General features: G+C 46.8%; 2 protein-coding genes across 3 annotated transcripts; both read left to right on the plus strand.

Moving 5' to 3' along the window:
* Nucleotides 1-1907: 1907 nt before the first annotated feature.
* On the plus strand, nucleotides 1908-37556 carry LOC126045154 (Golgi integral membrane protein 4-like). Of its 2 annotated transcripts, none has more exons than XM_049815873.1 (14): nucleotides 1908-2655; nucleotides 10657-10731; nucleotides 12011-12060; nucleotides 13740-13793; nucleotides 18014-18164; nucleotides 21907-21989; nucleotides 25735-25893; nucleotides 26026-26304; nucleotides 26977-27134; nucleotides 31078-31286; nucleotides 33884-33951; nucleotides 34256-34420; nucleotides 35548-35632; nucleotides 37026-37556. In XM_049815873.1, the coding sequence occupies exons 1-14, from the start codon at nucleotides 2469-2471 to the stop codon at nucleotides 37040-37042; spliced, it is 1740 nt and encodes a 579-aa protein (XP_049671830.1). In that variant the 5' UTR covers nucleotides 1908-2468; the 3' UTR covers nucleotides 37043-37556. The 2 variants fall into 2 exon arrangements, with proteins under 2 accessions (XP_049671830.1, XP_049671823.1); XM_049815866.1 differs by having other exon boundaries at nucleotides 1913-2655; nucleotides 35548-35619.
* Nucleotides 37557-44909: 7353 nt separating this feature from the next.
* FNDC10 (fibronectin type III domain containing 10) lies at nucleotides 44910-45842 on the plus strand. The gene has a single exon (XM_049816131.1). It carries the CDS (start codon nucleotides 45119-45121, stop codon nucleotides 45833-45835), a length of 717 nt encoding a protein of 238 aa, XP_049672088.1. The 5' UTR covers nucleotides 44910-45118; the 3' UTR covers nucleotides 45836-45842.
* The last annotated feature ends 6006 nt before the right edge of the window (nucleotides 45843-51848 follow it).

Consider the following 51848-nt stretch of genomic DNA (forward strand, 5'->3'; position numbering starts at 1 on the left):
TCCGACGTGCAAACGATCCATGGCAGACATAGGCTGCATGAAGCATCACATTAGTGCTTCAGAAAGAGCTAAGCAGTAAGTCTGGAATAATCAGTTAATTCATTAAGGAAAGTATATAATGTTTTCTGGAAGCTGTACTCAGAGCCAGGACTGTTAGCCAAATCACCCGATTTCCAGTAGGCTGAGTCTCACCCTTGTTCTGGCAGACACCTCAAAGAACATACCAAATCTACTTAAACTGCTTGGAAAAAAACCCCCACCATAAAAAAACTTAGTTACTTTGGGTAAATCATAAGCTTACAGGAATGCTGTGCCTCAGTTTTCCCATCTGCAAATTAGGGAGACAGGAATGCCATTCAACTATTTCCCAGCAGTACTGTAAAGCTCATTTGATTAACACGTATAAAACCGTGCATGATTCTTGGAGGGGAATTGCTGCTAAAGAATTAATTGTTATGATTGTTGCTTATTCCCCAGATGCCCGAAATACGGAACTTGGCAGAATCCCAGAGGAAGTAACCTTGTGAGTTCAGATAAGAGATGAGCCAACCTGACAGTCAGGCTGTTGGTGCAGGCAAGATTCATTATAAACCTGGGGGTCTTAAATAGTAGATCTAAGCTCTGAACACGGGCAAGGCTCCAGAAAGCTTTGTCTGTCCCATGAAGTATAGAATCATAGAATAGTTTGGGTTGGAAAGGACCTTTCAAGGTCATCTAGTCCACCCCCCCTGCAATGAACAGGGACATCTTCAACTAGATCAGGTTGCTCAGAGCCCCGTCCTACCTGACATTGAGTATTTCCAGGGATGGGGAAGTAGGACCGTTCTCTCCTGTTCCTGTTTTCTGCTAACAACACAGCGGTGCATCGCATACCTGGATAAAACAAATTGGGCTCTGCCAGAAAAGAGCTGCCCAGATTAAGGGCAGCTGCTTAGGAGATGCTAAGCTACCACGCACACCTTGTAAAAACCAAACTCATCTTGACGCCCTTCTCTATCTACTGTTCTCACGCCTTTATCAGCTCACATTTTCCTGAGAAGCCACCGCTGCTCTTAAAAACCTTAAGGTTTTAAAGAAAGCATTTGAAGGTGTCCTCCTTGTTAATTAATGCAGGCATCCCTCATCCCTCCCCTGTTAGCAACAGGTACCAGCAGCAGAGGCCGGGGGTTTTGTCAGCTAGTTTAGAAAAAGGAGAGGAAACCAAACGCGTGGGAGATGTTGGTGGCTCAAGTCTGCTGGGAAGGGCTGGACGGACAGACGGATGAACAGACGGACACCAGCGCTAACTCTGCTTGGCCCCGACACCCTTCCCCAGGGTCAGCAGGCAGCGGAGGAAAGCGGTGGGGGGGAGGAAAGGCAGCCCTTACACCAGCCGGCCCTTACACCGGCCGGCCCCTACACCAGCCAGCCCTTATACTAGCCAGTCCTTACACCAGCCAGCCCTTACACCAGCCAGCCCCTACACCGGCCAGCCCTTATACCAGCCAGCCCCTACACCGGCCAGCCCTTACGCCAGCCAGCCCCTACACCAGCCAGCCCTTATACTAGCCAGTCCTTACACCAGCCAGCCCTTACGCCAGCCAGCCCCTACACCAGCCAGCCCTTATACTAGCCAGCCCTTACACCAGCCAGCCCTTACACCAGCCAGCCCCGGGGCGATGCGGGCAGGGACCGGCTGTCCCCGGGCTCTCGCCCCGTATCGGGCTTGGGCTTGGGCAGCGGGGGTAGCGGCTTCCCTTGGGAAAAATCCCCCCGGACGGCAGCTCCGGTCCCCCCGGGGCTCCGGTTCCCCCCTCCCGCCGCGGAGGGCGGACTCGCCGCCGCCGCAGCCTGGATGCCGCCGCCGGTTTCCTGGCCCGTTTCCCGGCTCCGGGACCGGCGTTTCCTTTTGGGAGAGCGGCGGATCGCCGGCGGGGGAAACCGGAGGAGGGAGAAGAAGGGTTTCTCGTCCCGCCGGCTTATTTTTTCCGGTCGGTGCTCCAGAGAGGGAGGTGGGAAGAGCCAAAGGCGGCCGTACCCCTTTCCCCCCCCCCGCCCCCCCCGCCCTCCACTGCAGCACATGGGAAGCAAAAGTTTTCCTCCTCCTCCTCCTCCTCCTCGTCGTCTTTCTCGTCTCTCCCCTCCGCCGGTTCCCCTCCGCCCAGGCAACCCGGATCGAGCCCCGTGTGCCGGGCCGGTCCCCCGGAGCTGCGGGATGGAGCTGCCGGTCCCTCGGTTTTTCCTCCGGGACACGGGGGTCGCGCTGCGCTTCTCGGCGATGGGCGACGAGGAATAAAACGTTGCCGGAGCTTCTTCGGCTTCTCTGAGGGCTGGAAAGGAGAGGAGGCGAGACTTTGATCGCGTCTCGCAGAGGGATCTGCGAATTTGCGGAGGAAAGGGGCTGTTGGGTGGTGGTGGGGGGGAGAATCCGATGCTTTAGCAACGCCCGGAGAGGCAGAGCGCTACATCGTTTTGCTTCGGCCCCCATCATGGGGACTGGGATGTGTTCGAGGAGGCAGAAAGGGCTTCTGCAGACCGGCTTTTGCCTGGTGACCGTGGCATGTTTGGGTTCGGGAGTTTTCATGTACAACCACTTGCAGCAAAAGGTGCGGAACGCTGAAGCCCTGGCCCAGAAATACAAACAGCAGCAAGAAGCGCTGTCTGCCCAGCTCCAAGGTGAGTGACCTGCTCTGTCTGTGTGTGCGCAACACACGCTCAACTTCCCTCTCTCCCAATATTATTACCTGCTGGTGTTTTTGCCGCACAGCCCAGCCACAAGCGGGGTGCCTTTGCGGAGCGAGGTTCAGCTTTTGGCTTTAAAGAGCTCTGAGAAGATGTTGTCGCTTCTTTTCTCCCCCCTCTCCTCCCTCCGCGTTGCTGTCTAGAATTAGAATAGCCTTGAATCTGAATTGCTGCTCCCAGCAGCGAGGGGAACGGAGTGTGCTGGATTGGTGAGTTCAGCTGCGTCACATCTATTCCATTTCTTCTCCCTGTAGTTCCCTTTGGCCGTAAAGACTAGTCCTATGTCATTCTAAATGCGAAGCAGTAAAAAATGCAAACAGGACTTACAGAGGCTGGTTGGGCAGGCTCCGAGATGTGGAACCACTCTCCAGCCTGCAGGAGCGTCTGTCCGGAAAGTGAACAGAGAGGCAAAGGGTCCTTTAGTAAAGTTTGTCTACTGCCCGTTGCCTTTGCAAGGCAACAAACCTATCATCTTCTCAAGAGATTGATCTGTGACTGGAAAAGTCTTGCCAGCGTGTTTGGGGCTGATGGATGCTGCGGCGGAGAGCTCCCTAAAATGGGGGGAGGAGGAGAAAGAATTGGTTTTTCTGAGCCTGCTGACCAGCACTTGGTTCCTTTGGCAAGAGCTGCCAGAAGACGGGAAGACAAGCATAATGTGTATATTCTTCCTGCCCCTTTCCCCCCTCATTTGTCCTCCTTACATAAATTTCAAACTGTGGGAGAATGACATTTAGCCTATGGTGAGATCTCGGTAAGGAAGGCTTGAGAGCACACTACTCCATTGCTGAACTCTTATCTTCTTTGTCTAGTCTATCATTCTAGCCTTACTGCATCTGCCAAAGCTGTGTTTCCAGCACCTGTCACTAGATTTGGAGTCTTTAGAGGGATTTGCTGAGCTCCCTGTAGAGAGGTTTGGTGGGAATCCACTCTTCGGTAGCCAGCAGTTGTGTGTGTAAGACTGGGGGACGGGTTGGTTCTGGAGTGCCCACAGAATGAATTTTATGTGGACCAAATATTGTTTGCCTGTCGTTCTAGTGACTCAAGGTCAAGAGATTCACTTAACACCTCCTCTTCTAGCAAGTGGGTTTAGATTATAGTGTTTACATCCAGAGCTCTTCCTCAGGCTAAAATCAAATACGGGCTATCTGTTATGACGTCTGTTGACATATCCAGTGACGTTGTTTCTGTAGCCTCTATTGCTGGGGAATTCTGCAGATCTGTGACTCCAACATATGTGCCTTTTAGGGTTAAATCTTTTCCGGTGTTTTTGCGTGCAGTGTTGTGATGCAAATGTAACGTTGTACATAGGCTGCTTGTGCTCAGGGCTGTGTATTCCAACCTGTAAACTGGGAAAGCAGAGTGTGGTGTATGTGTTTTGTTTGTCTCTCAAGGAAACATGCTTTAAAAAAACAGTCTTGTGAATAGATCTAGTGTGTGTATAGGTTCACTGCTATTATGTTTTGTTTCCATTTATTCTTACTCTATCGCAAGGCAGTGAAACAGTTATGGTTCCTAATGTATTGTACGCTCCCAGCCACAGAGATTTCCACCTGCATCCTGTGTTTCTGAGATGTAAAGATCAGCAGGGCAGAAGCGAGCCCACATTCCTTTCTGGTGTGTCAGTATCTCTTGCTTCTCTTGGAGAGAGGGGCTGGTTCTTCAGAGAATGAGACAGTGGTAGCCTCAGGGAACCCCAGTTTGGGGAACAGCAGGCTCAAGCAAACAACTGAGAAGGGCTCATAATAGTTTTTCCACCCAAATATGTTTGAATAGCAGAGCTGTAGCCTGTTGCTGGGGTTTCTAACCCTCTGTCAGTCCTCCCATGCCTAAACACAGTTGTTGCCATGGATACCCTTTTTATTTTGAGAAGACACTTACTTGTCCAACAATTTTAACAAAGGCAACGCTTCTTTTTGGATTTGGCTGGTGGGAGAAGCCTAGCGACTGGCAGATGGGAGCCATGTTCATGGAAGTCTTAAAGTGCAGGGGTGTCTTGCACGGATGGCCGTGGCTCTCGTGCTGTGGTCTTCCAGCGCTGCTCCCTGCGGTGCTTTGGTACTGGACACCGGAGAGTTGGGAATCTGGGCTCTATCCCTGCCCCTCTGCCGGCTTGTTGAATGACTTCAATTGCCACGTCTTCTGCATCTGATTTCTGTCCTTCCAGCTCTACAAAAGGAGGATGTGTTAGGTGAGGTGGAATTCAGTACCGTTTAGTGCTTCAGGTGTCTCCTTTCAGCTATCAAGTATTTCTTACCCATCTTATATCCAAGTACAATATATGGTCAGTGCTTCTGGTAGCCTCTGTAAATAAAGCTTGAAAGTGTAGGGCTGGGCAAAGACTTGAATGAAAGGGAAAAGCAAGTGGAGGAGGGAGCGAAGCTGTCTTGAAACCGGCACTGCCTGTTCCATGTGCTGGGAGAGCTGGGAACTGCACATGGTACAGGGGGTACTGGCTGCCTGCAGGGAAACAGATCTCATCTACTCTTTTAAAATAAGAGCAAAGCAGCTGCTGACTTTGCTGTAGGGTAAAACATATTGTGTGAGAAGAAGAAAGGGAGGTATTGTTGTGCGTGTGACCCTGTCCAACCTCTTGCCTGGTGGTTAGTTCCCCTTGTCCTGGCCAGCTCTTGCTGCTGCTGCCGCAGAGGTAGTTGTTTGCTGTGACCCAGTAGACCCTCTTTCTGTATTGTGGCCCAGCTGGAAGCCAGGAGGAAAATCTGCTTGGCTTTTCTGTCCCTCCTTCTCTTCTGTTTCTGCTGCGTGAGGTTAGAGGTGTGTCTGAAGGTGCATGGAGACACCTCGCCAAATACTGGGCTCTTCCTTGCAGGCTGTGATGTGGGGGACTCTGGTGCTGTGTCACGAGGCTCAGAGGGGATTAGAGACACAGTCTGGCAAGCTGTGACCTGGCGTGCACTTCAGATGAATCTGTTCTGTCTCGGCCCCCACCCCACACACGTGCCATGCTGAGTTATGTAGCAGGTGGCTTTAAGTGGAGTGTTGCTTTGCCACCTCCCATTTTCCGTAGGTGCGTGCCTGTATATGTAGGAGCATGCTGCTGCCTGGAGGTTCTGAGTGAAACCAGAGAGATTTTATTTTGGTGAGTTCACTAACAGCACTTTTGGAACAGATGGGGAGGAAGGGTGCATTTATAGTACCATCCACTTGTCTGACATTCCTGATGTGGCCTGACAATGGCACATCAAACTGGTGTCTGGGATGGAGGAATTTTCTCCAGCTGCTCAGCATGAGAATGCAGCACTCGTGTCCTCACCATCGCGTGTCTTTTACCCAATCTGCCTTTCCTTTGCCATCTCTCTGGATCAGGGAGGGGGTATGATGAGTCTGGCTTTTGTTCTTGCTCTGGATGATTCTTGAGCCTGAGCGACTGGTGCCATGGGGGATTAGTTGTGATGTGACTGGATGGAGACTGGCAGGAATATCTGATGGCCCTAAAAAGGAGAGCAACAGAGAAAAAAGCTTTTTCTGGGTGATGAGAGAGGAAGGAGCATGGTACAGTCTGGAAGTTAGTGTTGATCTCTGTGTGCTGAGAGCTGCTTGGAGCTGTGAGCCACGGGCAGTATGATGACTCTTTCCACAGAATGTGCTATTGGCATAGAAATGGCCTAATGAACTATGCAACGTGTGTAGTTTTTGCAGAACCAGAGCAGCAAATTTGATGCCTCTGCTGCCTTGCTCCATGAAAGCAGGGAGCTAGCGTGCACTCGTGGCTTTCCCAGGCACGGTAAAATGAATCCACTTGAACAGGAGAGTAAAACCTGGGACTATTGGCAAGACTGGAATCACTCTCCCTTTATGGATCTCTTAAACTCTTCCTGGCAGATGTTTATCTTGGTACTCTGGGGTATGCGAGGCAACCCCTTCACACGATCACCCTGTTTCCTCTGGTCCTTTAAAATGAGAATGAGTCTGTGGAAGGCCTGACCTGTTCTTTCCCAAAGGCAAGGCACTGGAAGGGATTTCATTGTTTCAGCAGTTCAAGTTCTGCATTTTAGCTCATTTGGCAGCAGGTGACAGTGCTTTTAGTGCTGAGTTCTGGCTGAATTCCAGCCTGGATTTAGACACTGACCACCCTCCATTCTCTCCTGTAGTTGCAAATTGTTAAAAGACTTCCTGGCTTCCTGTCCTCTGAAGCTGTACTGTGCCATTTTGGTCTGTTAAGTTGTTGCTGTATTCCACTTCAAAGATCAGTAGCGAGACTACTTTATGCAGCACTTGCTCCTTTGTGTAAAGCTGAATCCACCTTTTCTGGGCTCTGGAGACCTGGAGGAATGGCAGGAGAGAGTACAACTTTTTTTGTCTAGTCACTGGACGTTACTTCAGCTTATCTTCCTTATTTAAAAAAGTGTCGGGAGAGCTGGATTTTGTCTTAAATTTCTGAATAAGCAGTCTATGATATGGAGCTGTTCCTGAAGACTCGTCTGCTTTGTGGTGCTTGCACTAGGATTTGTGGTTATGGGTGTTAGCACAAGCCTATTGCTATTGATGCTTTCCTGTGCTTTAGTTTCCCATTTACTACGTGAGATCAATAGCACCTGGTAACTTGGGGTCATCTAAGCAGACTTTTTCTACACAAAATAGTTATTTACTTGCCGGGTCCTGTGCTGAGAGCGCTTGGCTTTTTGGAGTGAGGCTGTAGCTGTTCAACTTGCCTCCTGTGGTACCCGGTGCACTTTGCTGTTCTGGGTGATGGAGCAGAGCTGTGCTGTCAGCGGGGCTGGTCGCTGCCCCCGTTGCCCCGGGTTCTTCAGCTGCAGGGACCTGGAGAGGTGGGTGACCTGCCTGTGTGGGCTGAGTTTCTAACCCTGGTCATAGATTCTGTTTTCTTTCAGTGTACTCAGGTTACTAGTAAACAAAATGAAATGCCTACAGGAGAAACTCCAACGTGAGGAATTCCTCCAAGCCCAGAACCACTGAGGCAGATGCAGACTGGAAGCTCAGAGTACCTGAAAGGGCACTGTAAAGCCTGTGAATTGCTGGGCATCCCTAGTAGTCCAGCAGCCGTGACTTTTCATTGCCGGTGTGAGGTTCCCATTGCACCAAAGACTTGTCCTCAGGTGCTCCGCTAGATGAGACTGCAAGAAAGCGAGATGCTCGTGGCAGAAGCATGAGTGCCCAGAGCTCGCAAATGTTTTGGGAAGCGGCTGATGTTCTCAAGATGACAATTTCGTCGAACAAGGCTTTTTAGCATGTAGTGAAGAAGCACCCACAGCCTCTTGTGTGCTTAGCTGGGCTGGGGAAGCCCTCAGGGTGATATCTGAGCAGTCTGGTGGGAAAAGTGTTTCTAAAAATAAAGCTGTCATGAAGTAGACACTTGGACAGCTGCGGTGATGGGCTTGCTGCTTACCAATGTGCTCAGCGGGGGAAAAAGTCCTCCCAAAGGGAAAACAAATATTTCTGCTGTAATGGTTTGGAGAATATGGTAGTTTCCTCACTCCAGAGGAAAATATTAATGAAGTGACCCAGCCTGGGGGAAGCATCTTTGCCATTGGGATGTCTGCCTTTGTTAACCAGGGAAGGTAACAAAGAGAAGGAAGGAGATAGCGTGGCTGGTGACATTAGGAATTCCTGACCTAGGACACTGGCCCTTCCTGCTCCCTGAGGGAGTTCAGAAGTGACAGAGGGAATTAGGTGGGTCAGGGCAGAGAGCTTGGATCCGAATGTATGCCTGGGGAATGGCTTCTCAATCGGGGGTGGGACAGAGCTGGCACATGATGAGCCCAGGCTGGCAGACCCTAAAACCTAGTCCCTGTACCTGCAGTGTCTAAGACCAGTCTCGTCCAGGAAAAGCCAACTCGTCTGTCTTGTCCTGCTGAAGCCTGCATTTCAGTATAGGAAAAGTCACTGCCTGGAGGCACTGAAGTTGCTCCAGGGGGGACAACGGGATACGGGCATGTTTGGATTCAGTTTGTGTCTTGAAGCCAGAGCCTCAGCTCCAGCTACCCTCAGTATCTAGGCTGGTTGCCTACCTGGCTAGCTGGGCTAGTGCCCCCAGAAGGCTTATGAAGCAGTTGTACCACAATCGGCAAACCCCTTAGGATTCAACACTTTACTATGCCTGGCTTCATGTATCGCTTCTTCTTTTTCCCACGATTTGCTCAGGCACTCAGCTATTGCTGGAGATCACTGTAAATATTAACAGATCCACTACTGGTAAACCAAAGTATCGCAAAAATCCCAAGCTTGGACCTAGCCAATGTCATGAGCTTGGCTTAAAAAGCATGGAGTTAAACCATGTGGAGGTTCTTTTTCGGTGCGGGAAGGGCATTTCCAGGTGGGAAGAAAAACACCAGTCATTGTGAGGGTCCTGATAAAGCCACCAGCCTTGGATTTGTTGTGACCTAGCAGAAGAGAAATACCCAATAGTGAACCAGGCTTTTTAAGAGGCTGGATAAAGTTAGACTGTACTCTCAGGTCTGCTCTGCATAAAGTTGCAGGGGGATGTGGCTCATAAGGGTGAGGAACGCATCCCTTGAATGCCCAAATTTGATTAAAAAGCTCTTGAAGAATGGTCATGGCAGCAGTGCTTTGCTGCCTGGTGAAATTACAGTCTTCCATGCGCTTAGTGTAATTAGGAGACCTGCTGTGAGGAAGACACAGCCTCAAAATGCAAGAATAGTTGCCATTTTGCAATGCAGAAGGAAGAGGTGAGGCATAGGGAGGCTGTGAGTTCTGTGGAGTTCCGAAGAACTGGGTGACTTGAATTCCCTGCCTGGGGAGAGGTGGGTGAGGCAGCAAAAAAAAGTGGTTTTCTTTGGGGTTTTGTTTGTTTTCCTTCAGGGGCTACAGAGGTGTCAGACTTGCAAGGAAGGGGTTAGCGCTGTTTTATGCATGCAAATATCATCCCACTTTGTTCATTCTCCCAGAGAGTGCGCATCACGGCACGATTTGCCCCCAAAGATACTGCGTCTGGAAGCAAGTTTCTTTTATTGCCCTCCTGCCCCCCCCCCGAATTGCTGCCCAGTGCCATTCTGGCATGGTGGCTGTCTCTGTGCAGAAGGGATGGAGGAGCCTTATTGCAGCTGAGTGCTGTGACTCAGGGAAAGCTCTTGGTTAGCATTCAGACATCAGAGTGGATTAAAATCGCCATCCATCAAGAAGCTTCTCTGGCACTTTCATTTGTCATGTGGCTGCTGTATGAAGCAGCCTCATCCCTGAAGCAGCCTCGTCCCTCTCCCTTCTCGGCTCCTGTGCAGAGTACAGATGCTTTTTTGTGTGTAAATGGGAGAGAGAGCTGCTTGGCTCACTTTTCCTTAGTGGCCTGAGGGCCAGTTAATGGTTGGGTTGTGGAAGGGGAGAAAAATGTCTCCCCCGCATGCTGCTGATGCTTTTACAGAACAGATGACCTGGAGGGCTCTGGCTACCTTGAGCCTGGTAGTGGGCTTGGCCCTCAAATATACAGTTTAGCCACTGGCCAGTAAAGCCAGCTCTTGGGCTTTGCAGCTTAGACTCCAAAGCAAAACCTGAGTGCAAATACTCACAGGATGACAGACTGGTGTGTCATACCAGGAATATCCATTGTCTCCAGTCCAGCTGTCCCACCCTGCTCTAGACCTTATCTTTTCACAGTTGACAAAGTGCAAACAGCTTGTAGCTGGACCTGACCCTTTCATTGTTTAGGACATTGGATATCTGCATGTATTTCAGGACTGTTGATTTGCTTGGTCTGGATTTTACCTGTGAGCTACTGTGTGCCTAAGCCCAGAAACCCAGGGTGATGCAGGCCATTGGAAACAGGAAAGGCTTTTTTGCCCAAGTCTGCTCTCTTGGGCACTTGCTGGCCCAGTCCATGGCAGAATTTAAGGTCCGCTTGTGCCCCTGGTTGCATGACCTGCGAGAAGCCTGTGTTGGGGGAAAGAATACGTGGGAAGAAATTTCAGGGTTTATCTCATGCTTTGCCTCTTTCTGCTTCTGTAGTTGTGTATGAGCACAGATCCCGGCTAGAACGATCCTTGCAGAAGGAGCGAGGGGAACACAAGAAGACGAAGGAAGGTGAGTCTTTTGCATGGATGGCATAGTGGTGGCCGGCCAGCCCTCCAGCTGTCCTGTGGGGAGATGTGTGTGTTGTACCCCAAGTGTTTTCTGCCTTCAGGGCCCACGTGTGGATGTTACTGAATGTCCCCCAGGTGAGACTCATCCCTGGTTTGTACTTAGAGAATAGTTAACTGACTTGTCCAATGCCCATGGGCAAAAGGTGCTGGGAGGTGGGTTCTGTTCTCTCATATTCCTATATATGTTCTGAGTCTGATCTGTGGGTAACAGTACCCATGAGGTGGTGCTTGAGCACTTGAAGTGATAGCTAAACCTGGCACTAGACCATGCTTTTTCCTGGAAATACATAAACTTTCTTATAAAGGCGATCTGAAGATGCTGAGGTCTACAGGTGCTTAATAATATTAGCATCACTGCACTCCATGTCCACTACACAGACAATACAGACTGATCAGATCCTTTAAAGTTGATGTACGAAAGTAGATACCTGCAGGATATTTTAAGACCATGAAATACAACAGGAAGGAGAAAGCTAATGGATTAGCTCAGGTACCTTTCAGTGGAGTAGTGTGCTTGGATGTCAGACCCCTTTGCACCTGATTGTTGTTGGCAACTTAATAGCTTGGTTTTTATCTTCAAAACTGGTATGTGGAGTAAATAATCATTATTCCTTACCCCTACATGCACTGTGTTTCTGGAAATGCTGACAGACAGCATTCAGGTTTGGCTGTAGCTATGTGGCTACATAGCTAAGGGAGAAAATGCATTTCTGCCTCTTTCATTTATTTGGTGGGGACCGACTGAGAAAATGAAGCATCCTAATAAACGTTATCTCGTCACGGGACCTTCCCATTTTAAGAAGGTGGTGCACATGAGATCAGCAGATAAGTTCCTTTTGGTCTCACCGAAGCTTTGATTTCTCTTTTCCAGAGTCATCTCTCATTTCAGAGCACCCCAAATCCTTACACGGCTTCAGTGACATCAAAATGTAGCTGTTTGTGTGCTGAAGTAGGAAGTCACCAACGCACTTGCCTATAGAATGGGAAAGGAAGGACATTTGGGCCAGATTAGATGGGTGGACAGCTCTCATGGAAAATACCACCATCCTTCTGAGAGTATTGAGTAGAGTCTCCTAGCAGCATCTGCATTCCAGCTTGTGGAGTTGCAGCCTTTTGCTCAGCAAGGGGCTGATTCCCTTCTTCCCTCCCCCACCAAAATCTAAAGCAGATCCTTGTTCAATTCCAGCTCATTAAATTGTCTTCTCTTCTTCCATTTCTAGATTTTTTAGTGTATAAGTTAGAAGCTCAGGAAGCTCTCAATAAGGAGAAGGTAGGTATGGTTCATTCCTCAGAGTGTGTGTGTAATAATGGTAAAGATTTTTCCAGTACCAGCACAGTCATGAGGCCAGTGCCGCTGTCTGGAAGGCATGAAAGACTAGGAGTGTGTATGGTGCAAGATGAACTTTGGCTGACTCCACCTTGCAAGGCTGTTGGCCTTGTGTAAGGATTTATTTCATTTTAGGGAAAGATTGTTGTGCTAGAGCCGTTCTGCCTATTCTCCCATGTGTGATCGCAGAGTAGATGACCTGATTGTCAGCTCCCGGTGTAGCAGGGAGTCCTGTGCTGCAGTCTGAAAAGGGAGTTGCTGTTTCACGGTACAGAAGAGTCCTGGGGAAATTGAATGCAAGGCATACCACAGGGAACATGGAGAAGAAAGGCCATGGTGTTGTTGGGGAAAGCATATCCATTGTTTTCTGTCTCCAGGGACTGTCAAATGATTTCCACTAGCCTGTGGACTTCTCAATCGGCAGGGAAAAGAAGGACTTTTCAGTGAGCGTTAGAAAGAAATGCATCCCTGGGTTACAGTCTGTCCCGTTCATGTGAAGTTATAAGGCTGGTTTTATTCCTTTCTCAGAGCATCTGCTGATGAGATGCTGGAGAAGAGGAATTGCTTTTAGCCTGCTTATCTCTGGGTGAATGTCATCCTGTTACAGAAGGAAACTCATGGATGAATATCTGAATACTCCATGGCTGGGCAGCTCCCTTGCGGTTTGTGCTCATTTGCGGGTAATATTTCATACCATGTCGAGTATTTATCATGTAAGTTAAATTGTGGGTTGTAGTGGAAATCTCTGCATGGTGGTTAGTTTGCACTTCCGTGGTGCTGCTTAGCGTCTCAGCCACATTGCTTTAAGCTACCCAAACAGAGATCCCAGCAGATATTGGTAAAACTGCATGTAACGGGAGATGCTGCAGCATGTTCCCTCTCAGGTGCCACTACTGCTGTGGGGACTTAGCCTTTGAGCACGAGTGGCTGGTGGCTTTCACACCTGCTGCGTTGAGGTGCTGGGGCTACAGTGAAGAATGGTACCCTGTGGACAACGGGGAAGACCGTGACCCTTAGCAAGGCGTAAGCAGATTTGTTAAACTGGTACAGAGCCTTCTGTGCACACATGTAAATCCCTCTTTGCTGCTGGTTTGTGTCTGTTGAGCTTAGTTTGGTAGCTGTACCTAGTTACAGGAGTTTGCTTTAGGCTTACTCAATTGCTTAGCGATTAATTTTTTTTGTTAAATGGTGCAATTTGTGCATGTAGGCGAAAGCCTTAGTTCTGGTGCTGTCTGCCTCCCCCTCAGCTGCTGCGAAGAGCGCTCAGCCTGCTTTGGGGGGGGGTTTACTGTGCAAAGCCCTTTCAGCACTGGGCCTGTCCTAGAAAAACAACTGAAGACTGGGGAAATCTGCTCTGACTGTGAATCAAGAGAGTGCAATTAATTAGCTGGTGGCTAGGTTGTTTCAAAGGGGTTCTCTTCCAGCCAGGTTCAGGCTGCATGTTCTGCTGGTCACCACCTTGGTAGGCTTGTTCCCAGTTACCGTGCGTGTGCCTGTGTGCGTGAAGGGGCAGTGGGAACTTTTTGTTGGTGCAGTGGCTGGGCAGGTGCTCGTGTGTGTGTTTCTCCCTGCCTTAAGTTTTTCTGGGATCTAACGGCACTGTTGAATCTTTTTCTTTCCAGCAAGATTCTATGAACAGATACGGGGCCCTCAGTTCCCAGCACAAGATACTGAAGGTAAGGGAGGAGTCTGGTTTCACGTACTCACCATCTGCTGCGTGTTAAAGAATGCTCCCTGGATGGAGAGGTGGTGCTTTCGCTTGCTGGAGATGCCTAGGAGAGACCAAGGGTTTCAGTTAAAGAGTGCTCCCTGGATGGAGAGTTGGTGCTTTCGCTTGCCGGAGATGCCTAGGAGAGACCAAGGGTTTCACGCTGCTACTGCCAGCACAGAGGGAGGAGACCACACAGTGGTGTTGATCTACATTCCTTCCTGACTATTCAGGTTCATGGGAGTTTCCTATTTATTCTGTTGGGCTTTGCATCAGATTACAGCCTTCACGTATACCTCATTTCAATGGTAGTCTTTGTGCAGTTTATCGCACAGGAGTTCTGTTGTTCACCATGTTCTTTTCTGGGTCTTTTAGTGTGAAAATGGGTCTATTCATTGTAGCTTGCCCTTTGGGCTAATACAGTGTATTCCAGTCCATGTAAGAGGCTCAGAGGGGGGTGGCTTACAGCATTCTGTAGCTTATCGCATGCTCTACCTGAAGCATATCTTGATGTTAAAGTTTGCTTTTGTTAGAGCAATGCAACTGTGGCTCGTGATGGTGGTTTTTAAATGGTTTTAGTTAGAGCATTGGCAGTGAAATGGTAATTTAATTCTGGGATGTAGAAAGAGGGCTAGGTTCCAGCAACCCGTAGCACTGCTGGGTTATATTTCCTGAGCAGAGTTGGACCTCCAGCTGCCTGGCTTTTGGATTCAGACTTCGGGAAAAGGGAAGTACAGTTCTGTCTCTTGGGTATTATCTAGCACTGTGGATTCTGGGAACGCTTCTCAATAGTAACGTTCCTCTTCAACTGCACTCTGAGCAGAATGCTCTGGTTTGCTTGTCTCAAGGGGACAGTCAGAGCATTTCATCCTGGCTCCCTTCCTCTTGCTTCCTTTTATTGGGTTGGGGGAAAATCATCTGCTTTTTTAACTACACTTACAGCTGCTGAAAGACAGGCCAGCCCTTGGGACTGCAGAGTGGTAGATTTCAGCCCTGCCCCTCCCCCCCCCCCCCCCCCAAAAAAAAGGCAGTATGCAGCTCAATTCTAGCTAGTTATGAGACTGTGAGTAACACTTCTGTTACTGGAGCACAGATGATAAATGCTTCCCACTGGTAGCATCTTCCTCAGGAGAAAGATTGCTGCCAGCAATATCATTACCTAGGAAGTAGACGTGTAATGCTGAACAGAAGCAACTAACTCTGCTAAGCTGGAGGTCCCAAATATGACCAAAGACTTCCATGAAGCCCCATCAGCATATTTGGCTTTGGAGTTTCTGGCCACTGCTGTCGTTCTGGTATGTATTGAAGTCATCTATGTCTGATAAACATCTGCAGCTGGCACACCAGGCTCCAAGTGGGCAAGGGGCTTGACTTTGTCCAAAAATACCAGGTGCGGTAGTTGCCTGTGTCTGGATTCCTGCTGGGGCCAGGCTTCATCTTACATCCTCTTGAGTGGAGATTAAAATTTTTTGTTAACATTATTCTGCAGAACGCATCCTAGCATTCATGAATAGGCAGGCAAGGAGGCGGGTGGCTTTGAACAAAAGATTTTTGACATGGACTTCCTGAAGCTGCTGGAACCTGGAAGTTTGCAATGAGGTGTGCCCTTCCTTTGCTTGTGGGCTAAGCATCCAGTTACTGATTCCATTTTGTACGATGCTATCTACAAAGCTGCTTTCTAAATGATGGCAGAAATCTGTGCTTTTGAGGTACTCTTATTTTCGTCTTTCTCTTTGCCTGTCGCCCCCCGCCTGCCCATTTCCCCAGAGACCTCAGTAAGATAGAGCTACCGCATAGCTGATGCATCTTGGGCACTATGCCTTGTCTGAATAGCAAAGGGAAGGTGGGATGAGAGGACTTGCTGGCCTGAAGTCATACAGCTGAGTTGAAGGACTCCTGATTTTTGAAAGATTAGCTGACTTCCTGAATGATATGATTTCCCCCATATTGCACTGTTGGGCACGATGGGTAGTGGCACAGAGTGAAATGTCGTGACAGTGTGGTCTCTCTGTATTCCCTCACCCCCAGCTGCATTGGTACATGATTAGCACAACACTCGTGTGCTGTGTCTTGCAGTTTCTGCTTGACTGAGTAAAACGATGTATCTATGAGGTAGAGAAGGGAATGACATTACAGTCAGACGGGCAGCTCTGGACATGAGAGGTTCCTGGTTTCCTCGGGGCTGTCAGCATAGCTAGCTTTGGTAGAACTGACTGGGTCAAAAACTCTCTGCTTACAGTTATGTTGCTTTTTCTGAAAAATAATCACATGTAGCATGTTCCAGACCTCCTGTCCTGCAACTACAATAAAACAGCATCTTTAGATTCCTCTGGAGGTTTGCATATGTCGGTCACAGCCATCCTTAGAAAACAGCTGAGTGAGGATGCTCTGTGTGCTTCATGAGCTGGACTGGGCCTCAGGTGCTTTGTGTGACCTTGGTCAAGGCACTTATCTCTCTCTCTTCAGCTTCCCGCTGCTATCAAAGGATGAATATTCTCTCCCTGACTGTGAGCAGTCTGGGGACACACATTACATACATCACCTGCCAGACAGAATATGGGCTAGAAATTAATTGACCTGAGCTGATGAGGACTTACAATTCCTTGAATTGCTTAGAGTTTCTTGTTAAAATCAATTCTCACTTGCTAATGTTGGTGGCTTCCGAGGTGTTTAGTATCAAAATTATTTTAGGGATGTGGTTCCTCTGCAGTGCTTTTTGCCGGTGGCTCTTATGAGAACTGTAAGTACCTAATGTCTTTGAAAGCCAAAGCAGGAATCTTTTGTTCTCTTTATTTTCCCTCCTAATCTTGTGATCTGATTAACCTGACATCCTTGTCTCTCCTCTTTGTTCTGTCTCTGGGACCCCTCCGTACCAATAGCTTTTTCCTCTGCCTCGCATGTATTTTTGGAGCACAGTTATTTCTTTCCTTTTAATGGAGGATAATTGCTTCAGGGGAGAATGCCTGGGCCACAGATACTTTGTCTTACTGGGGATAAATGCAGTCATCGATAGCATTTAGAGGTTTGGGTTTTTTAAAAAAGATGTGTTTACAGGAAGGCTGATTGAAATTGCTGCCTGAGTCCTGAGGAGCTATTGTATGGAAGGGCCAGGGTTCACCTGTGAGCCAATCAATCTGCATGCATAATTGGTGTTGACAAACTGAATGTGGAAGGACTCTCTAGGTTACCATGGGAACAAAAAAGGAGGTGAATTCTGGTTCAATGGGTCCAAGCAAAAGGATGTCTCAGCATGTTTTGTTCTTGGCCTCTGCAAGAGGGGAGGGGAGAAGAGAACAGCTCTTCAACCCACTTCTATCTGATGAATTCTTGGCCTGCTCGGAATAGCCTGTGGTCTCGTGAGAGACTCTTGCTATCCTGGCATTTTATGGCTGTAAGTCCCATGTTACTATGGGGAACGTGGGTTCTCTCTAGTGTCACTATGTGAGAAGATGTGGTGTCCTTGCAAGAGGTCTCCCTCCTGTTCTAGCAGCTTGGAGTGGCGGGTGGGAGAACAGCCAGGCTATGGGGAAGCAAACGAAGCAGAGCGAGCTACCCGAGCGTTTAGGTGTCTGTGTGTCCTACATGCCTAGCAATACCTGCACGCAAAGACAATGGGGATTAGACCTTAGCCCTACCTAAAGGTGAACTACTCCTGTAATGCAATGTGCAGCCTGATGCTACGTGCGCTGTGGAAACTATCCTTGCGGGTAATGTCCTTCAGCGTGTCTGGGGCTCCGGAAAGGACCTTGGATTTGTGCAGTGTTCCACGGGCATTTGGTTTGATATCAGCAAATATTATAGCCTGCATTGCTCTCGGAGCAGGGTGTGCAGGGAAGTTGGGAAGGAGTGGTAGTAGTTCTTGGCTGTGTCCCAGAGTCTCCGTCTCTTTTTCAGGCAGGAGTGGACTTGCTGCTACGTTCTGCTTCCAGTTTAGTGGCTTCCAAGGAGACCTCCCAAACTGCTTCACAAAGCAGAGTTTCACTGGCATGTCACATTCCTCCTGAGCCACTGAACAGAAAGAGTATTTTATCATATCTGGGATTTCTAGCTACCTTATTGGAGGAACAGACATCTTTTCTGCCTCCCCAAGCAACTTATTAAACAGAGGCACTCGAATAGCACTTGGCAATAGCTAAATTCCTGTTCTTCTCCTCGTACTGACTCTTTGTCGCTTCTTTTCATATTCAGAACCAACATGAAGATGTCAAGAAGCAGCTGCTTGACCTGCAGCTGCAGCACAACAGCTTGAAACTGGAACATCGTAAGACACTGGAGACCCATAGCCAGAAATATGCCCAGCTGCAGCAGGAGAAGGACAGTGAAGTCACAAACTTGCAGGGTGAGTGTGATGGAGAGCTGAGAAAACACCAGGCAGAGAAAGGACTGAAGAACTGAATTCAGGAGAGGACAGTGTTTCTTCTACAGGCCCCCAAAAGGTCTGCAAATACTGTAGGAATGCTTCTGTATGACTGCATGTAGTGCCTTAGCCCTTCTGTACCTCAGCTGGAGCATCGTCCTACCTCAGAGTGGTGGTGTGGGAACAAGGGCAGTGTTAAAACTGGCCAGGTGTCCTGAAATTTCATTGAGGGGAGGTGAGAGACGCAGAGCAGGCTACCAAGCAGCTTCCCCGTGCAAGGGAAGCTATTGGGGCTCACAGGTGGTGGTTTTGTGTAGGAAAACACACCACAAAAGCCTCTGGCTGCTTGGGCTCTGCGAATGCATTGATCAGGCTGCAATTGCATGGTCTGGTCAGTGTAGGGTCACAGAGGAGGGCAGCTTTTTTTTTTTTTTTTTTTTTTTTTTTTTTTAATAGCCCTATGGGAGACTGTGTGACTTTGGGTTTAACCATACTTTGAGTTCTCTGGGGTTCAGAGACCCCTGCACTGTTATACTGCATGGGGCACCCCTGGCTTCTGTCAACACCAGCACTTTTGTGGCGTTATTTTAAAAGCCTAATTGACTTTTGATGGCTGCTTGCTCTTACTGCAGCTGCTACTTAGCTTATTTGTGTAGAGCCACGTAAGATAACAAATTGTTGTGCCAGATGCTGATCATATTCGGACTGTGCAACGGTCCATGCGCCAAGGAGGTCACGCTCGAAATGAGTAAGATAATCCAAAAGTAAAAGGCATGAGGCTAAGATAGAGGTACATGCCTGTGCTTCCACAGTAGCCTGGGGCAGAAACAACAGGTTCATCCATCAGGTAATACTGCCTTACTCTATCCTTTCTCTGGTGTGTGAGTGTAACTAAGTTAGTGGAGATGCTTTTTGTGGCAGATAAAACATTGTGACATTTAGGTATCTCATCTATTTCAATATATATTTTCCACTTCTCTGTACACTTTTGACAATGGAAGCCAGTTTCTATACTACTAGAATCCTGTAAATGCTAACATTTAAGCTTGGGAGCAAGTTAAACATACTTTTTGTAATTAATGGTGTAGGTTTATAAAATAAATTTAATAATGCAAGTATTGCAGAGAATGCTGATCCCCTTAATTCCCAAAGAGTAGTTTCTACTTAGTCTGCTGTTTAATTAGATTGTGGGGCTTTTAAGGTTCACATCTGTTCTTACTTAGATTAGGTCTGGGAGACTGAAATCTACTGATGTTTTGTTTGGGTTTTTTTCTGTGATCAACAGAGCTCTAGTATCTGATGAGTACTCCTGGGTTAGAAGAGGGGAATTGAGCACAAGCAAGTGAAACCTAAATATTTATTTGTCTCTCTTCTCGAAATATGCCACCCCCAATGAAGTAAGAAAACAAATTCTGCCAGAGGAAGGAGAATAACGATCAGAAAAACAATTCAAAGAGGGAAGCTAGTCAGGAAGGTCAGCTTAAGGCTGAGATATTAATATTCTCTGTTCATTTTCCCAGGCTACTGTTCACTTGGTACCATCTCTCTCCTGTGCTTTAAGCTCAAAGCTGGCTAGTAAATCTTCCCATAAGTATTGGTAACCATGCCGTACAAAAGAGCAAGACAGTCTCATGAGAGGTGGCAAAGAAAGGGAGCATTGCTAATGTCTTATTTTCTTTCCTTATGTTCCACCAGTACTTTCTATATATAATGTGCCCTCAGGAGGCGTGTGTTGGAAGATGAGCCTCTGTCAGTGAGTATAATAGAGAACAGAAGATGTATCTGAGCAGTGGACATGCTGAGGGCTGTTAAAATGGAACGGAGGGAGTTTTGCTAGATTCAGTTGCAAAAGTGAAACCCTCACGCCAGGGATGCTGGGGGAAAGCAGGAACCCACTGGGAAGTATAAGGGATTGCTTTCACAGGTGGATCTGGGTTTGGTAGCTCCTCTTTGGTGGTCCTGGTTGCTTTACAGCTTTGGGGCAGCTCTCGGGTTGGCAGCATAGCTAGCTACATGCAGAACGTGCTGGGATCTGGGGACGATGCAGCTGTTCCGTGTGACCCAATGGTTGGGGTATCTGTGCTCTGTTCCTGAAAATCCCTTCTTCTGGAAGTGGTTTTTGAATGCTGGTTAATGTGTCATGAGTATATGCTTGGATAGCTGAAGCTTCCTGGTCTTGTTAACTGGGGCCTGTTTAATCCTGTTTGCCTCCTCCCTCTACTCCGGGCCCTTTCCTGCTGCAGTATGAACTATTTTCTCCTCTGCTTTATAGGAACTGCAGTCTATTTATGCTGTATTTCACACCCCCAGCACAGCCTGTCCTCTGCTGTGCTCCCCCACGCTAATTCTGTACTCTCTGTTTTTTTCTCATCGCACGTTGGCAGTCTGCTCTGAAGGCAGAGCGATAGTTTTGATCTTTGAGCTTCTGTTGGAGATAAGGACCCTGTAGTTACAGCTGAGATTTTTCTTCCCATTGACACCAGCGGTAAAACTCCTGATGAGGTCATTGGGACCAGGATTTCATGTCTGCCATGCTGGTGGTAGAGGAAGGACATACAATGGCTTGAAGGTTTTGATTTCCAGTTTCTGAATTTGCTTTGAAGACCTAGATGTTACTGAGGTATTGGCTCAGTGAAACCGCAGGATTCTTTTGGACATGTCTCTCCCACACTTGAGATGCCTTTGGTTCTCTTGAAGGCCTGGGGGAATGTCTGTATTGTAGTCAGAGGTCTTAGCAGTAGCGATCTTGTGCTAGCTGTCACCTAGCCTGGCTTAGCTGCCTAAATGTCCTGTCCCAGGGATGAATGTTATAAAAAAAGATATACCGCTGTAATCAGAAATATCTATAATGTTGAGCTGAAATCTTGCATGCAATTCAGCCTACAGCAAAGTGACCATCCTGTTAGGGGAAAATTCCCATCCTTGTCCTGGCAGGTGCAGCTATATTTGTAGAGAAATCCCAGTGCATGCAGTTCTAGTGATGTTTTAAAGGAGCTTCAAGAGCCAAAAAAAGGCTGACTTTTTTTGACAGTCTTTTGTTTTATTGGAGGATACACAATTATATTCAAGGCAGTGAAACATAAGTGCATTGTGTGTCTTGTCACTGAAGTACTTAGGAATGTGCGAAGAGCTTGCAAGGAGCCCAACCTGGGGGCTGCAAGGCACAAGTTTGCTACTTATCAGCATAGGAATAAATGTCCCTGAGGACCAAGTTGTCCTGTGATTGCTTTCTGTAAGTGGGTTGTGGGGTTTTTTTGTTTGTACCATCCTTTCAAGAGGCAGCTTCTCTATGCAGTAGGAGGGAACCTCCTTACTTGATCTGCTGTGGGTTCAGGAGACCTGACAGACCTCTCCTGTAGTTGTTTCTCAACCTTCCAGTTACTACAGGTAGGGCCAGTGACCACTGCTTGCTGCTTTCCCTGCTATTCAGCTGCAATGGGTAAGGGAAATGAAGAAACAAATATCTTGCTCTGATAGCAAGCACAGCAAGAGCCTGACCCTGATAGCAATAGTTAGCAGAGACAGTCCAGAGAGGAGAAGTTTTCTTGGGTGGGCAGGACTCCTGAGTGCTGAAAGGAATGATGATTCAGGTTTGTCAGTGTGCTTGGCTAGTCCCTAGCTAGTGCTCCACTGTAATTCCTGGGCTCGGAAAGATCGGTGAGGTCAAGAGGAATTTATGGTAAGGAAAATAGCCCTCTTGAGCAAATCTCTTCTTCTCTTGCAGATACAGTCTTTAAACTCAGAGAAGAGAGCAAGCTTCTTCGGAAGGCCCATCAGGAAGTTCATTCTCAGCTCCTTAACGCCCAGGTAATCAACAAGGGGGTGTTTGTGGCTGCAGAGGACAATCTTTTGCTGGGGTCTGGGTGCACCATCAAATATTCTCTAAAGAACTAAATTTATTCTTTATTATCAGCTGCATTCCAGTGTGGTCAGTTGCCTAAAACAGTGCTGGTAGGCACTGGCAGTATACATGCATTCCATACAGGTAAAATTTTCCAGCCTGGAATCTGTCCCAGTAGCTGAAAATACAGGTATGCTACACAAGACACTGTGGGTCAAGTGAGCATGAACCAGCATATTCCCAACCATGGAATGCCTCCTGTCACTTACCTATGCCTAAAATACTTCCACCCTAAATGATGGTGAATTGTCATTGTTTATGCCTGTAAAATTAATTGCAGAAATAGCAAGGTAGAGGTGCCTTGCCTAGCTTGCTGAGACTACAAATAGACACTCAACAACCCTGGCAAAAAGGTCCCTTTCTGCATCTCCCTGTGAAGTCTTAGTAGAGAGGGAGACCTACCAAATTTTGGAAGGAGCTATGTAAAAAAGAAGTTAGTGTTCAGTAATAAGCGTTGGAGCGATGCTTTCAGAGGCTGGGGCAGACGTGCAAGTGGTGTTGGCTTAAGAGTAGAGAGGCAGAAAAGCACTTTTATGCAGGGAAGAAGAAAGTTTTGTTGATATGGTGTTGTGCTCATGCTATGGAGATGGTGTGAGCCTCTTCAGCATGCTGGAAGTCCTGACCTCACAGAATTCTGCTCACCCAGCTGAAGCTGGGAGAAGGGAGAAAGCAGCGTATGCTGAGAGAAGTGGGAGGACTCGCTGTCACTACAGTGTGTGTCTGAGGCTCTTGTACTGAGCCAAGACACAAGCAGCTTTGGAAGTACACTTTAAAAGTCAGGTGTAAATTAGCCTTTTCTGTTGTTAATTAACAGTCTTCTGTCAAGCACTCCCTTGAATTATAGGATAAGCCCAGAAGCAAGGAGCTAGCTGTGGCTAGGTGATGTTGACAACTGATTCTTACCCTGAACTGGATGCTGAGCTTGAACTAGAGGAGGGGGGGGGTTGGGGGGGGTAGTGGGTTTTGACTTCTACAGGATTGCTCTTAAGTTCTGACCTGACGTGCCCTGCAAAATAGCAGGCACCAAGTAGCTCTAGGGCATTGCAAACTTCACAGATAACTGGTTGCTCCAGGCAGGAAGCCCAGGTTACTGACATTGCAGGCAGCTGTCATTTCACAGCTCTTTGGCTCATGTCAGATGTGGTTTGAGGGGTCTCAGGTGGACAGTCAGTGTATTTGACTTGCCTGCCTTCATAATCGTGACTTACCACTGAGTGGCTTTTTTACTCTGCTCCTCCATGTGGCTAAGGCAGACTGGTAGGATTCTCTGCAGTGATACTGCCTGCAGTGATACTGCCCGCAGCGTACTTGCTGGAAACTAAACAAAGACTTCTAGTCTCTGTAGGGGTCAGTCCAGCAAGCCCATACCAAGAAATTGAAACAGCGTGTGATTACAAGCTTCTCGAGTGCCCCTGGCAAGCCTACATTCACACCTCCTGCTATCAAAATGGATCTCAGCCTTCATTTTTAGGCCTCCTGACAGAACTTTTAAAGTAGCTGCCAATGTCACTGCTCTGTAGCTTCTTCTCAAGCAACATAAGAGATCCAGTCGGCTCCCATCTCATACAGGCCTCTGCCATTGACAGCTTGGGTCAATATCAGTCGAGCAAAGGTCCTCTGCTTGTCGTTACCTATTTCTACTTTTGTCTTGCTGGATCAATGCTGAGTGCGTTTGCATCTGGCACGCCATGTGGGACCAGTCCTGAATTACTCTTCAGCGGAGTACCCTTAAAATGCTATTCGACTAACTGTGATGCATTAGAGAAAGCAATCAGCAGTTCAAGTGTGCAAACTAGCACATACTCTGAAATTTAAAAAAAACTTGGCTAGAGATGGCTGAGGCTACAAAGTCAAGCACTTGCAGACTGGAAAACACGGTGGCAGTTTTTGTGCAGCCAGTCTTAACTTTTGGCCCCTTCAGTGTTGTGACCAACGGGAAAAGTAGTTTGCAAGAAACAGCTCGCTGTCATTTCTTGCCAAAATTAAGAGAGAGCAAGAGTAAAAGGATTTGCCCTGGATGTGGAAGGCACGGCTCAGCTCCCTGCTCTGAATGTACTAGACAGTCATGTAACAAAGTTGTGCTCCAACCATCTGTCTGACTGCTATTTCTGGCTCTTACAGAAGTGGCAGTGGTTCGTTCCAATGACTTCACAAAATACTTTGGACCTTTGTGACAATGAGCCTAGTGTTAAATCTTGGTTTTCTGTTCAGTTTTCTGATCAGTCCTTTGTAGCGTCTAATCAGTGTTTCATAACACAAAGGTGAATGGAATTGCATTTGCCGTCAGTGAGGCGAGATGCCATATGTTAGAGCAGACACCCACAAGGGCTCCCACCTTCTTTATCAGCACTGCAGTTCTTCACTGCAGTGTCGATTTGCACTGACTATCCTGTTGTTGAAGTTTAGACGAGTAATTTGCATTCTGGACAACATGTTCATTTTCCAAGGATTTCACAAGCACAGCCTGCAGTGGCTGTCGTATCAGTTGGCCTGCCACGTAAAATGGGGCATGGTGGCATCGAGTGATGTATGCACAGCTTGCTGTGATGGGGTGCAAACAGCATGTGGGAATTTGTGCATTAAGGCTAGTCTAAAGCTTCTTTCCCTCTGGGCTGACCACCTTAACAGGCTTTTGATGGGTACAAGTTTTGCTTCCATCTGGCTTGTTCTGACTGGAAGCAGTCTCTTACTAGCTAGAGCTATATCCCATGAACTGTTCTTGGCTTCCTTTTCCTTTCCTCATTCCTTTTATGTTAGCTTTGCTGAGTGGTTCTATTGCATTTTGTTTTTTTAATGTAATTTTAAGGTCAAATTTCAGGGGGAAGAACTGAAATCAACAGAGCCTGCTCAGGAATTAATTTCCTGTTAAACTTGCCTTGCTGCTTGGAAGCTTTCCTACTCTGTCCAGTCCCTAATTTGGTCCATTTCCAGTTACCCTGGCAAGCATATGAAAAGCTCTTCCCCCCTCACTTTCCTATAAATAACTGGGGTAGGAGTGGGGAGCTTTTCCTGAGTAGTTTTTCAAGCCCTACTTTTCAGGGTTGGAGATGGAAGAAATAAGCTGCAGTAGAGAGAAAAGTGTCGCATTTGCGTAACAGTCCAGGAGAATCAATTTTCATTTGTCTTGCAAAGTAAATTGGATTGTCAAGTAGGATTATGCCAATTATTGTCAGCCCTGCTGAGATGAGCACATCCTCAGGAGGAGAAATGCCTCCACAGGAATAAAAAAAAAAAAGCTGACCTGAAGGTATATGCGTGTGAGGCACAGGAGGAGAGGGAGTCACACCTAAGGAGACCCAGGATGCAATTCTTGTGCAAAGTTATGTCAATGGCTCATGCACTAAACATTGGGCAAAGAATCGGTGTCATGGGTCAGCACTTCCAGGGTAAAAGTATGCAATAAAATAAGATGCGAGAATGGCAAAGGGGGAATACAGAATGTCCATGAAATCTGGAGGGAAAGCTGAAGACTAGCTTGGGCTTGTCGTTAATGGTTGTGGATTATCTCCCACCTTTCATATATATAAAATAGCTTATTTAGTAGTGTATCTGTGCTGAACAACTGGCCACAAAAGAGTGGCTATTCTCAGCAAGGAGTTGTTTAGCCCTGTTATTGTGTGAGGCTTCTCTGTACCCTTCTCATCCCCTCAGGCCCAGATGGAAGAGTTCAGGCAGCTCAAGGAAGCTCTACAGAAGATGCCAAGTTTCAAAGGAGGAGGAGGAGCTGGGAAGGGGCAGCAGCAGTTTCAGGTGCCAAAGGAACAGCCCATGGTGCCAGCCAACAGCCAGTTGCAGCTCACGAGGCAGAAGGTGTGGTACTCCCAGAAAACCCCAGGGAGGAGAGTTCTGCAGGGCTTCTGTGGGTTTTAAGCATGGGGCTTTGAATTGGAGGGAGCTGAGCTTGTTCCTTTAGAGTTTGCTGTTGTCCTTTCTTCCTCGCAGGTTTTTCCAGTCAATCAGGAGAATCGCCCTGTTGGGAACCCGCTGGCATCACAAGTCTCTGGGGTTCAGAAGCAGGCAGACGGCCCTCTGCTGCAGGGCCAGAACTTGTACAGTAATGATGGCCCGAGGCCACAGGCTAATGTGCTCTTTACCCATCCAGTCCCACCGCAAGATGCCAATTCACTGCCAGATGCTATGCCAGCCTGGCCAGCAAGACGCGAGGATGGCCACGTGATCCGATTCACCCGGACCATGAACAGTCTACCAAATGGGAACCCAGTAAGTTCTGCACGCTCGCTGCTCGTTTTGTGTAGCCCTTGCTTTTGAAGCTCAAAACTATGATTTTTGTAATGACATGCATATGTGCATTCCACTTCCCTGATGTGGAAACTGTCCTGGCCCTAGGTTTCAGACTCCTGTGCGCTCTTTAAGAGTTTGTGGTTTAGTGGCTGGGCTCAGATTAACAGGCTAGGGTTCTTGTTCTGGATCCTGCCAGATCTGCAAAGAGTAAATCATAAAAGCAGCTCCCCTGCCTCCTGGTGTGATTGAGAATGAGCTTATGGAAAGCACATCTCTAGAAAAATGACAATAATTGCAGTGTGGTTAGACTATAATTACAGTAACTATTACAATGGCAATGTGGGGCTGGTTTTTTTAGAGGTGGCTTATTTTTTCATCTTTTCTTGGAGATTCACCTACCCAAAACAAGCTTGGGTCACATAGGATCCAAATTATTTCCTCTTGGCTGTGTGGAAGGAGGAGAACCTCTCTTACTGCAGGCTGTCTGGAGAGAACTGTAGATTTGTTCTGGAGCACTGCTGAATCTGTTGTTTTTTGATAAAGGATTTGTCTGGCCCATAAACCTGCCCAAATTCAAAGGACATCTGCAGGTATCTGATGAGATTAGGAGCTTGTGTATATCCCAAGCGTATGCATGTGTCTTCTCTGCAGGATTTAAAGATGGTGATGCGCATTCAGGTGAAAAGCAATGAGGAAAGCCAGGCTCCTGGATTGTCACTGTCTGATCTGAAACAACCCTCTGCAGCAGAAAAACCTCAGATACCAGAAAACCACCACTCTACAGGGAGCAAACAGGTGCAAATGCAAAGGTTGGTGGAACAAAACTCCCTTCTGCTCTCAATGTTGAGGCTGAAAGGTACCATACAGGCTCATCCCTGGTCTCTTTCTTTTTGTGTTTATTGTGGTTTCTACTTGCAAGATGGTTGGAGAAAGTGTTAGTTATTTGTTCCACTGTCATCTAATTCTTGTAACTGAATGTTCTTGCCAGGTCTCCATCTCAGCCGAAGCAGAAGACTAGTCATGTTGCAGGCAATGTTGCGTGACTGAATGCACAAACTACCGTGGGTGCTGTGCTGCAAACAAAAAAAAAGGCTCTTATGTTATTGGTGCATGCTCTGTAGGCTGCCTTTCTGTTTGAACTGTTTGGTGAAGTGTTTGTGTGGGGAGGAGAGAGAAAGAGGAGTTACTGCTGAGTGAGATCAGGTCAGCACAGATTTCCGACTAGCTAGAGGAGAGGGTGGAATGGGGGAGTTAGTTCAGACTTCAAGAAATCTCCTCCCTTCCAGTGATGGTGACTTCAATATCCTGTTTTGTTTAGCCAACTGAAGAATTCTGCATGATGGAAGCGACCCATCTGCAGCAGCAAGGGTGGCTAAAAATTCCTTCAGTTTCTATAAATAAGAGGCTTTAAGTTGTATATTAGAGCTGCAACTTGCTCATTTTTTCCACTAAATAATCTGCCAAGCTCTGCAGGAACAACCAGACCTTGAAGATCTGAAAGCTTCTCGTCTCCAAGGTCATATGGTAATCTAGAAGCAGCAGGCAACCAGCCCTAATTAGGTACTACAGTTTTTTCTGGTTTTGCTTCTCTGTATTGTCTCGTCCGTGTTTTCTTTCCTCCCAGGGAATGGAGCTTGCGTTCCTCTTGCCAGTGCACTTCTGAGGTACGCTGGGGATTTTCCTTCACAGAGCCTGATTAGAAAGTGAGAAGTCAGACAGGTCTGAGCCCTGTGATCCCAAAACTATGGGTTTTATCCAGAATGGAGTAAACCAGTTTACAGTGATAGTTTATGCCAGAAATGAGGACACAACCAGAATCCATCAAACGGCCCAGGCTTTTGTCCTGTCTATGTTCCTGCATACCTGCACTCGAGATGATGTGGTTTATATCAACTTCAGCTTCCTGTGGAGAAGTCAAACCAATTCAGCCATATCAATAAAAGGGTCAGGGTTTATAATAAAAGACTTGGAACTGGTACAATCTTCTGAGCTTAGCTGAAACCTTGGTATTAAAATTCCCTGCAACTTGGATCTGTTGCTCATATCGGACATCCTCAGCACAATGTGTTCTCCAGACCTGTTCTTGGGGTAAACGGGAGAGGAGAGCTCTGGGGAGGGGGAGTGTCTTGAAAAGGGCAGAGGTTCAGAGAATGGCGTGAACCTACCCGTTCCATGCAGGTAACAGAAGGGATAATTCCTACAGTATGTTACTTGTATTGCTGTAGTACCTGGGAGTAGAGTCAGGGACCAGGATCCTGTTGTACTGGATGCTGTACAGGCACAGGAAAAACTGTTTACGGTCTCAGCAGCGTTCACAGAAGACTAGCCTGTTTTGTAAAAGGAAGAAAATGAGACTGCAATTCATCAAAGTCTGGCCATAATCCAAAAACTGACTCTGAAAATAGAGCTTCCTCATTTAACTTATTTATCTCCTGTGTGTGTCCAGGTCATACCTGCTCAGTTTACTGGATCAAACAAGATTTAACTTCTGTTTTATTTGTAGAGGAGACTTCTGGATTTCATTCTGAATTCAGTCTGATCCTACCCATTCTTCTCTGCCATTTTTGTTCATTCACTTAACTTGTAATCTTCCCAGGTCAGAGATTGTGCTTTGCATAATTCTTTAAAGGGCAATGTCCTCCCTATACTGATTTGATAGGTAACATCTACGTGGACACACAGTAACAGCACAGAGGATATTCTGCCTTTTTACAGGGAGGGACTTGTATGGGTGTAACTGAAGGTGAGGGTTGAAGTTTTGATGGCAGAGTGACCTTTCTTCAGCTATGTAGAGCCTAGTGAGGGTACTGTCACGACTCAAATAGAAAATGCAAATAGTGGATTTCTTTGGCAAATGCCTTCTGAAAGGACAGAGATCATGGTATGTTTGGTGTGCTTTTCGTTTCCTGGATCTATCATCGAGAATTACTGAGCAGCTGGAGGCTGTTATTTACACTGCATGAGATTTGTGATAAGGAGTACATAAAGCAACTTTCTCCAGAAGGTGTCAATGCCAAGAACAATATCATGCCACAGTAGAGTACAAAGGAGGCCATGCATCCAATGCCAAGAACTGTTGCATTGGGTGGCTGAGACCAGCAGATTCCAGATGAGCTCTTGATGGCCAATTTACATTTTGATGGTTTTATAATGGGGAAATCTGAGCTGAAGGCTGGGTTATGATTTTTCGTACTGAAAGTTTTGTGTGGCGGTAGTATGCTGGCATTAAAAAGCTGCTAAAGCTAAGGCCACTTGTCCTTTCTCAGCAGTTAAAAACTTAAATGTCTTAAGTACACTTTTAAATCTCAGCTGGCTCATGTAGCAGGACAGACTAAACTAAGCAGTGATCCTGCTTGAAACTGGTGGTAGCTTACTCAGATTAAAAGTTTGTTTCAAGTGCTTTTGAGAGTCCCTGTTATTGGGATTATTGGGATTTTATTCCTTCCTTTACCCTTCTTTGTTTCCAAAGGTGTCCCTGAGCAAGGATATTTGGGAAGAAAACAATCCTTGTGAGACAGTCCTGCCTTCTGGGCTTTTCAGGGGTTCACTCAAACTAATTTGAAGATAGTCTGTTTCTTCTCTGACCTCCAATTAATTTCTGTGCAGTGGAATGGTGTTACGCTACTAAATACTCTGCTGCCGAGTCTCCAGTTGAGTATCCACATGAGTTGTGCTATTGCTGCAGGCAGAGGAGCATCAATGAAAAATGTGTTGCATTTGGCATATACCTTGATATCAAGTACTTGTCCCTCTGAGGCAGTTCTGTTGAGAAGGAAGCAGACATAGATATTGGTGTAGACATCAGCAGAAGTCTATCTGAGGTGGAAGCATTACAGAGGAAGGAATTCCTGACTATGATCTGCCTGAAAACGGTTGCCTGAACTCTCGTAGGTAGATCTGTGTATGAAAATTGATTATTCAGGTCAGTAGATGGATGAAAACATTTGGGGGGGGGGGGGGGGGCGGTGGTGTAGGAAAAGCAGGAAATCATAATGGAATGTGGCTTCCCTCACTGAATGAAGAAATGAAACTTTTTCCCATGTTCACCTAAAAAAAAAATATCAAAACAGTATGTGAATGTTTCCTTTCAGCTAGTTCTATTTTCACTGTTTGGGTTCGTACAAGGGACAGATGCATGCTATGGAAGAGTTTTATAAACAGATGCTGGTTAAAGTATCCATCCCAGTTGCAAAGCTTCGTAAAGAGCTTGTAGCTTTAAAAAAAAATTATCAGACAACGGAAACTGTCAACTTTGTATTGCAGCTTTCCTGTTTATTTTGAAAGGGTTTTTTTTCCTTGTAGGCAAAAATTCTACAGTTTTACTTTAGTAGCATGTTAATTTTAAATTAAGTTGGAACAATAAAGAGTATTTATGTTTCTGATATTTCTTCAAAAACTTAGATTTGTGTATTTGGGTATGTGTGAGGCATGAGTATTTATTTAGAATTGGAATTAATTGCTATGTGGATATGTTACTGTATCATATGAATAATATTAGAGCAGTTCTACAATAAATTGTGTTTACAAAGCATAACTTACTTTGTAGTTACGTGGCATATTAAATGTTCTTTCAAGCAGATATCACAGTAACTAATGCAATCTGCTATTTTTGCCAAAAAATTAAATTAGGACAAACTTCTGCATGTGTTGGAGTTTTTTTTCTCTGCTTGCCATTATGGAATAGCATTATGAAATATCTCTTGATATACTGAAGCAGGGGTGGTTCTGTTTTGTTTTGTACCCTTGTTGCAGCTGGAAAGACATAGTTAACAAAGTGAATGCCCAGATGGATGAAGAACAAGTGCATGGTTACCCAAAGAGCCTTCGTTTTGATCCCAAGCCTGGGCAAGAGATGCAGAAAGGCAGCCCACAGCCACCCAGTCAGAAGAGAGGGGAAGAGCATCAAATAGCTGATCAGGAAGGCGAGAAGGAAAGGACAGATGATGAGGAACTCGAAATGGGTACGGTTTCCATAATCCTATGCTGTACAGTACTAATTGTTGCTAATCAAGGTGGGGAGTGAGAAAAGCTCTCTGCTTGTGTTAAAGGAAAACCTTACAACTCTAAGTATTCTTCTGCTTTTATTGTCCTTGGTCAAATGAAAAGCCTGGACAGTTTTCCATTTTTGTTCCCTGTTGTCCTGCATCCTCACACATTCCCAAGGTAGTGGACTCAAAATCTGTGTAAGTAAAGTCAATTCTTCTTTCATTCCTATGGGAGCGATGGGGAAAATGTCACTGTGTTTTTTAAGATTTGATCGCAGTCTCCCATAGGAATTCATTTAGGTTTTTTAGAAGTGGGGTTTCTAACTTAGAGCAGAAAATTTCCCAACTGTCCTTAAGGGACTAAAAGCAAATAAATTCAAGGGCAGCTAGTTATATTTGTCAGTCAGCCAAGAGAGCACCTACAGCTATTTGAAAGTCTAGTATGTAACTGCATTTGGGCAATTAGAGGCCAGCTCTTAGAATAGTGTGTTAGAATTCCTCAGTCTTTTCATCTGGATCTGTTCAGACCCCTGTGCATTGACTCACTGTGCTAATAACTGATTGGGAGAAACATTTGATTTAGTGTGAAGTTCATCATCATACCATGAAACCAGCTAGTGAATAATCCATTAGAATATGCATGTGAGGGCATAATATTTTCTTTGCCTCATTTTTGAGGTGAGGTTTATCAGTTGTTGTGTGAAACAAAACAGCTGTAAAATGACTAGACCTTTCAGAAAATTACAGTGGGTGGGTGGGGGCTCGGAGCACTTACATAGGTCCAGTAACAAAGGGAAGGTTGATTTAATTGCAGCTGTATGTCTACAAGTGTAAGAGGGAAGCTACAAACTTCCTCTGGAAGCAAATAAAGACGACATCAAAAATGTATTGCAGTAAGCCAGTCAGGCGGTGGAGAGCTAAAATGGGCTTTCGAGTAGAGGTGTCGAGTCTGAGAATCTGTGCAGAGATCCTCTGCTGTGCTCCAGAGGCCAGGATATACAGTGTGAGTACTTTGTAAACAGATTTCTTTGCTGCAAACAGACTCTACCATCAATTTCTCTTATACATGTGGAAATAACCCATAAGATCTGGAAGCTAGCTAGTTACCTTTGTCAAAAAGAGACACTGAAATGTTGATATGACTAATGCTAGTTCTGTATGTTGCTAGTCTGAGGTAGAATGACTAAGTAGGTGGCTTTTCATGTAGCTAATTTTTTGCTGTGGTCTTGAATGCATTAAGGCAGGGAAGCTGGGAGCTGAGATTCCTCTGAGGATCTCATTTGAAATGCTGACTTGCATCCTCTTAAACGTTATAAAGATAGTCTCCACCTGGTTTCTTGACAGTAGGTTTTGGCTCTGGATTTGGAAAAGAGGAGGGATGTCATGGGGCAGAGATGAAGGTCAGTAGTTCTAACTGAATCTTGGATCAAAAGGCTGAAATCACCCAAGATGGGAGATTTCCTCCCAGGCTATTGGCTCAGTTCACTCTGTGCATGTAAGTCCTCCCTTCCAGAACAGCAACAGTTAGGTACCTAACAGCTAATGTGCATACAGATGCCCGCTTGGAGAGGAGGTTCGGTATTCCTGTGCTTTCCCACAGCTATGTTTAGCTGCTATTTCATGTTTTGCTGACCTGATTTTCAGCAAGTCCCCTTAGAGGAACTGAACTAATTGTTTCACATCAAAGTGATTTCTACCCTGAAAAGAAACGGCCTCATTGCAGGTATAGGAGAGCATGAGGACCAATAGCCCTTGACCTCTGTGTCCTAATTGGAATTAACAACCAAAGTAATGACTCGACTGCCCTGGCTGTGCTGCCGTCCAGTTGAGAACAAACACTGCTGTCTCACAGGCTCAAAGGCTCCTTTAATGTTTTTTAGGAGAAGCACTCAGCCTGTGGTGAGTGCCAGAGCTGGGACATGTCAGAGCCATATCCAATTCGGGGTGAGGATTAGGCTTTACTTAGTTGAAAGCAAAGGCTATATTTTTAAAAGGCTGTATTTTTTTTGTTTGTTTGTTTCATTAGTACTCTCCTCCTGCCCTGACTGTCCCTTTGCCTGGCAGAGGAAGCCTGCCTTTTGTTCTTGTCAGCACCTGTGTGCCAGTGAAGGGGAAGGTGGCACCGACGTACTGACCTGCCGTGGTTTAGTTGGGCTCCTGGTGATGGTCTGACCGGCTGCATGCCTGGGTTGCTGCTATAGATGCTGCCCGAACTTAGCAGTGGCATGAGGGAAAGGTGCATCTTAATACAGATTAGGGCCTGAATTCAGAGCTGTTTTTTGTCTTTGATTCATATGTGTATCATTCAGTAAGTTACGGGCGTGCTTCAACACATGCTTACGGTCCAGCCTTGGGGACAAGGAAGCAGTTTGGGCAGCTGTAGGAGCGTAGTGCTGCTTTGCCCTGAACTCTTGCAAACGGCATTGAAGAAGCGTTCCTCTAAAAACTTCAGTGTCGAGACAAATCCCTGCTTGGCATAGAGTTAACACAACTGCTCCCCAACAAGTGGGAATCTTAACTGGTGACACTGACTTTTGAGAGAGTACACTGATAACTGTCCCTCTTCCTTGCAGATGCAGGAGTGATTGAGAGAGAGGAGAATTTGCATTCTCAGAAAGAGACTGTTGCCCAGGAACCAATGGTAAGTAATGCTGTTATCTGGATGCTAACCCTAGCTCTGAATAAGAGTCCAGCTGTCCCATTTAAGTCAATGCTTTCCCAGAAGTTTCTATAACATGCAACTCCAAACTTCTTGGTTCTGGATGGATTCAGAGGGATAACAAAGACCGGAGTTTTTGGTTTTTTAGAACCACTAACAAGCTTGTAGAGAGGTGCAGCTGAAGTGCTACAAGCCAGCACCTCCTGCTTACTGGTGAAGGCAGCGAGGCTTCTGTATCCCAAGGGGATATCCTGCCTGGTATTCATAAGAGGCTTTTCTTGTCCAGATGCCAGATGATGCTGCAGATCCTGCCCAGGATCCCAATAACCAAGGTGAGGATGAGTTTGAGGAAGCTGAGCTGGAAAGACCTGACTTTGAAGAGAAGGTGGGAGGTTTGGAGAAGTTCAAGGAGCCCAGCGTAAAAGAAGAGTCGAAGGAGAAGCCACTGAAGGTGACTGACCTGAGGGCAACCAGCAGGGGCCAGGGAGAGATCCCCAGCTATGAATGGGGGGAGGCAGAGAGCTTAAGGACTCAAATCAAAACATCACATTCCTGGATGGATCCATATCCCACTGCAAGGATATGGCAGGCAGGAGAAACCTCTTTGAGTGTGAATCGGTGGGTTGGTCAGTACCAGAACTTGTTCTGGCCCTGTCCTCTCTGCTTGCTGAAGTCATCCCTAGGATTTGCAGCACCTATGTGGCTGGAGAGACTTTTTATAGGAGATGGCTCGCTCCACAGCTATTATTACAGAGGTCTGTGCCTTCAAGCACTTGAGAGACCAAAACCAGAGACAATAATATGCTATGCTTGGGGTCTGGTCAGTGCAGCCATTGCTGTTCCTGGGGTGGGTATGCAACAAGCTGTTGGCAGCAGTGACAACATGTGAGAACTCTGCCTCTTTGTTTGCCTGCTTGCAGATGGAATCCATTTATTTTGCAAAGTGCTGCTTGCTGTCTGAAGCCAGACTCTGCATCAGGGAAATGTTAGCTTGTTTTGACAAGCAGCTGAGTGTTGCTTGTTTTAAAAAGGAGTGTTTTATCTGTCAGGCTCTAAAATCATGATTAATAGTGAGGTTTAAAAAAAAAAAAAGAAACCCAGGCCAATGAAATCAAACAAGAAAGAGATGCTGGCACCAACAGAGCAACACCTCCTTAAGATTACTGAAAATGTGGAAAGAATTAGTGACATAAATACCTGAGTTTCAGATAGGGCTGTGCTGTGCTCCCTAAAGCTCCACCCTAAGTAACTTTTAGATTCCCTGCGGCCCTGGAACTTGATGCAACAGACGCATGTGCAAGGGTCCTGGCCCTGGGACCCTCCTGCTGCAGGAGAGGCCTCTCTCCCCACAGTGGAAGGAGCTGGGCAGTTGCTGCCAGCAGGCGAGAAGACAGACTGGATGGAGAACGTACAAATGGAGTCTGGGTTGCCTCATGGTCTCTCTGCTGACCCCCGATTCCTAATCTGTAGCCCAGCCTTCCAGACCTGGGGCTCTAATGCAAGAGAGCTATATCCCTGGCTGGGAATGGAAGTAGGATGGGGCACTGTCAACAGTGTCTGACTTTCTGTATTTTTCAGGATGCTGGCAGACCTGCCAAGCCCAGGGAAGACCCAATGGATGACTATCAAGAAGATCAGGAGCAAGAAATTGTACGACACCAAGGTTCTTCCTCTTTTCCTCTCTGGTGTGATTGTTACCTGGGTATGTTGGTAGGCGGGAGCTGAGTATGACTCAGCTTTTGGGAAACCAGATGTGAGCACTGACTTCTCTGCCTGCTCAGTGAGTTGGATCTCCAGAACAAACCTAGAGCCCACATACCTTATCTCCCCTTTTCTTTTTCTGGTGTTCAGAGTACCCTTTATGCTCTGTCTCCCTTCCTCATTTCTTTCTGCATCAATCTGCAGCAGTTGAGCTGTGAGATGCTTACCAAACAGCAGCTGGGGTGAATTACAAGCTGTGCCAGTGCAGCTAGGCAAGATCAATACGTGTTTCTCCAAGCATCACCCTGGGTTTATTCCTGTGGTGAGAAATTCAGTGGGAGCCCCATAGTCTGCTGCTGCACAGGTCCTACTGGGTCTAGCCTGTGTCTGTGGAAGAGCTGGGGAGAGCTACACCTGTGCTTTGAGAAGCGTCATTGGGTTACACCCAGCAAGTCGAACAACAGTATGGGTGGCAGAAGAATGTGATGTCCCACTCCTGAAGGAAGTGTGGGAGGTGGTGCGTTTGGGCCACAGTAGCCAGGAAGCAACTGCTCCTCTGTTTGGCTGAAAATGGGTATTATTGCTGTGTCACAGAGCCCCAGGACTGCTGTAGTCAGTGACAAGTTGGCATTCCTCTAGGAGAAAGATTGGAGGCCACCAAAGATTGAGAGCATGAGTACTAGGCAGGATCACCTGGTGCCTTCTGGCTCACATAGGTGGAAATGAAGGATCCTCTTCCAGTCTAATTCATCCTCTCCTTGCCCTTTGTGAGTGGCTGCTGCTGGCTTTTTCTGCAGTTTCAACATGATTGCTGAGGAATTGAGGGTTTGGGCTGCCTGCTGGGAATGGAGCGGTGAAATAAGGAGTGGGCAGAACAAAGTTGATGTCAGGAGCTATCCTTGCCCTGTGTGTAGAACCTGGCTTGTACACTGGATAGTCAGACCTAAAAGTGCCAATGCAGGCTGTGCTGGCTGCTGCACATTATGGGTGGGATTTCTTACACAGTTTTAAATGTGGTGGATGTAGGATATCTTCTTCTATTTGTGTAGTAGTAGCAACAGGTGGAGATCTTAAGATGGCATTGTAATGCCAGGATATTAAATGGGCATGAAATGAACAGGCTGATCACGGCAACACAGGCTTCTTACCTCTGTGTCTTGGCTAAGTGACTTGCCAATGACACCTAAAGGTCCCTGACAGAGATGGATTCTTCCCCGTTCTCCTGAGTTTCCCAAGCTGGGCCGGTATGGTAGAACAGCTATACTCGGAAGCAGCATGGTGTGCTGCTAGTTAGGGTCTCCTTTTCTAGACCTTGCTGATTTTTTCCTTCCTGGCTCTGTTCCCTCTGCACCCAGGAGGATCATGGAGGTGAGGTGGATGACAATGATGACCTGGAACTTGTCCAAGACCAGAAGAACCATGCAGGCATACAGAGAGCTGATGGCAAGAGGGATGACTACTACTGAAAGATGCTGAAGGAAAATGGAATATGCTAGGAATGAGGGGATGGGAACTCCTCCTGGGAACTGGCTCCTGTATTAAACACTGCCCAGAACAGATAAAGGCAGGAGGAGATAACTGTCTCCGCAGGCACTGAGCAGGGTGCCTGCAGATGTGCATTACATCTACGTGTGTGGGGCCATTGCTGCCTCTCTGGTCAATAGCATGGAAGTGCTCTCAGACTGTAGGAATGATTTTATCCTGCTGCTTTTCTTAGAAGCACTTTTTGATTTATTGTGTTCTTCACCTTCTTATTTTCCCTATCCCCTCCCGAGCTGGAGAGTTTCTTTTTTTTTTTTAACCCCCTGGGCAGCGGAGGGGTGCCTGAACTTGTCCTTGGACTGACTCAACTGATTGCTAATACAAAGGAATCTGTCTTCATAAAATATTTTGCTCAGTAGTGTTTCTTTAAAACATCCTTTGCTCGCATCAGAGTAAGGTGGAAAGGAAGTTAGCCTGTTTTTTGTCTGGAGTAATGCAAGGGTGATGGCTAACCGTGACCACCAACAGAGATGACCATGTGCCAGCCAGTCCATGTGTGTGCATGTGCGTATATGAACAACTGGATCCTCTTCCTTGTGCAGAGACCCTTCCCAGTGACTCAGAGTAGAACCCTGTAGAGTTCTCCTTTCCTTAGCTTTGAGCTCTGACTGTCCTGCTGGGCTTGGAGCCTCCCCATCTAATGCTGTGCATCTTGTCTTGACATTGCTGCTGCACCCTGGGTTCCAGGAGATGTGGGCTGGCCTGAGCTAAGCCAGGCTTTTCTGTGATGGTGGCAGTCCCTGCCACCAAGAAACAACTGCATCCTTGCAGTAACCTCTGCAGGTCACCAGCTGTCGTGAATGAAGTGCTTCATGGCACAGCTGCCAGTCCCTCTAATGGGGTATTCTTTTTACTTTGGGTAGCATTTTGGTGGTGTGGATGCCCTCAGTGGGACGTGAACAGAGTCTGGGAAGGGCCAAACTGTCCACTGCTTAAAGTTCTCAACTGCAAGCAGCGGGATGGGAGCAGACATCCATTTCTGTGATGAGTGTGTTTGCTCAAACCTTACTACTATTCATGATGCAGCTGCAGCATCCCAGCACAGCTGTCCCTACTCTGCCCTCCTCAGGCTTTTGGCAGAACGTATCGGAGTATATCCCAGCCTGCGTCTGCCTCTCAGACCCGTAACCTCCTCCCTCTCTATCTTCCTGACATACACTCAGCTTTCGGCACCTCCCTAGGTGCCCTAGGTTGTTCAGGATTCCCAAGCAAGTATGAAAGGCTTGCTAAGGATGAAATCTGGTGCACAGGAGGGGGAAAAAAAAAAAAAGGTAAGGAAAAGTATTCATGGTGGTAGACATGAAGGAATATTTGGAGCCCAGCTAATGCAATTCTGTCCTGTTCAGCTTCTTTCCAGTCTCCCAACATTTGACAGGGAGCTAAGATAAATTTTGCTCTTTCTAGACAGGTCTGGTTTTTAATCAGGAAGTTAGGTATTTCTAGTGTTCTGTCGATCAGTAGATCGAAATCTGTGGCGCTTTGCTTAGTCTCCAAAATGCATCTTGCCAGACCTCGGATAGAAAGAAGGAATGAGTCAGCTGGAGTCCCTGGAATTTAAAACGGAGGCAGCAGAAAGGAGAATGGGCCTACTCATGATATTGCAAAGCCTGGGAGCTGGTTTAGTCATGAGCAGGGCAGAGCGCTCGCATCTCCTACCTTGTGCAAGACCCATGCGTCTGAGCTGTCTCCTGCTTCCTTGTCACCATGTCAGAAGTCCTGGACTCTGGGACCTCATTTGTCAAATGCAGCTTGTGGTTGAATGTTGTGACCTGATAGAAGATCAGAGGAGAGACCTTTGTTCCCTATTTGAATTACTTAAGCTTTTTTGTAATCCTTTGTTTTGGGGCATATTTTGTAAGCACTTTTAGACACTTGGAAAAACAATATTTATCTCCCGATAAGCTTGGTCTTTTTCATTCAGACAGTATTGATCTTTTTCTTCCACTGGTTCTAACGGAGCTTGAAATTAACACGTCACAGGACTTCTTGGTTCTTTGGTTTTGTTCTGCTTGTGTTTCTTACCAGCACAATCAGCTGTGCAAGTCAAACTGCGGGGTAGACTGGAGTAGTTAACGTGGCTGGCTCTCTGCTTGCCTTGTGTGGAAGGAACAAGAACTCTGCTTTTCCAGATGCTGCCCTTTCTAGAGCTACAGCACCAGGTCAGCTGGATGGTACTCCTGGTTATTACAGAGCCCAGTAGAATATATGTTGTTAGGACCTCAAATACCCGATCTGCTGCTTGCTGAAATTGGGGAGGATGTACTTGTGCACCGAGACCACAAAGAGCCTCATTGCCAACACTTTTGAACAGTGTGTTCAAATGTGAGAATACAGAACTCCTCACAGGTGAATACTGATGGTACTCGCTTTTGGGAAGACATGAGAGAGCTCCTGGCTACAGAGTTCTATCTGCAGCCGTACCTAGGCACCTTATCTCAGCTAAGTGAATAAAGTCAAAGATGGAGCACCCCAGCCACAGTCACTGTAGAGCTGCTGTCAGCAGCAGTTCAGCTGCAACCCACCACTTAAGATGAGAAGAGCTTTCTCAGGCCTGGAAAGGAACACTCAATCTGCAGAGCGTTCTCTGCCTTTCTTCTGTTTCTCCCAGCTTTCTCCTGGATCAGAAATCCGGGAGTGGTCCAGCTCCTATTTAAATTAAGCTATTTCATTTGAGAGCTTCAGCAAACCCCCAGTTTATAAATAGTTTTTTGATCTTTCCATTTTGTATCGCTACCTAGAATACCTTGCTTTAAGTGTAGAGGTATCCAGGCTTCAGTGTGCGCACAGATCTCCAGAGAAGATGAATGCTGTTCTAGGGACTCTATACTCATCCTACTTGGTATCTGTGGGCAGAATTTGTGGGCAGAATAAGCAAAGGTGCCAGAGTCAGAACAGCAGCCAGAGGCTGTTCCAGGGAGTCTAGGATAAGGTCTATTAACCAAATGCAATAGCTGCTCATGTGGCCCACTAAGTAGCTCACTGCAAAACTGTTACGTGGTTTAAGATATCCAAAGTGACTTGAAGTGGTTAATGCTGTGTTAGTGCTTTATATTACCAACCTTGCTGTATGATGTAAGACTTCTCAGCCTCCGCCGTCTGCTATAAATAGCACATTCAGAATAAGATTAGCTGGAGCTGCAGTTATCGGTTCAGATACACATCCTGATCGAAAATGCCTCCAATTCTCAGCCGGGCTAGTAAGATGTCATTGTTTCACAGTTCAGTGCAGGATCAACAACCAACACAGTCTGTGGCACGAACTTCAAACCTGCATGCCCAAGCCGCCCCAGTGAGATGCGTAGTACAGCTATCTGTCTGCTGAATTTTGTTCACGCCTCTTCCATGCTTCTCTTAGCCTGTGACTGTCAGAGTATGTAAGTTCAGACCTTACTGGAAGTGAATGAAGTGCTGGAAATAGAACCCCAGTGGGGGTGAGACTGCATGCTGATTCAGAGAGGCTGCAGGAGCTATTTAAATGAGGGGGCAAATTCTCTGCTTTTGCATGTCTAGGATGAGTAATCCTCAAAGTTATGACTTGGAGGGAGCTGTAGCAACTCAGCCCTAAATGTAAAGCTCCCTGCTAGGAGAATGCTTTAGCAACCATATGTCTCATGCTGCCCTTAACTGTGAGCTAAGCATCTCTGCTCTAGGGATTGTCTGCCCTGGCTGTATCCAAGACTAAAATTAGCACAGTGTTGCATAAATTGTTAGCTGTGAGTGGTTAGTGCTTCCTTGCCTGGCCTGTAGCAAGTTGCCCCCGTTTTAATACTAGGTTCACTGTTTCCTCTAACAGGAGATGAAACAGGAGACTAAACCCAGTGGAAGAGAACCAGAAAAGCAGAAAATCTGTGGTGTTGGGTCTGTCTGAAGGCCTGTAAAGCAATATGGGATTTTACTGATTTTGGTATGCTGCCTGGGGGTTCACAGCTTAAAGCAAATAATAGTGTTTTGCCCGAGCGGCAAACTGTTGAAGCAATATGCATGAGAAGTCCAGGCTGAGTTTTAGTGCAGACTGGGGCACAGAAGGTCTTAGGAAACAGCTGGATTACTAAGAGAGCAAACAATGAGACAAAGTATTCATATGAAGCCAGTGCTGGCAGACTGACCAAGCCAAAGCATGTGGTTTTGCTTGTCTCTTGGATAAATAATTGTCTTTTCCTTAGAGACATAGTGCAAGGCCAAAGGACACAGCACAGGATAAGGTATAGTTAACCCGTAGTGTTGTTACAAATTTTTTTTATGGGTTGCTCTTTATTTTCCTTTGGACTCCAGCAAGACGATGTAGATTAGATTTCTGTAAACAAATGTATTTCCAGGGTTCACATGATGGCAAAGTATTAAGTGATTTGGCCACATCTTTAGCTAGATGATGAGAATTAATAGTACATTCTGTACCCTTACAAATAAAGGCGTGGATGAGGAAAACATACACATATTGATCAGTTAAATGAAATCCCTGTTTAACGAAGCCTACTTCTCTGTAATCCACTTCTTACATGGTAACCTGTTTAGGATTATTAGGCTTGTTCATTTACATGGCATTTTTTAGGAGTTAAAATGTGACAATCTAATAGGAGTTTAATGAGATGTTTTCTGTAAGACATCTGAAATAGTCGGGAGGAGAAAATGCCCTAAACCCTTGCATACCATAGGTGTGAAATGTCTGCATATCCTCAAACCAAGAATGTCCTCTCATTTCTAATTCTATATATGTCTTGCTTAAAACTAACAGCTGTTTCTAAGGATGACTATCGCTCAGATTCTATATAGTTTGAGTGAGACTGGCTGTTGTAAAACTTAGGGATTAAATATGAATCTAGCCTAGACTGATGGAGTATAGGCCTGCCAGGGAAGGAACATCCTTCAGTGCTCGTTCCTTCTTTGCACCTTGCAATAATGTATGTCTTTTCACCTCAGCCTACATCTCTCAGTGCCATTTTACACTTGACCACTTCTGGAGTGAAGCTTGCTGATTTTGCTGAACTCTGTGCTGCTTTAGTATTGGAGAATATCAGTATACATGGAAAAAACTGAGGTAGGCTTAGGTATCACTGACAGGAGTTAGGGTGTTCTAGAACCTTACATTCATGTGCCTGAAGAAAATCTGGAAATCAAAGGAATATGTGTTTAGTCAGATGTCTGGTTATAAAGAAGACTGTGTGTCTCCAGTACAAGGGTACACCTGTAAGCCAGAAGGTCTGAGGATGACAGTGATGGCACAAGGATATATTCAACAGCTTTCGTGGTTGTTTAGGTCAGTTCACTGTTCCATTCAACAACAAACTTGTTCCAGCCTATAATCACAGAACCAGTTATTGTGATCATGCTATGTAAACGGCTAAGTGAAAGTCAGTATGCAGGTATACTACTGCCTTACGTGAGTCAGAGGTTCAGGACTCGAACCCAAAGGGAAGAATATGATCATCTATTCCAATTCCTGGTAACTTTGGCAGTCATTCTGGGGAAGACATTTAAGGAGGCTTCCACAGCTTTCCGTGAAATGAGGTATCTCTGCTTAGCTTGTTTTTCCCTCTTCTACAACTTCAAGTGCAAGTGTGGAATGAAGTCCAGAGCTAAGCGATGTGGCACGTGCAATCAGCTGTCTTCACTGCTGTGCCATTTTCCTTTTCTGTCCCAAATGCCAGACCCTTCTGTTGGATCTCTCAACAGAAGAAATCAAATTGCATTGCAGATCATAAGCAACATCTGAGGCTGGTGCCAGATCTCTTCCCTCGTCACTGAAACAATGACAGCTCTGGAGCGCAATCTGCCCTTAATAGTAGTTAGGAGAATGGCACAAAGTTTAAGGAGGCAAAACTTGCTTGGTTTGGCTCCAACCATCTCCTTAACACTCACACATTTTCCAGGAAGGGCTGCCAGATCTTCAGTTTTGCATCCTAGCCGGAACTTCCACAGGTAAGTTTGCCTCAGCCACCAAGAAGTGCCTTCAGCAGCACAGCACCTCCTATTCTTCTGTGATAACCAAGTGTTTTCCGAGGAGAGCAGCCATTACTACGACTTCAGCATCCTTTTCTATGCTGATCCTATTTTTTTCGTTGATTCCTATTGATACCTCTTGGTATCAAAAGAGATTTCTATCAATGTTCTATAGGCTAGCAGACACCCTCTCCCCCAGCATTAAATCTGTTTAAAAATTAGATGTGGAAATAACTTGTAATATTTGGTACTGTTAAATTATGTTTAAAGTGTTCCTTAAGAAAACCATATACTTTAAAAAGGCAAGTCTTCCAGACAGGAAAAGGTGTCCTGATATGAGACCACTTGGTCATGTTGATGTTCAGTGCATCAGAAAACAAAACTAATTAAACAAGTTCCACGTTGCTACAAATTACATTTTGTATATATTCAAGTTAACACCTTCAATGAAGTCCAAGTTGTATGATTTGGGTTTGGTTTTTGTTTAGGCTATGAAATAAAAATAGGCTTCAGAATCTTATTTTTGTTATATTTTAAGCTTATATAAGACAATAAACACTTTTAAAGAAAACTTGCATAGTAATCTGTAGATCTTGTATTTCCAAATAGGTAACACAGCGAAGAAAAACTACACCCATGTTTTGAGGCACATTTCTGGGGTTTTTAACCATGTAACCTGATAACTGTTGTACTTTACAAGTTAAATACAGACAAATGCTTATGTTCTGCTATAAAAACTGGAACAGGACACTATGTAAAACCCGACCAAAACACAAACCAAATAAACCCCCCCCATTTTTTTCCGTGGAATGAAGCCTGCAACTCAGGAAAAGACGGGACTTAAAGCAGCTTTTTACCAATGTAACTGTTCAAGAATCTTCAAACGTTGCTTAGGTTAAGTATGTATCTTTTATTATTGTTTCATTAGAGAGCCTTTGCTTCCACGTTCGGACAAGTCTCTACTTTAGTGTAAATCTTTCAAGGTCGTTCAGAAAGCAGTACGCTGTAATGCTACGACGGGGCACTGCTCTGTCTCCTTCAGCCCTCCTCTGTGCTGCAAAATAAGAGCTGCCTTGAGATCAAATGGATGGACTGTGGGTTGGTCCTGCTGCAGCGAGGGAAAAATGGCATTTGTTAGAAGACAGGAGTAAGAGAAGTATCTTCTTTTCTTCCTGTGGCCTGACGGGCTAGCGTGCCCTGAAGATCCACAGCTTTATCAGTGCTATCAGCTGGCCTCCTGGGGGACTCACGACTTTCTCCCTCGATTACATCCTTGCCGCGTTTCTCTGAATTTCTGGTCTCAAGGGGTTAAAGCGGCCTCGGTCTGCAGACATAACCATTAAAAAAAAAAAAAAAAATTAAAACAAAAATCCACGTAACCCCCACGTCTTTGAACAAGGTCTGCTTCACCTGAAGGGGAGCTCTGTAACTTTCCCCAACCCCTGCCCTCGACCCAATCTCTTGCGGGTAGCGAGTCCCCGCTGGCAGAGGCACCCTCCCGACCACCGATGTCCGGCACTGCACCCTCGTGTGCCCCGCGTTCGCCAAATCCCTGGGGGACGCAGCTCCCCCGGGGGCCCCCAGCGCGGAGCATCCCGGACCGAGCTGCGCCGGACAGAGCACGCAAAGCCCGGGGCGGGGGGGGATGTCAGCCGCCCCTTACCGGGGGGGGGAGGGGGGGGAGAAGGGGGGAGAGCAGCGCTCGGGGTCCCCGAAAACCGCCGGCCGTGGGCTGCGGACCCCCTCCTCCTCCCTTCTCCTCAAGGCAAGCACGGCGGGGTCGGGGCCGCGTCCTGCGTGCGCTGCCCAGCGCGGCGGGTGCTCCGCAGCCCAGCGAGAGTTAACGGCGGAGCCGGCTCTCCATTGGCGGCCGGCGGAGCGGTTGCGGAGCCCGCGTTTATAACCGGCGCACGGGGCGCCGCAGCCGTCCGCCGGTACCGCGGCTGGGCTCCATGCCGCGGCGGCCGGCATGCCCAGCCTGCTGCCTCCCTTCCTCGCCCTGCTCTGCTTCGGGGCGCCGGCTCCCGCACTGAGGGGACCGGCGCCGCCGCCGTCCGCCTCGCCGCGGCGGGCCGGGGCCGGGGCCGGGGCCGAGCCGGCGGCGGCGGAGGAGGAGCCGCCGTGGTGCCCCTACAAGGTGGGGGCCGAAGGCTCGGCGGGCGGGCGGCTCTGCTTTCGTCCGCCGGCCCGCGGCTTCCAGTGCGCGGCGCGGTCCTGCCGCGCCCACCGCTCGCCGGGCGGCGCCTTGGTGGCCAACGTGCTGCGCAACGGCAGCGTGCTGCTGCAGTGGGGGCCGCCGCGCCCCGCCGCCGGCCTCCGCGGCTTCGCGCTCAACTGCTCCTGGGACGGCACCTACACGCGTTTCCCCTGCGACAGCGTGGAGCTGGGCGCCGCCTGCCGCGACTACCTGCTGCCCGAGGCGCACGGCAGCGTGCGCTACCGCCTCTGCCTGCAGCCCCGCTACGCGCCGCCGCGCCCCGCGCCGCCCGCCCAGTGCGTGGAGTTCCGCGTGGAACCGGCCGCCATGCGGGACATCGTCGTCGCCATGACGGCCGTGGGGGGCTCCATCTGCGTCATGCTCGTCTTCATCTGCCTCCTGGTGGCCTACATCACCGAGAACCTCATGAGTCCGGCCCTCGCCGGGGCCGCGGGCGCCGCCGCCGCCGCCGCCCCGCGCCGCGCCTAGCCTTCACCCGCCCCTGCTCGGCCGCGGCCGGGGACCGGGAGCGGAGCGGGACCCGGCCGGGCCGCGCCGCCGCTTTGGCCGGCGCTGGGACCCGCCCCGGGCGGGGAGGGCGCTCCGGAGCCCGGCCCGGGGACCCCCGCGTCTGCCGGTAGCGGCGGCGGTGCCGGTTCTTTTGGTTTTGCGCGGCCGACGCCGTCTTTCCAGCCCTCTCGGGGGGGCGGGGGCGAGGTTTTCCAAACTCTTCCCGCAGCGGTTTTGCCCAGGGCCTCGTTCGAAGCGTTGGGTGTCTGGGGTTTGCCTTTCCCGAACGTCCGGGATTTGGGTTCGCCTCAGTATTTGGAGCTCTTCTTCCTCCTAGGGTGGCTTTCCAGCCTGAGCCATACGTGGTTACCGAAACTCATGGGATCTCCGCGGATTAAAAGTAAATAATGGCAAAGGTCCGCAAGTGCCGGAAAAGTGGCTGTTTTTAAAAGCAAGCGACAGATCTCACAGAGGGCCTGTGTGAGAAGACTCTCCAGAACACCCTCATTTTAAGCCTATGCCTAAATCCCCTTGCTCTTAGACGCGTGCTTGAATTCTTTCCTGAGCGGGAATGTTGTTTCAAGTCTGGGAGAGCAGGCCGGTGGAACCACAAAACCCATAGCTAAGTGCGTGTTGGATCCAAAGCCCACCTAAATCTCGTGACTTAAGTGGGTTTTGTATCGTGCCTTACGCTGTTCACAAATTCTGGGACCTAGATTGGCCGCTGCCCAAAATGAGAGGGGTTTTCTGGTCAGCTCGAGCGGCCGTCGACATCCTACTCTGACTAAACCTGCTTTTCTCCCTTTAGAACTGTCATATCGGTAGTTTCCACAAAGAACGACGCTAAAGGGACAAATTTAGTCTAAAAATGCCATTTTGTTGTGCAAGTATGAACCGATCCCTAATTCCAAAATAAGTACACTGTAAATGAGCACCATCACTGCCCTCTGAAATCCCATCTTTTAGGAATGCTGTGTGCACCTACGCTAAGGTAAAAGCGTCTTAAACACAGAACTCACTAATGTTGTAGCCGAGCGTTTTGAGCGTAGGAACACTCCTTGTTAACTGCTCACTCAATGCTGTAGTAAGTAAGGTTTTAGCCATATTCTAGTATTAATTCTATTGTGCCTTAGTGCTGAGAATTTGTCCCATTTATATTGGTGTAGTCTTCGTAGACAACTGTATCTCCCCTAGTGTTTTTGTCTCTGAAACTAGTGGTTGTTGGTTTGTTTGTTCGGTTGTTTGGGTTTTTTTAAAAAAAACCCCAAACTTAGGCTGGTCATTACTTGAACTTTAATATATACAGAAAATAGTTACCTTCTGAGAGGTATTTATTTAGTGAGCTAGTTTTTATTTAGTGTTGTTTGTATGTAGTTGACTGCTGTAACAGAAAATGACTTTATATCACTTAAACTGAGCACCTAAAGCAAAAGTAGGGGAACAGCTCTTCTGTAAAGGGGTATTGCTATTAAAATACATCAGTTTCATATGTGATCTGTTTGTGTAAATGTTTATCGCTGGTGAATGACCCATACGCTTTTCTTTGTGAAAGTAGTTTGTGAAGTATAAACTTGATAGTAGAGGGTAAATATAGAAAGTATATGGAATCCTTAATAAAATGCAGTTATTTGTACTAATCATAATCCCTTCAATAATTTGAGAGTGGCTGAGAAGCTGAAGGTTTATATTTCATCAGGCAGAAATACCTTTTATTCGTTTGTTATTCTTGCTTTGTTTTTCTTTCTCACATGCAGCTGAGACTAACACTGTTCTCTTTTTATTAACTTGCTGATGTACTTGATTTAAGCAGCCTGACAATATCTAGCATCACAGTAACAGGAAGATGGTGTCATTCATTGATATCGAAGGACAATGTCATAATTTTTTCTTTTTTTTTCTCCCTAAGGAGATTGACTGCTCGAAGAAAAGGTAATCAGTTTTTAAGAACATTAAGACAAATTGTATCTAGTGGTTTAGTTCACAGAGTAAATTTGGGTCAGAGGTCTTTTAAAGGTTTCAAGTCAGTCTTTCCTGTAGACAGTTCTGCACAGGACTATTACCGTTTCACTGTTTTTGTATATCTCTGTCAGCTTCTGTCAACCAGTATTACTGTTTTGTTCTTCATCTTGTCGTGAATTTCCAGATGTGAAAATTAAATGTATAAATAATGAGCCTTGTACCACCTTGGCATTGACCTTAATAAATTGAGAGAATAATGAAAAGACATGAAAACATCACAAATATTTAATGGTTCAAGATCTTGATTGACTCAAAGTGAGCAAATCTGCCCAAAGACTGGTCATAATGATATTCCATTGCCTACTGTAAAATTATGACAACATTAATGGGAGAATGAAAAGAGATTTATTCTCTGAATACTTGATTTTTGTTTATTAGAGGTTTAGACTATAGGATCACAGGGTGATTCAGGTTGGAAGGGACTTCTGGAGGTCACCTACTCCAGCTCCTGTTCAAAGTAGCGTCAGCTGTGAGATCACACTGGGTTACTCAGGGCTGTATCCAGTGTTGCCTTGAAAATCTCTGGGGACAGAGTGCCCAACCTCTCTGGGCAAGCCATTTTGCTGCCTGAGCTCAATCATGGCACTGTCCGTAATTGTAAAAAAAAAAAAAAAAAAAAAAAAAAAAAAAAAGGCTTGGGCTAGAGAGATCATCAGGTCCAGCCTAAAATATTCTTATCCAGCAGGTCACAGCACCTGGTACAAGGAGCTCATGATCTACATGCCCAACAGCATGGGGGAAAGAGGCACAATACTCAGCCAGATGTGAAATTCTGTATGAAAACTCACTGAGCCAAAACAATTCATTATGGTAGCCAGGTGTCTTTGGTTTTGAATATAAATGATCCCTATCTGAGCTTTGAATGAGCTGCCCTTAGCTCCTAAATCCATCTTTGTTTATCAATTCAAGCTACTTCATTTTGTGTGCAGCTAGCACTGTTCATTGCGGTAATGCAAGTTTGAGGAAACTGAGCACCAAATTTAATTTGCAGTTTTGCATGTGACTATCTTCAATAAGACACCTCTGCAGGCATTGATAGGGTACAGTTAACCCGCTAAAACAGCACCCTGTAGATACTACAGAGATGTTATTTGTAGTCATCTCACATCTTCATGCATCTGTCTCTGTGGATTGCATTGCAACAGCATGCTGGGCAGAGGATAGACAAGCAAGAGCAAAGTATGTAGAACAAGAATGTAAATCCTGATGGAGGAAATTCTCTAACGGTTTATTTTTATCGTTTTTTTTTTCTTTTCCATGCATTATAAATGGGAAGTGGGAAACAGTATCTCATAGTTTCTCATTCATTTTCAGTGGGTTAAGTTTTAATTGGACACATCTTGGTGTCTGGAAAAGAAAATCAGATTATTCCCTGTTTCATTTTATGTGACAAACATCTGCCGACCCATTGATAGCTGTGGGTTCTTTTCCTCCATCTCGAGTACAGACATTTCTTTTTGGCAACAATGGGGAAAACTACACGTACATTGACTTGATATTAATTTGACTCCCACAAGACTGCGCAGTTGAAGAAAGCTTTATCCAGTATTTGCAGCAATTCCCAAAACATGCAGAGTACACTGCAGAGTTATAATCAACCCTGGCCTGTCCAGGCAGCAATAAAGAAGTGGCTGATTTATAACTGCCAAGAAGCTGACCGTTATGCACCTAATGCTTTGGGAAAAAGTGGAAACAGCTTCTAAGGCAACTACACATTCTCCATATTACCATACAAGTACCTGGGTATTAGCCATGGTATATACCATGTGGTACACTCTTAGGTGGTATGTAGTCTTGGATTTATCTGGTAATTTCTAGTACAAATACTAAGCCATACCCATTTCTGCAGGAGTTAAAATAGTGATATGCTTGTTAACAAGCTTTTTTCCCCTTGCCCTGTGCTAAATGTGAGGAAAACAACTGTTTGAGCAGCTCAAGCTCAGCCTACCCCAACTTTGAATCTTCTGGAGAAAAGTCTGTGTCTCAGGCAAAGAATCTCTCTTAATTCCATTATGATTTTTTTTTGTGGTACATAAAAGGAAAGGCTGCTTGGCTTTATTTAGAGGTGCAAGTGAATGTTGGTATTTTGCTTCCATGGAGACCTGGACTTGCAGTCTTACAAGACCGCAAACTGCTGCTCTATTTTGCCAGTATGTTCCAAAAGAAAGGCTAGAAAGAGTGGGCTGAAAGGAGAAAAAGTGGCAGATAACAGATAACTGTGTCACATTCCTGTTAAAGGCTTAGGAATTATAGCAGCGATGCTTGGATGGGGTCTTTTGCAGTTTTAGCCTAATATACCCTGACTGGTATTCCTTCATCATAGATCTAGTCACTGGATCTCCTGTCTTTACAGATTGTCTGATCTCATCTGGGAAAAAATTGCCCAAACCGCTTTTTTTCTTTTCACCTGAAAGAATGTGATTTGTTGCAGAAATTTTCGTATCACAGTGTTTGGTTTGTCATTTTAAATTCACTGGCAGTATTTTCAGCCTGCTTTAGAGAGATGTAAATGATGGCGTAGTGCAGTACAGTATTTATACAACATGCCGAGAAAACCCCTCCAAAAGCGATTTTGGTGAAACACTTTTCCAGAGGAGATCTCTGGGCATTGACCCATAGACCCTTTGTAAAAGCAGGCATACACATTCAGATAATTACTTCAGTAACCAGATATCCCAGAACTACCAAGTGATTTGCAGGGTGCCTTTGCAGAATAAGAAGTAACAAAAGAGCGGGCATTGTAGCCAGCGGGGCAGGTTTAGCAAAAATGGCTGAGAGGAGACCCAAGGCAAGAGGTTTTTCCAGAGAGGTCTGAGCAGAAATATAGACAGGTTTCAGCGGGGAGGACAGAGGGGGGGAAACATGGTCGGGCTCTGCTGAAGAGCAGCGAAGGAAAAGAAGGAAAAAAGTGTTTTGCTGGGAGGGAGGGAGGCAGGCGTTAAGGAAAGGAGAGGGGAAAGGTTTTTCTCGGGAAGCGCTGAGGAGAGAGAGGGGACGCGTTTAGGCGGGAAACGCTGGGTGCCAGAAGGGCTTCATCTGCACGCGCCGCGGCGAGACGTGAGGCGGGAAGATCTGAGGAGAGGGGAGCGGTTTGCCCTAACGGCTGAGGGGAGGGAAAGATTTTGTCGGAAAAGTCGAGGGAATGGTGAGGAAAGGGCTTTTTTTTTTTTTTTTTTATGGGAAATGCAAGAGAAGAGGGGGAGAGGTTTTAACCAGGACGCTCTGGGGGCGGGCGAGGCTTTTGTGCAAGGTGCTGAGAGGAGAGCGACGGGTTGGTTGTGTGAGCGGATGCTGAAGGTGCTGAAAGGCCGGAAAAGGCTCCGCTGGAAGTGCTGAGGGGAGGTAGAGAGAAACGATTTGTCAGGAAGCGCTGGGTGTATGAAGGAGGAGACGTTTTGTAGGGAAATGTCAAGGGGGTACTGGGGAAAGGCTTGCTGAGGAAAGCGCTGGAGGGAAAAAGCTTTTGTGCAAAGCACAAGGGGAGGGAGGAAAGAATTAGCTGGGAAGCACTAAAGGGAAAGAGGGGAAAGAGATTTGTGGGAAGTGCTCGGGGGAGAGAAAGGAAAAGCTTTTCTCAGGAAGTGCTGAGGTGATAGTGGGGAAGGAATTACTCAGAAAGCACAAAGGGAAAAAAGTCTTAATGGGAGGCAAAAAATATTTTAAGAAAGCACTGAAAAGAGAGAAAGTAACCCTTACCGGACAGGGAGAGTCCTGCCTCACTAGGTGAAGTTCAGCTGGGCTGAGGAATAGAGTTGTTTCTTCATTGTCCTGATCTTGTCTCCTGTATTTCTCTTGCTCCCGGTTCCCTGCTCCTGCCATGCAGAATGAGCAAGACGAGAAAGGCTTTGGAGAAACTGCAAGCAACGAGCAAGAAGAATCTGCAGCCTGTTTACGAGGCCAGTGATGCAAGTCCCAGAGGAGGGAGAAGAACCCAGGACAGTGGCACTTCCCTGAAGGTAGGGCCTGGGATGCA

The sequence above is a fragment of the Accipiter gentilis genome, chromosome 1 (genome assembly GCF_929443795.1).
Source record: "Accipiter gentilis chromosome 1, bAccGen1.1, whole genome shotgun sequence".
Lineage (NCBI taxonomy): Eukaryota > Metazoa > Chordata > Aves > Accipitriformes > Accipitridae > Astur > Astur gentilis.

Excerpts from the sequence above, each read along its gene's own strand:
- LOC126045154 (XM_049815866.1), top strand. The coding sequence starts at position 2,469 with ATGGGGACTGGGATGTGTTCGAGGAGGCAGAAAGGGCTTCTGCAGACC. Across the intron at positions 10,732-12,010 it reads ACACAAGAAGACGAAGGAAG|ATTTTTTAGTGTATAAGTTA; the intron begins GTGAGTCTTTTG and ends TTCCATTTCTAG. Across the intron at positions 26,305-26,976 it reads GTCTACCAAATGGGAACCCA|GATTTAAAGATGGTGATGCG; the intron begins GTAAGTTCTGCA and ends TCTTCTCTGCAG.
- FNDC10 (XM_049816131.1), top strand. The coding sequence starts at position 45,119 with ATGCCCAGCCTGCTGCCTCCCTTCCTCGCCCTGCTCTGCTTCGGGGCG.